This window comes from Bombina bombina, chromosome 4 (assembly GCF_027579735.1).
Source record: "Bombina bombina isolate aBomBom1 chromosome 4, aBomBom1.pri, whole genome shotgun sequence".
NCBI lineage: Eukaryota > Metazoa > Chordata > Amphibia > Anura > Bombinatoridae > Bombina > Bombina bombina.
In genome coordinates this window covers 285,088,855-285,160,943 of record NC_069502.1, presented here as the reverse complement: position 1 = coordinate 285,160,943, position 72,089 = coordinate 285,088,855, and the positions used below count along the sequence as shown (strand labels likewise).

Sequence of the window (72,089 nt, the reverse complement as noted above, 5' to 3'; positions counted from 1 at the left end):
TACAACTTCTCTGTCAGCTCAAGACTTTGCCAGCCAGCCACTTCAATAACAAAATCGACTCCATCAGAAATGAAATCAGTCCCCAACATAATTCCTTTCTCTCACCCCCTCAAATGCTCTCATTCAACCACAACCCACATAACCTTAAACTTAGCTCATTCTCCCCTGTCACTGAGGAAGAAGTCTCGGCACTTATACTGCGCTCTCACCTCACTACCTGTCCCCTTGACCCTATCCCCTCACAGCTACTCCCCTCCCTCTCTGCTACCCTCACCCTTATACTCACACACACTTTCAACCTCTCCCTCAGCACTGGTATATTTCCCTCATCGCTGAAACATGCACTGGTCACACCTATCCTCAAAAAACCTTCCCTTGATCCTACCTCCCCATCCAACTACCGCCCTATTTCCCTCCACCCTCTTGCATCAAAGCTTCTCAAAAAACTAGTTTATGCACGCCTATCCTATTTCCTTACAATAAACTCCCTCCTTGACCCACTGCAATCTGGATTTTGTCCCCATCACTCCACAGAGACAATTGTTAAGGTTACCAATGACCTACTTACAGCAAAATCAAAAGGCCACTTCTCTCTGCTTATCCTCCTTGATCTGTCCGCAGCTTTTGACACTGTCGACCACCCTCTTTTGCTCCAAACCCTCCAATCCTTTGGCATCTGTGACACAGCCCTCTCTTGGCTCTCTTCCTACCTGTCAAACCGTACCTTTAGTGTAGTCTTCTCTGCCCCATCACCACTTTCTGTCAGAGTACCGCAAGGCTCTGTCCTCTGTCCCCTTCTCTTCTCAATCTACATGTCATCACTAGGTTCCCTAATAAAGTCCCACGGTTTACAATATCATTTGTATGCCAATGACACCCAAATCTACTTCTCTGCACCAGACCTATCTCCTTCCTTGCTAACCCGTGTCACTAACTGTCTTTCTCACATCTCTTATTGGATGTCCTCTCACTACCTCAAGCTAAATCTCTCCAAAACTGAGCTCCTTATTTTCCCCCCTTCCTCAAAACTCTCCACCCCCAATCTCTCTATAACTGTTGACAACTCCATCATTACCCCTACCCCGCACGCCCGATGTCTCTGGGTCACATTTCACTCCTCACATTCAGTCCTTGGCTAAAGTCTGCCGCTTCCACCTTAAAAACATCTCTAAAATTAGACACTTCCTTACACAAGACACAACTAAGATTTTAATCCACTCTCTCATTCTTTCCCGCCTTGATTACTGCAACTCTGTCCTCTCTGGTCTCCCCACCTGCCGCCTAGCTCCTTTACAATACATAATGAATGCCTCTGCCAGACTCATCTTCCTTACACTTCGCTCTTCATCTGCTGCACCTCTCTGCCAATCCCTTCACGGGCTTCCTCTTGCCTCTAGGATCAAACACAAAATTCTCATTCTGACATACAAAGCCCTCAACTGCACTGCTCCCCCCTACATCTCAGACCTTGGCCTCTAGTTATCAAGTCGTCAACCGCAAATACGCTGGAATTCCGCATCGTATTTGTGGCGAGGCTGATTCGCCTTAGTTATCAAGCCCTACAGTCCGGCAAAAGTAGAATTTAGTGACGTAACCTACGATCCGCCGGACTCAGTCCAACACAGATCGATTCTTACGTCACTACAGATGTTCCGAACGCAAGTTCTGCACAATCTGACTACTTTTGGTAGTTATCAAATACCTACCAGGTACGCTCGCCACTATTCCGGGCCAGCGTACCTGGTTTTCAATCCGCCGCTATGGAGGCGGAGGATCCCATAGGAATCAATGGGAGTCTGACAGCAGCGAGAGCTCATGTTCGCTGTTGCCCGATATCCCATTGATTTCTATGGGAACGTCTGCACCTAACACCCTAACATGTACCCCGAGTCTAAACACCCCTAATCTGCCCCCCCTACACCACCGCCGCCTACATTATACCTATTAACCCCTAAACCACCGCTCCCAGACCCCGCCGCAACTAAATAAACTTACTAACCCCTAAACCGCCGCTCCCGGACCCCGCCGCAACTATAATAAATATATTAACCCCTAAACCGCCGCTCCCGGACCCCGCCGCCACCTACATAATACCTATTAACCCCTAATCTGCCGCCCCCTATACCGCCGCCACCTATATTAAATTTATTAACCCCTAAACCTAAGTCTAACCCTACCCCCCCCTAACTTAAATATTATTTAAATAAATCTAAATAAAAATTACTATTATTAACTAAATTATTCCTATTTAAAAATAAATACCTATAAAATAAACCCTAAGATAGCTACAATATAACTAATAGTTATATTGTAGCTATTTTAGGATTTAATTTTATTTTACAGGCAACTTTGTATTTATTTTAACCAGGTACAATAGTTATTAAATAGTTATTAACTATTTAATAACTACCTAGCTAAAATACTTACAAAATTACTTGTAAAATAAATCCTAACCTAAGTTACAATTAAACCTAACACTACACTATCATTAAATTAATTAAATTAACTACAATTACCTCAAATTAAATTCAATTAAATAAACTAAACTATAGTACAAAAAAAACAACACTTAATTACAGAAAATAAAAAAAGAATTAGAAGAAGTATAAACTAATTACACCTAATCTAAGCCCCCTCATAAAATAATAAAGCCCCCCAAAATAAAAAAATGCCCTACCCTATTCTAAATTACAAAGTAATTAGCTCTCTTACCAGCCCTTAAAAGGGCTTTTTGCGGGGCATTGCCCCAAAGTAATCAGCTCTTTTACCTGTAAAAAATAATACAAACCCCCCAACATTAAAACCCACCACCCACATACCCCTACTCTAACCCACCCAAACCCCCCTTAAAAAAACCTAACACTAACCCCCTGAAGATCACCCTACCTTGAGCCGTGTTCACCCAGCCGGGCCAAATTCTTCATCCAAGCGGGGCAAGAAGAGGTCCTCCATCCAGCCGAAGTCTTCATCCAAGCGGGGCAGAAGAGGTCCTCCATCCAGTAGAAGTCTTCATCCAAGCGGTGTCTTCATCCAAGATGGTGTCCCTCGAATTCCGATTGGCTGATAGGATTCTATCAGCCAATAGGAATTAAGGTAGGAAAAATCTGATTGGCTGATTCAATCAGCCAATCGGATTGAAATTCAATCCGATTGGCTAATCCAATCAGTCAATCAGATTGACCTTGCATTCTATTGGCTGATTGGAACAGCCAATAGAATGCGAGGTCCTAACTTAATTCCGATTGGCTGATAGAATCCTATCAGCCAATCAGAATTCGAGGGACGCCATCTTGGATGACGTCCCTTAAAGGAACCTTCATTCGTCGGGTAGTCGTCGGGCCAGCAGGATGTTCCACGTTGGAGGTCTGCAAGATGGAGCCGCGGTTGGATGAAGATAGAAGACACCGCTTGGATGAAGACTTCTACCGGATGGAGGACCTCTTCTGCCCCGCTTGGATGAAGACTTCGGCCGGATAGAGGACCTCTTCTTGCCCCGCTTGGATGAAGAATTCGGCCCGGCTGGGTGAACACGGCTCAAGGTAGGGTGATCTTCAGGGGGTTAGTGTTAGTTTTTTTTAAGGGGGGTTTGGGTGGGTTAGAGTAGGGGTATGTGGGTGGTGGTTTTTTTTTTTTTTTTTTTTTTTTATAAATATGCTTTTTATTGAGGTATAAATCAAGACATAAACATCAGGCATGTCAGTAAAAATTAGACAACAAACTTACTTTCAGACATATTATGAATACATCTATACAAAATAAACAGGTTGTGTGTAACTGACAATATTAGGAAATGTAGTATAACCTATGCCTTGCTAACAATATAAACCCTCAACTACTTACGTGAGACCTCTTATGGACCTCTTAGTACTACTATTTACACAAAAATTCAAAGGGTTATCATGTTCACTAGGGCCTAGATTTGGAGTTTGGCGGTAGCCATGAAAACCAGCGTTAGAGGCTCCTAACGCTGGTTTTAGGCTACCTCCGGTATTTGGAGTCAGTCAATAAAGGGTCTAACGCTCACTTTTCAGCCGCGACTTTTCCATACCGCAGATCCCCTTACGTCAATTGCGTATCCTATCTTTTCAATGGGATTTTTCTAACTCCGGTATTTAGAGTCGTGTCTGAAGTGAGCGTTAGAATTCTAATGACAAAACTCCAGCCGCAGAAAAAAGTCAGTAGTTAAGAGCTTTCTGGGCTAACGCCGGTTCATAAAGCTCTTAACTACTGTACTCTAAAGTACACTAACACCCATAAACTACCTATGTACCCCTAAACCGAGGTCCCCCCACATCGCCGCCACTCGATTAATTTTTTTTAACCCCTAATCTGCCGACCGCCACCTACGTTATCCTTATGTACCCCTAATCCGCTGCCCCTAACACCGCCGACCCCTATATTATATTTAACCCCTAACCTGCCCCCCACAACGTCGCCGCCACCTACCTACAATAATTAACCCCTAATCTGCCGACCGCAAAGAGCCGCCACCTACATTATAGCTATGTACCCCTAATCTGCTGCCCCTAACACCGCCGACCCCTATATTATATTTATTAACCCCTAATCTGCCCCCCTCAACGTCGCCTCCACCTGCCTACACTTATTAACCCCTAATCTGCCGAGCGGACCTGAGCGCTACTATAATAAAGTTATTAACCCCTAATCCGCCTCACTAACCCTATAATAAATAGTATTAACCCCTAATCTGCCCTCCCTAACATCGCCGACACCTAACTTCAATTATTAACCCCTAATCTGCCGACTGGAGCTCACCGCTATTCTAATAAATGTATTAACCCCTAAAGCTAAGTCTAACCCTAACGCTAACACCCCCCTAAGTTAAATATAATTTTTATCTAACGAAATTAATTAACTCTTATTAAATAAATTATTCCTATTTAAAGATAAATACTTACCTGAAAAATAAACCCTAATATAGTTACAATATAAATTATAATTATATTATAGCTATTTTAGGATTAATATTTATTTTACAGGTAACTTTGTAATTATTTTAACCAGGTACAATAGCTATTAAATAGTTAAGAACTATTTAATAGCTAAAATAGTTAAAATAATTACAAATATACCTGTAAAATAAATCCTAACCTAAGTTACAATTAAACCTAACACTACACTATCAATAAATTAATTAAATAAAATACCTATAATTATCTACAATTAAACCTAACACTACACTATCAATAAATAAATTAAATACAATTCCTACAAATAAATACAATGAAATAAACTAACTAAAGTACAAAAAATAAAAAAGAACTAAGTTACAAAAAATAAAAAAATATTTACAAACATTAGAAATATATTACAACAATTTTAAACTAATTACACCTACTCTAAGCCCCCTAATAAAATAACAAAGCCCCCCAAAATAAAAAAATTCCCTACCCTATTCTAAATTACTAAAGTTCAAAGCTCTTTTACCTTACCAGCCCTGAACAGGGCCCTTTGCAGGGCATGCCCCAAGAAGTTCAGCTCTTTTGCCTGTAAAAAAAAACATACAATACCCCCCCCCCCCAACATTACAAACCACCACCCACATACCCCTAATCTAACCCAGACCCCCCTTAAATAAACCTAACACTAAGCCCCTGAAGATCTCCCTACCTTGAGTCGTCTTCACCCAGCCGAGCCAAATTCTTCATCCAAGCGGAGCAAGAAGAGGTCCTCCATCCGGTAGAAGTCTTCATCCAAGCGGGGCAGAAGAGGTCTTCCATCCGATTGAAGTCTTCATCCAAGAGGCATCTTCTATCGTCATCCATCCGGAGTGGAGCGGCAGCATCCTGAAGACCTCCGACGCGGAACATCCGACCTGGCCGACGACTGAACGACGAATGACGGTTCCTTTAAATGACGTCATCCAAGATGGCGTCCCTCGAATTCCGATTGGCTGATAGGATTCTATCAGCCAATCGGAATTAAGGTAGGAATATTCTGATTGGCTGATGGAATCAGGGGGGTATTGTATGTTTTTTTTTACAGGCAAAAGAGCTGAACTTCTTGGGGCATGCCCCGCAAAGGGCCCTGTTCAGGGCTGGTAAGGTAAAAGAGCTTTGAACTTTAGTAATTTAGAATAGGGTAGGGCATTTTTTTTATTTTGGGGGGCTTTGCTATTTTATTAGGGGGCTTAGAGTAGGTGTAATTAGTTTAGAATTGTTGTAATATATTTCTAATGTTTGTAAATATTTTTTTATTTTTTGTAACTTAGTTCTTTTTTATTTTTTGTACTTTAGTTAGTTTATTTCATTGTATTTATTTGTAGGAATTGTATTTAATTTATTTATTGATAGTGTAGTGTTAGGTTTAATTGTAGATAATTATAGGTATTTTATTTAATTAATTTATTGATAGTGTAGTGTTAGGTTTAATTGTAACTTAGGTTAGGATTTATTTTACAGGTATATTTGTAATTATTTTAACTATTTTAGCTATTAAATAGTTCTTAACTATTTAATAGCTATTATACCTGGTTAAAATAATTACAAAGTTACCTGTAAAATAAATATTAATACTAAAATAGCTACAATATAATTATAATTTATATTGTAGCTATATTAGGGTTTATTTTACAGGTAAGTATTTATCTTTAAATAGGAATAATTTATTTAATAAGAGTTAATTAATTTCGTTAGATAAAAATTATATTTAACTTTGGGGGGTGTTAGTGTTAGGGTTAGACTTAGCTTTAGGGGTTAATACATTTATTAGAATAGCGGTGAGCTCCAGTCGGCAGATTAGGGGTTAATAATTGAAGTTAGGTGTCGGCGATGTTAGGGAGGGCAGATTAGGGGTTAATACTATTTATTATAGGGTTAGTGAGGCGGATTAGGGGTTAATAACTTTATTATAGTAGCGCTCAGGTCCGGTCGGCAGATTAGGGGTTAATAAGTGTAGGCAGGTGGAGGCGACGTTGTGGGGGGCAGATTAGGGGTTAATAAATATAATATAGGGGTCGGCGGTGTTAGGGGCAGCAGATTAGGGGTACATAGGGATAATGTAAGTAGCGGCGGTTTACGGAGCGGCAGATTAGGGGTTAAAAATAATATGCAGGGGTCAGCGATAGCGGGGGCGGCAGAATAGGGGTTAATAAGTGTAAGGTTAGGGGTGTTTAGACTCGGGGTACATGTTAGAGTGTTAGGTGCAGACGTAGGAAGTGTTTCCCCATAGCAAACAATGGGGCTGTGTTAGGAGCTGAACGCGGCTTTTTTGCAGGTGTTAGGTTTTTTTTCACCTCAAACAGCCCCATTGTTTCCTATGGGGGAATCGTGTACGAGCACGTTTTTGAGGCTGGCCACGTCCGTAAGCAACTCTGGTATCGAGAGTTGCAGTTGCGTTAAATATGCTCTACGCTCCTTTTTTGGAGACTAACGCTGACATTATATGGACTCTCAATACCAGAGTTATTTTTATGGTGCGGCCAGAAAAAAGCCAGCGTTAGATACGCGGGTCGTTACCGACAAAACTCTAAATCTAGCCATAGGAGACTACTCTTGAGTCCCTAAGGAAAAACCTCTGATTTTATATTTTTCATAAATATCTAACAAATATTGCCCACTCATGGATCATAAATAATGACTCTGTTATCTGAATTTATAGGGCATATGTCATATATATAAACTTAATCTGACAAGCAAATATATAACAATGTAATTGGAATATATCTATTGTACCATAATAATATAAGTGTATCTGGTATAAACTGACACCAACCACTACTCCTGCTTCTATCTCTGGAAAGCCTCAATTTTAATGTCCAGGGGACCTAGGTTAAGCAGTGGTCTTTATAGATGTGCATACTACAGATAATAAATCACAACCATTACCGCTTCAGTATTGCAAGATGGTATTATGGCATCTTTGAATATGTACAGCAACTGATTAATACTAGTAGGTGTATTGATGCATTGGTAGGGAGGACCGTAGTTGTTACCCTTGATAGAATGAATTGTCATCCCCAATATTCAATGAGATCACTGTGGGCTTAGGGATATATCTTGATGGGTATGTATTAAGGACCTTTAAATGCATAGTCATTTGATGATGTAAAACAGCATCCCACCCTTGGGCCCTATACACCGGTAACTAGCTCTATCAGGTTACTCTATGGATATGTAAGCCAGGGTACTGTACCAGGGGGAAATGACCACACAATTAAGAACAATAAACAGAAATATTATGCACAGACATAAACATTAAGGAAACTGAACATATTACTTAGCTTATGTAAACTGCTGTAAACAAAATGTTCTGTATATAACTATATTTCAGTGAGTATGAGGGTAGAATAGTCTTTGGCCATCAGTAGTATCTCAGACGCAATGTCCTCATAAGGATAGCCAAGAATTTAACAACAGATATGCTTAGAATGTAGTTGTCCGTCCACCTAAGCAGCTGTAATGTCCTCCCCAGGGATCAGGTTTAACGACTAGGGCTCAGCAATAAAGTCTTGTACCAACCGGGTGGCCAAATTGACATCTTGTTTTAGTAGCCCTGGGTCTTCTTCTGTCGCTCTCCTCAGCCCACACCTTGACGACAACTGTTATGGAGGTTGACTGGTACAGCGGGTCGTATCTGAAGTGGTGGCCAGTGCCACACGCCCCAGTTCAGTGACCGCTTGCTGCCTAACTGAACCAGCATTCTACGGTACGATGGCGTCTTTCCTCCCATAGTGCTCCAAGCACCAGTCACCGCAGAGGCCTCAGAGCGGCACAGGATAGTCTCCCCATTGTACAGGCAATGGTCCATCAATACGATACGAGAGGGGCCTCTCTGTGGATCTACTGATGCTTCACTCACTGGACAAATATCGCCTGCCTCGTATTCCCCTGAACCACCAGTAGTGCCTACACAGTCTGAGAGAGACTGCGTTTCATAGTGTAGATCCCGCTCGAACTCAGGAGCCTCCAAAAGGGGAGCATCAAGAAATGAGGATCCATTAGAGACCGGGAGGACAGGTTCTGCTGGCAAGGGGATTGCATCACGGTTTTCTTCAATCCCGTGGGTGCAGGTATCGTATGGGGAGTATACAGCAGGTATCGGTCTGATTCCGTTGGGATGCCACTGTGTGCTGATGATTGCACAGAGCTCCGTCTCTAACTGCAGAAAGTGATTGCGGATGCGCTGGCTCATCTCTGTCTCCCATCTGTCTACGGCCTCCATTTACACTGCTTAGCTTAAGTTACGTTAGATAGTTCTCCCTGTATAGAAGTTAAGTGTTGCTTCCTCTTTGAGTAAAAAGGCAGTTACTGCATGTCTGCTATAATTGTATGCTATACAGTTAAGTTGTACACCCGATGGTGCTAGATATCGCAATAAAGGAGTTTATGGGTCAGCACATTTGGCTGATTAAACTGACTAGTCAGAAAATTGGGGGGGAGAGAGAGGCACAGGCCGCTACTAGGCCTCTGCTGCGTACCTTCTCTGTTCCGGTCTGCTTATGTCTATGAATGTGTAAAAGTCACATTAATCTGTTCCATAGGGAATGCTAGTCGCAGTTCTTCTGAAGAGAACAGGATACGTGAGGTATGGGAGAGATAATCAGCAGAATATTCAGCTCCTATATTCAGACTTATCTTAAACAGCAGCCATCTTGGTCGGTGGTTAGACACGCCCCCTCGTGGGTGGTGGGTTTTAATGTTGGGGGGGTTGTATTTTTTTTACAGGTAAAAGAGCTGATTACTTTGGGGCAATGCCCCGCAAAAAGCCCTTTTATGGGCTGGTAAAAGAGCTGATTACTTTGTAATTTAGAATAGGGTAGGGCATTTTTTTATTTTGGCAGGCTTTTTTATTTTATTAGGGGGCTTAGATTAGGTGTAATTAGTTTAAACTTCTTGTAATTCTTTTTTTATTTTCTGTAATTTAGTGTTTGTTTGTTTTTGTACTATAGTTTAGTTTATTTAATTGAATTTAATTTGAGGTAATTCTAGTTAATTTATTTAATTAATTTAATGAGAGTGTAGTGTTAGGTTTAATTGTAACTTAGGTTAGGATTTATTTTACAGGCAATTTTGTAAGTATTTTAGCTAGGTAGTTATTAAATATTTAATAACTATTGTACCTGGTTAAAATAAATACAAAGTTGCCTGTAAAATAAAAATAAACCCTAAAATAGCTACAATATAATTATTAGTTATATTGCAGCTATCTTAGGGTTTATTTTACAGGTAAGTATTTAGTTTTAAATAGGAATAATTTAGTTAATAATAGTAAGTTTTATTTAGATTTATTAAAATAATATTAAAGTTAGGGGTGTTAGTGTTAGACTTAGGTTTAGGGGTTAATAAGTTTAATATAGGTGGCGGCGGGGTCCGGGAGCGGCGGTTTAGGCGTTAAACATTTAATTTATTTGCGGCGGGGTCCGGGATCCGCAGGATAGGGGTTAATAACTTTATGTAGGTGGCAGGGGTATAGGGGGTGGCAGATTAGGGGTTAATAAGTATAATGTAGGTGGCGGCAGGGTCCAGGAGCGGCGGTTTAGGGGTTCATATATTTATTATAGTTGCGGAGTTTATTTAGTTGCGGGGGGCTCCGGGAGCGGCGGTTTAGGGGGTAAAACAGTATAGTTTTGTGTGGGTGCTTAGTGACAGGCTAGCAAGAAAGCTGCGAAGAAGCAGATGAGCAGCGAGATCGATGACTGTCAGTTAACAACAGTCCGCTGCTCATCGCACCGTACTTGGTGCGCGGCTTCTTGACAGCTTTCTTGATAACTTTGGCGAACGTATTCAGGTCCGCGATGGTAGGCGAGCTTAGACGAGAGTATTGGGCCGGGGAATGCAGGCAAGTAGACAGCTTGATAACTAGAGGCCCTTGTCTCCAGATACTCTCCCTCCCGTCCCCTTCGCTCTGCTCATGACCTCCTACTCTCCTCCTCTCTTGTAAACTCATCACACTCCCGTTTACAGGACTTCTCCAGACTGGCTCCCATCTTGTGGAACTCTCTGCCTCACTCCACAAGACTCTCTTCTAGTTTTAAAAGCTTAAAGTGCTCCCTAAAGACTCTACTGTTCAGGGATGCATACAACCTACACTAAGCTTTCCTAATAACAGTTCCTCTCCTCCATTGCTATGCCCTGAACCCCCTTAGCATGTAAGCCTAAGAGTCCAGCTGTTTGTAGATCACCTTCTTGAGAGCTGACTACAAAAGTGCAACTCTTGGCAGGGCCCTCTACCCATTTGATCCCTATAATTGTTTTGTTGTACTCCCCCTTTGTTTATAGCGCTGCGGAATCTGTTGGCGCTCTACAAATAACCAATAATAATAATAATAATCAGTTAATAAGTGTGTGGCGGTTATTGTATGAAGAGGATCCTCCACGCTAGATGGCTCCGCAGTCGGCGTTCTTGCTCCGCGGTCAACTCTGCTCCGCGTTGCCTTGGTCCTGGATGAAAATAGAAGAGGTCCCCGCGATAGAAGATATCGCCAACTGGAAGATCATCACCGCCTGGAAGAAGACCTTCTATGCCGGACTTCAGGAAAGGTGAGTACCTATTTGGGGCTTAGATTTAGGATTTTTTTATTTTTTGGGGTGTTTTTTTTTTTAGATTAGGATTTTTTTGGGCTGTAAAAGAGCTAATTGCTCTTTTAAAGGGCATAAAAGAGCTTACTGCTCTTTTAAGGGCAATGCCCATACAAATGCTCCTTATGGGGCAATGGGTAGTTTAGGATTTTTTTTGTGTTTTTTTTTATTTTGGGGGATTTGGTGGGTGGGGGTTTTTTAATGTTAGGGGGGTCTTAGTTTTTTTAAATGTAAAAGAGCTGTTTAACTTAGGGCAATGCCCTACAAAAGGTCCTTTTAAGGGCTATCAGTAGTTTAGTTTAGATTAGGGGGTGTTTTTATTTTGGGGGTATTAGATTAGGTTTAATTTTTTATTTTTGATAACTAACACCTGAAGCGGGGAATGGCGATCGACGTAACGCAACCCCATTGATATCTAAGGGGGACAAAAAGTTCTGTTTAAACCTAACAACCTGACATAAACCCCAAGTCTAAACACCCCTAATCTGCCGCCCCCGACATTGCCGACACCAAAATAAAGTTATTAACCCCTAATCTGCAGCTCCCGACATCACCAACACAAATAAAAGTTATTAACCCTTATTCCGCCGCTCCCCGACGTCGCCGCCACTAAATAAAGTTATTAACCCCTAAACCTCTGGCCTCCCACATCACCGCAACTAAATAAACCTATTAACCCCTAAACCACAAGCCCCCTACATGGCAAAAAGCTAAATTAAACTATTAACCCCTAAACCTAACAACCCCCTACTTTAAATTAAAATTAAAATATCCCTATCTTAAAATGAATAAAAACTTACTAGTGAAATTAAAAAAACCTAAGTTTAATGCCCTTAAAGGACAATGGGTAGCTTAGGTTTTTGTTAGAGTTTTTTGGGGGGTTAGTTGGGTGGTGGGTTTTACTGTTGGGGGGTCTTTGTATTTTTTTACAGGTAAAAGGGCTAATTTCTTTAGGGCAATGCCCTACAAAAGGCCCTTTCAAGGGCTATTGGTAGTTTATTGTAGGCTATGGTTTTTTATTTTGGGGGGGCTTTTTATTTTTATAGGGCTATTAGATTAGGTGTACTTGTTTTTATTTTGGATAATTTCGTTTGTTATTTTTCGTAATTTAGTGTTTGTTATTTTTTGTACTTTAGTGCTTTTTATTTTTTGTAATTTAGTATTTTTAATTTTTTGTAATTTTAGAATTAATTTTTTTTAGTGTTAGGTTTTTTTAATGTGTAATTTTGTTTATTTAATTGGTCGTTATTTTAATTTTAGTATAATAATTATGTTAGGTTAATTGTTAGTTTAACCCCTTAACGACTGAGGACGTGCAGGGTACGTCCTCAGAAAAAAGGCAGTTAATGCCTGAGAACGTACCCTGCACGTCCTCAGTGTGGAAAGCAGCTGGAAGCGATCCTGCTCGCTTCCAGCTGCTTTCCGGTTATTGCAGTGATGCCTCGATATGGAGGCATCCTGCAATAACGTTTTTAAGTCATCCGGTGCAGAGAGAGCCACTCTGTGGCCCTCTCTGCACCGGAGATCGGTGGCTACCTGCGTTGGTGGGTGGGAGCCGGACCGGGAGGCGGGTGGCGGCCATCGATGGCCATGTGGATGTGAAGGGGGGCGGGATCGTGGGCGGGGGTGGCTGGGGGCGCGCACGGGCGCGCGCGCGTGCACGGGAGGGTGGGGGCGGGCGCGTGCACGGGGAGGGAGCGGGTGGGAACCGCTACACTACAGAAAATGGGAAATAAAAAATATATTAAAAAAAAAATGTTAAACAATAAGCAAGGTGGTGGGGGTTAGTCTGTGGGGGGTGGGGGAAGCTACACTACAGAAAAAAACCAAAAAAACCAAAAAAAAAAGCATTTTTTTATTGTAAACTGGGTACTGGCAGACAGCTGCCAGTACCCAAGATGGCCCCCAATAAGGCAGAGGGGAGGGTTAGAGCGCGGTTTTGGGGGGGATCAGGGAGGTTGGGGGCTAAGGGGGGGATCCTACACAGTAGCATATGTAAATATGCTAAAAAAAAAATTCATTTTTTTTTAAAAACCCTTTTATTTTAGTACTGGCAGACTTTCTGCCAGTACTTAAGATGGCGGGGACAATTGTGGGGTGGGGGAGGGAAGGGAGCTGTTTGGGAGGGATCAGGGGGTGGGATGTGTCAGATGGGAGGCTGATCTCTACACTAAAGCTAAAATTAACCCTGCAAGCTCCCTACAAACTCCCTAATTAACCCTTTCACTGCTAGCCATAATACACGTGTGAGGCGCAACAGGATTTAGTGGCCTTCTAATTACCAGAAAGCAACGCCAAAGTCATATATGTCTGCTATTTCTGAACAAAGGGGATCCCAGACAAGCATTTACAACCATTTGTGCCATAATTGCACAAGCTGTTTGTAAATGATTTCAGTGAGAAACCTAAAATTGTGAAAAATTTTACGTTTTTTTTAATTTGATCGCATTTGGCGGTGAAATGGTGGCATGAAATATACCAAAATGTGCCTAGATCAATACTTGGGGTTGTCTACTACACTACACTAAAGCTAAAATTAACCCTACAAGCTCCCTAAAAGCTCCCTAATTAACCCCTTAACTGCTGGGCATGATACACTTGTGGTGAGCAGTGGCATTTAGCGGCCTTCTAATTACCAAAAAGCAACGCCAAAGCCATATATGTGTGCTATTTCTGAACAAAGGGGATCCCAGAGAAGAATTTACAACCATTTATGCCATAATTGCACAAGCTGTTTGTAAATGATTTCAGTGAGAAACCTAAAGTTTGTGAAAAAATTTGTGAAAAAGTGAACAATTTTTTGTATTTGATCGCATTTGGCGGTGAAATGGTGGTATGAAATATACCAAAATTGGCCTAGATCAATACTTTGGGATGTCTACAAAAAAAAAATATATACATGTCAATGGATATTCAGAGATTCCTGAAAGATATCAGTGTTCTAATGTAACTAGCGCTAATTTTGGAAAAAAATGGTTTGGAAATAGCAAAGTGCTACTTATATTTATGGCCCTATAACTTGCAAAAAAAGCAAAGAACATGTAAACATTGGGTATTTCTAAACTCAGGACAAAATTTAGAAACTATTTAGCATGGGTGTTTTTTGGTGGTTTTAGATATGTAACAGATTTTGGGGGTCAAAGTTAGAAAAAGTGTGTTTTTTTCCATTTTTCCTCATATTTTATCATTTTTTTTATAGTAAATTATAAGATATGATGAAAATAATGGTATCTTTAGAAAGTCCATTTAATGGCGAGAAAAACGGTATATAATATGTGTGGGTACAGTAAATGAGTAAGAAGAAAATTACAGCTAAACACAAACACCGCAAAAATGTAAAAATAGCCTTGGTCCCAAACGGACAGAAAATGGAAAAGTGCTCTGGTCACTAAGGGGTTAAACTAAAGTTTTTATTTATTTTAATATAGGGATATTGTAATTTTAATTTAAAGTTAGGGGGTTCTTAGGTTTAGGGGTTAATAGTTTAATTTAGTTTTTTGCAATGTGGGGGGCTGGCGGTTTAGGGGTTAATAGGTTTATTTAGTGGCAATGATGTGGGAGGCCAGAGGTTTAGAGGTAAATACATTTATTTAGTGGCGGCAATGTCGGGGAGTGGCGGAATAGGGGTTAATATCTTTATTATAGTGTCAGCGATGTTGGGGTTTCGGGGGAAAAGGGGTTAATAACTTTATTATAGTGGTGGCGATGTCGGAGAGCGGCGGAATAGGGGTTAATAACTTATTAGTGGCGGCGATGTGGGGAGTGGCAGATTAGGGGTTAATAAGTTTAATTTAGTGTTTGAGATGCGGGAGGGCGGCAGAATAGGGGTTAACCCCTTAATGACCGGACCATTTTTCAATTTTCTTACCCTTAATGACAATGGCTATTTTTACATTTCTGCAGTGTTTGTGTTTAGCTGTAATTTCCCTCTTACTCATTTACTGTACCCACACATATTATATACCGTTTTTCTCGCCATTAAATGGACTTTCTAAAGATACCATTATTTTCATCATGTCTTATAATTTACTAAAAAAAAAAAAAAAATATGAGGAAAAAATGGAAAAAAACACACTTTTTCTAACTTTGACCCCCAAAATATGTTACACATCTACAATCACCAAAAAACACCCATGCTAAATAGTTTCTAAATTTTGTCCTGAGTTTAGAAATACCTAATGTTTACATGTTCTTTGCTTTTTTTGCAATTTATGGGGCAATAAATACAAGTAGCACTTTGCTATTTCCAAACCACTTTTTTTCAAAATTAGCGCTAGTAACATTGGAACCCTGATATCTGTCAGGAATACCTGAATATCCCTTGACATGTATATATTTTTTTTTAGAAGACAACCCAAAGTATTGATCTAGGCCCATTTTGGTATATTTCATGCCACCATTTCACCGCCAAATGCGATCAAAAAAAAAAAAAGTTCACTTTTTCACAAAATTTCCCACTGAAATTATTTACAAACAGCTTCTGCAATTATGGCACAAATGGTTGTAAATGCTTCTCTGGGATCCCCTTTTTTCAGAAATAGCAGACTTATATGGCTTTTGGGTTGCTTTTTGGTAATTAGAAGGCCGCTAAATGCCGCTGCGCACCACACGTGTTTTATGCCCAGGAGTGAAGGGGTTAATTAGGGAGCTTGTAGGGAGCTTGTAGGGTTAATTTTAGCTTTAGTGTAGTGTAGTAGACAACCCCAAGTATTGATCTAGGCCCATTTTGGTATATTTTATGCCACCATTTCACCGCCAAATGCGAGCAAATTAAAAAAAAAAAACTTAACATTTTTCACAATTTTAGGTTTCTCACTGAAATTATTTACAAACAGCTTGTGCAATTATGGCAGAAATTGTTGTAAAAGCTTCTCTGGGATCCCCTTTGTTCAGAAATAGCAGACTTATATGGCTTTGGCGTTGCTTTTTGGTAATTAGAAGGCCGCTAAATGCTGCTGCGCACCACACGTTAATTATGCCCAGCAGTGAAGGGGTTAAATTAGGTAGCTTGTAGGGAGCTTGCAGGGTTAATTTTAGAGATCAGCCTCCCACCTGACACATCCCACCCCCTGATCCCTCCCAAACAGCTCTCTTCCCTCCCCCACCCCACAATTGTTCCCGCCATCTTAAGTACTGGCAGAAAGTCTGCCAGTACTAAATAAAAGAGGATTTTTTTTTTTTTTTTTAAATAAAAATAATAAAGTATTTTAGCTGTGATGGACCCCTGCCTTAGCCCCAACCTCCCTGATCCCCCCTCCAGCTCTCTAACCCTCTCCCCTACCTAATTACCACCATCTTGGGTACTGGCAGCTGTCTGCCAGTACCCAGTTTGGCCCCAAAAACCCCCCAAAAAGTATTTTTATTTTATTTTTACTTAAAAAACTATTTCTGTAGTGTAGCAGCCCCCCACAATACCCCCACCCCCTCCCAGATCCTTTTATATTTTTTTTTAAAAAAAAATCCCTTTTTTTTCCCCTTTCTGCCCTCATTCATTGGTGTCAGTGTGGCTAATGGGTGCACGTGCACGCGCGCACATGCATGCTCACGTGCACACACGTGCATCGTGCACGCGTATCGTGCACGCGCAATCGCGCACCCTCACACCCGGCACTATCGCTACCGGTGCAGAGAGGGCCACAGAGTGGCTCTCTCTGCATCGGGGGCTTGTAAAGTGGTATTGCAGGATGCCTCCATATCGAGGCATCACTGCAATACCCTCAGAGCTGCTGGAAGCATTTGTGATCGCTTCCAGCACTCTGTTAGACAACTGACGTACCAGGTACGTCCATTGTCATTAACTGCTTGTTAATGCATGATGTACCTGGTACGTCAGTTGTCATTAAGGGGTTAAAGGGACACTGAACCCAAATTTTTTTCTTTCGTGATTCAGATAGAGAATGCAATTTTAAGCAACTTTCTAATTTACTCCTATTATCAATTATATTTTCTTCATTCTCTTGGTATCTTTATTTGAAAAGCAAGAATGTAAATTTAGAAGCCGGCCTATTTTTGATGAATAACCTGGGTTGTTCATGCTGATTGGTGGATAAATTCACCCACCAATAAACAAGTGATGTCCAGGGTCTGAACTAAAAATTGGCTAGCTCCTTAGCTTAGATGCCTTCTTTATCAAATAAAGATAGCAAGAGAATGAAGAAAAATTGATACCAGGAGTAAATTAGAAAGTATTGTTGCGCAAAACTCATAACTACTGTTCTCAGATGGCGGTAAGGATCGTGTTGGTATAGGCTGTAACGCAAGCATTTTAGCCTCACAGCACAACCTGTAATACCAGTGCTATAGAAATCCCACGCAAAACGTCTTTTTTTTTAGTGCGGGATTGACATTGCGTTACAGGCTAAAATGCTTGCGGTATAGCTATACCGACATGACTCGTAATGGCTGAGTTAAGGTTTCTATGCTAAAATGGCCATTTTTTCAGCGTTAAAACGTAACGCAAAACTCGTAATCTAGGTGTTAGTTATTTGCGTTGTGGGAGGGGGTTGGCGGTATAGGAATTAATAGCTTAATTAGGGTTATTGCGATGTGGGGGGATTTTTATTTGGAAAAAAAGAAGTGTATTTAATTGGCACAATCAGTACCTACAGTTGAAATATAAACGCAGGCTTTGCTTTTAGGTCCTGTAGCACTGTGCTCTTGTTAGCCTCACACTTTATACTGAGAAACCCCATGTTTGCTACTTCCTTGTCTCCTAGATCAGTAAACTCAGGTAGTTGTTAATATTTTGAGATATATATACAGGGCTCAAATATCAAATATCAAGTCCTAAGCTACTAGCCAGGACAAAATGTTACTCACCACTTCTAATCCCACCCACACCACACCCACTACTTCTCCCCCTCTTTGCATATGTTTAGCCATTGTGAAACAATTTGTAATACTGTTTTTATTTTATACCATAACAAATGAAATAATGCTACATACATTAATCAATTAACAAAAATAAGTTCATAGCAGTGAGAAACATCAACTAGAGGTTCTGGGGAAGACAACAGCTGGAAAGAAAAAGGAAGTTGTTGAATACAGAGAGTGCTGTCAGTCATGGAAAGTCATAGCAGACCTGGAGATTTTTTTTTTTAATAATTATCATCCCTCCCTTATTGCTCTTAACTGTCTTTCTCAACTCCCTCCTCTCAATCTCTCTTTTTACCCTCTACCTTCTATCTCAGGCCATATCTTCTCTTTACACTTTTCCTTACCCTCTCTCATATCGCTTTTTATCTCCATTGTCTCTTAATTCAACCTTCTTTACTTTCACTTTTCCTCTCTAATCTCTCTCTCTGCCCCGTTTACCCTCTCAGAAGTAACAGCACTAATGGGGTATTTATTTATATCCATGTATTAATACTATTTTGGTGGTAGGAGAAATAATGCTCAGGGATCATGACTATAATTTTGCTTTTTTCCCATAGGTTTCTATCTGTGCCCTTACCCATGCTGAGTGTAGAAATTCAATTTCCATGGTTTTATTTTGTAATCAAAGAGACTATATAAAACTTTTTTTAATCAACAAAAAGTGACAGACAAATGTTTGTTAATTAAAAAATAATAATAATAATAATAAATTATTGGTTTAACTACTCAGTAATTAACATTCTGCTGCATCATCCATTAGTCTTGGGTATTATTATTTTTTTCTGTGCCTGGGAGAAATGCACAGTATACAGTAAGAGTTTTTAAAGGCAGAATTTCCTGTATATTTGAGTCAGAGCTTAAACCCTGACATTCATTTATAAAATGCATGCGAGTATAAATATGTATTACATTTGACTTCTGGGTTTTTGTCAAGCATATGTAGGTTGTATCATATGGAATGTTGTCTGACAAGGAAGAAATTTTGTATGAGAAGTCAAGCGTTTGTAATTTAGTATTTATATCCCAGAAAGAAGACAGTGATTATACACAATCAGTATGTAAGTGTGAAAAGTTTTGTATGGCCTTTAGGGGATTTTCCAAACTCAACCCATTACATTGCTTTCATAAAAGTAGGTTTTCTATTGCCTATTGGCTTGCGGGGCTAACGAGCAGTTTATGCTCACCGCTCACCTACAAACAACGCTGGTATTACGGGTTTTTTTAAACCCGGCCTTAGCCGCAGAAAAGTGAGCAGAGAGCAAAATTTAGCTCCACATCTCACCTCAATACCAGCGCTGCTTACGGTAGCTGTGAGCTGGTTAAACATGCTTGTGCACGATTTCCCCATAGGAATCAATGGGGAAGATTCGGCTGAAAAAAACCCTGCAAAAAAGCAGCGTTCAGCTACTAACGAAGCCCCGTTGATTCCTATGGGGAAAAGACATTTATATCTACACCTAACACCCTAACATGAACCCCGAGTCTAAACCCCCTAATTTTACACTTATTAACCCCTAATCTACCGTCCCCGACATCGCCGACACCTGCATTATATTATTAACCCCTAATCTGCCGCTCCGGACAACGCCGCCACCTACATTATACTTATGAACCCCTAATCTGCTGCCCCCAACATCGCCGAACCCTACATTATATTTATAAACCCCTAATCTGCCCCCCCAACCTAACTACAATTATTAACCCCTAATCTAATGCCCACAACGTCGCCGCCACTATAATAAAGTTATTAACCCCTAAACCTAAGTCTAACCCTAACACCCCCCTAACTTAAATATAATTTAAATAAATCTAAATAAAATTGCTGCAATTAAATAAATTATTCCTATTTAAAACTAAATACTTATAAAATAAACCCTAAGCTACCTACAATATAACTAATAGTTACATTGTAGCTATCTTAGGGTTTATTTTTATTTTACAGGCAACTTTGTATTTATTTTAACTAGGTACAATAGTTATTAAATAGTTATTAACTATTTAATAACTACCTAGCTAAAATAAAGACAAATTTACCTGTAAAATAAAAATAAACCTAAGTTACAATTACACCTAACACTACACTAGAATTAAATTAATTCCCTAAACTAACTACAATTAAATACAATTAAATAAAATTATCTAAATTACGAAGAAACCCCCCCACTAAATTACAGAAAATAATAAAATAATTACAATTTTTTTAAACTAATTATACCTAATCTAATCCCCCTAATAAAATAAAAAAGCCCCCCAAAATAATAAAAATCCCTACCCTACACTAAATTACAAATAGCCCTTAAAATGGCCTTTTGCGGGGCATTGCCCCAAAGTAATCAGCTCTTTTACCTGTAATAAAAAATACAATACCCCCAACATTAAAACCCACCACTCACACACCCAACCTTACTCTAAAACCCACCCAATCCCCCCTTAAAAAAAACTTAACACTAACCCCTTGAAGATCACCCTACCTTGAGACGTCTTCTCCCAACCGGGCAGAAGTGGTCCTCCAGATGGTCCGAAGTCCTCTACGAAGCCGGGCAGAAGTGGCCCTCCAGACGGGCAGAAGTCTTCATCCAGGCAGCATCTTTTATCTTCATCCATCCGGAGCGGAGCGGGTCCATTATATCAGCCAATCGGAATTAAGGTAGAAAAAATCCTATTGCCTGATCCAATCAGCCAATAGGATTGAGCTTGCATTCTATTGGCTGTTCCAATCAGCCAATAGAATGCAAGCTCAATCCTACTGGTTGATTGGATCAGCCAATAGGATTGAACGTCAATCCTATTGGCTGATTGCATCAGCCAATAGGATTTTTTCTACCTTAATTCCGATTGGCTGATAGAATTCTATCAGCCAATCGGAATTCAAGGGATGTCATTTTGGATGGCGTCACTTAAAGGTACCGTCATTTAGTCGTCGGATCAAGAAAGAAGAGGATGCTCCGCGTCGGATGTCTTGAAGATGGACCCGCTCTACTCCGGATGGATGAAGATAGAAGATGCCGCCTGAATGAAGACTTCTGCCAGTCTGGAGGACCACTTCTGCCCGGCTTCATAGAGGACTTCAGACAATCTGGAGGACCACTTCTGCCCAGTTGGGTAAAGACGTCTCAAGGTAGGGTGATCTTCAAGGGGTTAGTGTTAGGTTTTATTAAGGGGGATTGGGTGGGTTTTAGAGTAGGGTTGGGTGTGTGGGTGGTGGGTTTTAATGTTAGGGGGGTATTGTATTTTTTTTTACAGGTAAAAGAGCTGATTACTTTGGGGCAATGCCCCGCAAAAAGCCCTTTTAAGGGCTATTTGTAATTTAGTGTAGGGTAGAGATTTGTATTATTTTGGGGGGCTTTTTTATTTTATTAGGGGGATTAGATTAGGTGTAATTAGTTTTAATTTTTTTTAATTATTTTATTATTTTCTGTAATTTAGTGGGTTTTTTTTTTCCGTAATTTAGATAATTGTATTTAGTTTAGGGAAATAATTTAATTATAGTGTAGTGTTAGGTGTAATTGTAACTTAGGTTAGGTTTTATTTTACAGGTAAATTTGTATTTATTTTAGCTAGGTAGTTATTAAATAGTTAATAACTATTTAATAACTATTGTGCCTAGTTAAAATAAATACAAAGTTGCCTGTAAAATAAAAATAAACCCTAAGCTAGCTACAATGTAACTATTAGTTATATTGTATCTATCTTAGGGTTTATTTTACAGGTAAGTATTTAGTTTTAAATAGGAATAATTTATTTAATTGTAGTAATTTTATTTAGATTTATTTAGGTTAGGGGGTGTTAGGGTTAGACTTAGGTTTAGGGGTTAATACATTTAATATAGTGACAGCGACGTTGGGGGCAGCAGATTAGGGGTTAATAAATGTAGGTAGGTGTCGGTGATGTAAGGGACTGCAGTTTAGGGGTTAATAAAATTTAAGTAGTGTTTGTGAGGAGTGAGTGCGGTGGTTTAGGGGTTAATATATTTATTAAAGTGGCGGCAGATTAGGGGTTAAATTTTTTATTTAAGTGTTTGCGATGTGGGGGGGGGGGGCTCGGTTTAAGGGTTAATAGGTAGTTTATGGGTGTTAGTGTACTTTTTAGCACTTTAGATAAGAGTTTTATGTTACGGCGTTAGCCCATAAAACTCTTAACTACTGACTTTTAAATGCGGTACGAGTCTTGACAGGAGAGGGAGTACTGCTCACTTTTTCCAAGACTCGTAATACCGGCGTTAGGAAAATCCCATTGAAAATATGGGATACGCAATTGACGTAAGTGGATTTGCGGTATGTTCGAGTCGCGGAAAAAAAGTGAGTGGTACACCTGTGCCCTCCAGACTCGTAATACCAGCGGGCGTTATTAAGCAGCGTTGGGACCTCTCAACACTGCTTTTTAACCCTAACGCAAGACTCGTAATCTAGGCAATAGATTTTATAACGGATTTTCAGAACATATTTGGACTGAAGTTTTTACGCGCATAGAAATGTGATTGCACCTATTTGTGTAATATTTTATTTGAATAACACTCAGGTGAATGTGCAAAGTTACAGCTAGATTTGAATGTTTTACTTGTTCTTTAGACAATATATTTGGCCTGGTCAGCCTGGTAAGAGTTAAACAAAAAGAACCATGTTACTAATTAAATGTTAAAATATGTATAAAACACTTTTAATATATAGAATATGGCTGCACATTAAAGGAACAATGTAGCCAAAATTGTTCTATTGTCCATCAGCCTGTGCTATTGGCCTCTGGTCCCAATATTTAAAACATCGACAGACCGATGAGAAACTGCCTGCTTGGGTTCGCCAGGCTCGCAGTCCATCGGTCTGTCGATATATTTGAACCACAGACGATCATTTCGTAATTCTATTAGAAAAATAATCATATATTCAAATATACAAAATAAAATCATAATAACAAATGCAAACAAAATATCTCTTGTTACAAAACAACTGAAATATTGACCCAGACTTTTGTCATCAGAAAAAAATCAAAATGCAAACATAAAACTTAAATAATCACACATAATAAAATTAAACATATTTCAAATACAGACAAAAACAAACTGGAGGAAAAAAAACCCTAAAAACTAAATAATCCAATCCTTCCTCTTGTTTGTCTTCCAGATGCCTTCAGAATCTAATTCCCCATATCACCTCCTATCAAAAGAAAAATACAAAAACAACTTCCCACAGATCATACCCACACAATTACCTACAGTAACTACCTCTTTCTTAAAAATCAAAATATTACGCACATCCCACAACACCTCCTTCACACAACATGCCAACAACCATATCAATCTTGCTTTCTCCTTTTCCACACCAATTCCACACAAACCATACATCATCATATTAAAAGTAAAAAAACTGCACTCCAGTGAGACCCTTAATCATCATTTTCAAACTTCTTCAAACATCCCTAGCATACTCACAATTCCAAAACAAATGAATAACACTCTCGCTTTGACAACAACCATCTCTAGGACACACTTCTGAGGCCACTAAACGACGCACTCTCTGAAAATCCCTTGTCGGCAAACACTTATGCACACTCATCCAACTAATATCTTTCTGCCTATTCATCAAATACTTATTACACACATTTTTCCAAACCAACACACATTCATTCTCATTCAAACCCCCAATCAACTCAAAACCTTCCTTCTTCTCCAACATTTTCAACACCAGTCTGTTTGCACACCACATCTCCTTACTAACATTCTCCAAACCATATTTTTTAATCCAACATTCCACCCTTACATAAAACCACGGAACAGCAAAACATACCGGTTTCTTTATATCAATCTCAAACAAACCATATTGTCTTAAAACATTTCCACAAGCATACTTTACCATACAACCAGCCATGCTATCCTTACCACTCAGAACCACACACCTACTAACATATTTCACAGCCAAAAATCTCTCCACATTTGGAAAACCCTTACCACCAACAGTCTTTCTCTTAACAACAACATCTCTTTTCAAATGCTCCATACCAGAACTCCAGAAAAAAGAAAACAACACTATAAAAATTCTCCGAAAAATCCTCTCAGGAGGCGGAAAAATTAACGCCAAATATAACATAATAGGGATCAAAACCAATTTAATAACTAACATTTTTCCATCCAAAGATAAAGTCCTTAAAGACCAAAACTGAAGTTTTCTACTCACTTTATCAAAAACATTCTACCAAATTTCCAAGCCTTTCAAATCCACATTAAATTTCACACCCAACAGCTCAATTGCATCGTCAGTCACAGGCCATCCACAGGAATCAATCTCCCTATCATTACCAAAAACTTTAACTTTACACTTATTCCAACTAACTCTGAAACCACTTGCCATACAAAAACATTCAACCAAGGTTTTCACCCTCCTCAAACCAGCCTGAGTCTCACATACCACACTCACATCATCCATATACCCAATCACTTTTAAACACCTTCCATTACTGCCAGGAACACTTACACCTCTAACTAATTTATCCTTCCTCAAACTAGTTAACAATGGCTCAATGACACATTCAAATAACACAGGAGACAAAGGACATCCTTGACGCACTCCAGATTTAACACAGAATTCCTCAGTCAAAAAACCATTAACCTGAACTTGACTCACAATATCACAATACAAACATTTAAACCATCCAATAATCTTATCAGAAAAACCTAAACGTTCTAAAACATAAAATCATGCACTACCCTATCATATGCTTTTTCAAAATCCACAATAGCAACAGCAACAAACCTCATCCTCTCCCTCACATTCCACAGTACATCACGTAGTAACAACAAACATTCAGAAATCTGACGCCCAGGAACAGCACACACTTGCTCTTCACCCACAACCTTACCAATCACTCCATGTATTCTATTTGCCAGCACCTTTGCAATAACCTTATAGTCAACATTCAACAACGTAATCGGCTTCCAATTCCTCAAATCTCTCTTATCACCCTTTTTAAATAACAAAACAATCAACCCTTTCCTCATTGAAACAGGCAAAACATTCATTCTCAAAACAAACTTACAAACATCCAACATATCCACCCCAATCAAATTCCAAAAACAAGTATAAAATTCAACAGGCAAACCATCACAACCTTCCCATTCTTAAAACTATTAACAACCTCTGCAATCTCATCCAAACTTAGATCCCTTTCTAAGAAATCATTATCATATTTTTCCAACTTAACAATGTCTTCCAACAACTTCTTTTCCAATAAAACATCTTGTGTCTTTTCTTTATACAGCTCACTATAAAACTCATGAACTTCACGCAAAACACCATCCGTACCATTAATTTCACACTCAACCTTAGCAAAAACACTAACAAAACCAGTCTTTCCTTCAAAAGCTTTCTTAAAAAAATATTTACAAGACTCATGCTTTTCCATTTTCTCCAATCTTGCCATAAAAACAATTTTCTTTCCTTTATCATGCATACACTTTTTTTAATTATCTTTCTTGCTTCAGCAATTTCCTCATGCACATCAATACCACAATTTCTCAATTCATACAAATACAACAACCTCAGATACCATTTATCATACAACTCCCTTTCCATTCTAGCTTTCTTACAGCCTTTCTTTTTTTTTAAATTTTTTTTATCTTTATTAGTGGAGAAAAAGCAATCACATACCAATCCAACAAAAGAGTGTCACACGGTTCGCAGACCGCCAATGATAAAATATTACATGTTATATACGATTAGGGGAGTAAACCCTGTACAAAGAGTGTGAAAAATTATATTTGAACAGTGCAAAGAAAATAAAACTCACAGCGACTAAGGCGCATTAAACAGAGCATGATCACATGTGACCGACTCTTTCTCCTTTTTTCTTCAATTAGTAAACCTTCACTTAACTTAACCTTTATTAAACTTCTACAACAACAACAGTAACAAAACAAAAAAAAAGGGGGGTAAAAAGGGAGGACCGGGTGCCGGCTCTGCCCCCTGGTCCAGAGGTGTCACTCTAACTAAAGGGCCACAAAGTGTTGTAGTGTATTAAAATAGCATTTCCTCTTGGAAATCCACTCCAGATTGGTCCGCATGTGACTCTGTGAGCACCCGCCACTCACCCCTTAAATTTGCTAAAAGCATTGTTTCTAGTTGAGCAAAAGGTCTAAGAATTTTTCGCTGCACAGTTGGTTGTAGAGTCAATATAAAAGGTTGCCATTTTTTCAGAAAGGGTTGAAGCCTGAGTTTGGTATTTAGTTTGGCGTCATGCTGTTCTATGAAAAGCTGCTTCATTAGATGAAGCCTAAATTGAGCTATCGTGGGCGGGTGCCTGGAGATCCATCTGTCAAGAATACAGCATTTTGCCAACAGTGTGCATAAAGTAATCAACCTATGGTATTTTTTTGTGCCCACCCTCCCATTTGAATAGGTAAATCTTACTTAAATCTATTTCAGTTTCTATCTTGAAAGTGACCCTTAGCCAGTATTGGAACTGCCCCCAGAACCGTCTAACCAATGGGCACTGAAAAAAATAATGTTGAAGCGAGGGTGAATCACTGTTACATTTTACACAAATGTCTGGGTGCTACGGTTTCCATTTTGACAATCTATGGGGAGTGATATAGTCCCTGTGCAACATTCTAAGCTGAGCTTCCCTAGGGGTACAGACAGTGTTGCTAATCTGACGGCTTCCATGCTATCCATCAAGTCTTGTACCGTCAGTGAGAGTGAAATGTCATTGTGTAGTCTTGTTAAAGTATATGTTTGTATGGCGGTTTCTTTCCGCTTCAACAATTGCTTATAGAAGTCAGATAATGAGAAGCGACCCATCTGAAACAATGTCTGTGAGATGGCAAAGGGGGACTTCTTCCAAACTCAGAACTGGATTGTGACAGGTTCGACACAATGGCCCATATTTATCAAGGTCTGGCGGACCTGATCCGACAGTGTGGATCAGGTCCGCCAGACCTCGCTGAATACGGCGAGCTGCTGGTGCAACGCTGACCCCTGCAGACTCGCAGGGGTTGTCAATCAACCTGATCGTATTTGATCGGGTTGTATTGTGGCAATGTCTGTCCGCCTGCTCAGAGCAGACGGACAGGTTATGGAGCAGCGGTCTTTGTGACCGCTGCTTCATAACTGCTGTTTCTGGTGAGCCTGCAGGCTCGCCAGAAACACGGGGCATCAAGCTCCATATGGAGCTTGATAAATATGCCCCATAGTGTCTTACCTGAAGGTATGCGTAAAAGTGCTTATTAGAGATATTAAACTTAGCCTTGAGTTCTTGAAAAGATTTGACAGTATGCAATAGCGGGTCCAACACGTCGCCCAGCGTCCCAAGACCTAGGGTTCTCCAAACACGGAATGGTTCATATTCATTTCCCACCAGAAAGTCTGGATTTCCCACTAAAGGAATGAATTTAGGGGTGGAGAGAGTGAGTCCCATATATTTATTAATTAATCGCCACGCTCGCAGAGGATCTCTATATAGGACACTATTTGCCACTGTCTGTGGGATATCCTTCAGTGTAGCATAAGGGAGGTATGCCAACGCCATGGGAGACAAAGTTGCCTCCTCAAGTGCAGCGACACAGAAGTGAGAGGTGCCTAATTGCCAGTCAGTCACCAACCTAGCCAAAGCCGCCCAGTTGTATAATTTTAAGTCTGGGAAGCCCAAGCCTCCACCAAGAAAGGGTAGCTGCAGTTTCTCCAAGGCTATACAGGGTTTTTTCCCCCTCCAAATGAAAAGGGACATCACCCGAGTTAGGGCCGATAGGTCATCCTTGGTCATGAGAAAGGGCAGCATGAGTAACGGGTACATTATCTTGGGCAGTATAGTCATCTTGACCAAGCTAACACGGCCCGATAGACCCAGGGGAAGATTAATCCAGCTGCGCAGTTGAGAAGCAATACTACTAAATTTTTCAGAAATATTCAGCGAGTACATTTTATGGGGGTCTCTATGCACTTTAATGCCAAGGTATGTCAGCGCATCTGGCACTTCTATAAAAGGGAGAGAGTGTCTGGAGTCATTATATTTGTGTAACCATAAGATTTCTGATTTGGACGCATTAACCCTATAACCTGAGAAATCACCGAATTCTGAGATTGTGTTCATTATGTGTGATATATGTCGCAAGGGTGAGTCAACAAATAGCAGCATATCGCCTGCGTATAAGGCTATATTCACTGGATGACCTCCCATTGTAATGCCCGGAAAAGACTGCCTCAATTTTATTGCCAGTGGTTCCAGAGCCAGGTTAAACAAAAGGGGTGACAGGGGGCACCCCTGTCTAGTGCCCCTCTGCAATTGAAAATCCAGAGAAAACAGACCATTAGTCAAAATGTGTGCCACAGGTGTACTGTACATTTTACGTAACGTATCTAAAAAGGGGCCCCCAAAGTTAAACCGCTGCATAGTATTGAAAGGTAAGGCCATTCTACATGATCAAAGGCCTTCTCTGCGTCAAGGGACAACAGGAAGGCCTCCGCAGCTGTGTTTCCGCCTCCCCCTCTGCCCAGAGACCAATAATGGTCAATCACCTGAAGTACCTTGCGAAGATTGACTACAGAGGAGCGCTTAAAAACAAAGCCCATCTGATCCGGGTGTATTAACAGAGGAAGGATGGTTTTAAGCCTGTTGGCCATGATTTTCATAAAAAGCTTATAGTCCGTGTTTAATAAGGATATGGGTCTGAATGGGTCTGAATGAGTCTGGTAAAGAATGGTCCTTGCCTGGTTTAGGAATGAGGGTAACATGTGCTGAGGTGAAGCCCCACGAGGGTGCCATCTCCCCTTGAAAGTAAGTGTTAAAGAGTTTAGTCAGTGTACCCATAATCTGCGGTTGGAGAATTCTATAAAACTCGGTAGGGAGACCGTCCGGCCCCGGCGCCTTCCCGGTTGGGAAAGACTTTAAGGTGAATACTATTTCATCACTAGAAATGGGTGAGTTCAGGGAGTCCAGCTGTTCCTGAGTCAGCTGGTGTAATTTAAGGGTCTGCCAGAAACGCGTCTGAGAGTCGGGGTCAGAGGGGTGCTGACTAGTGTAGAGTTGTGTATAATATTTTGCGAAGCACTGCACGATGTCTTCTGGAGAAGTGTATATGTGTCCTTGAAATTTTAACGCTGCTACACTGGATTTTGCTGTCTTGGGACTGATTTTGCTGCATCCCAGAAAAGCTGGGCATTCTCTGTATGTGCTAAATTATCTGTGTAATAGTCTGTCCAGCTCTGGCCTAGCAATTTTACAAAAGCCTCTGAAGAGGCCAGATACGTTGAGAATCTAAGAGTGTTTCTGTTGGGTCGTGGGCCCCCCAAGTTCAGAGTTAACTCTACAGGTGCGTGGTCCGACAAAAGTATATTGTGTATGTTACAGCTAGAGACCTGTGTGACTAGTGAGTTAGCAATCATAAAAAGATCTATCCTAGAGAGGGTGTGTTTGGCCTTGGCCAGGCATGTGTAGTCTCTACCTTCTGGGTGCTGCAACCTCCAAATATCACAAGTGTCTAAGTGTGAGTCAAACATGTCCTCACAGCCTTTCTTAAAGGGACAGTCAAGTCCAAAAAAAACTTTCATTTTTCAAATAGGGCATGTAATTTTAAACAACTTTCCAATTTACTTTTATCAACAATTTTGCTTTGTTCTCTTGGTATTCTAGTTGAAAGCAAACCTAGGGAGGCACATATGATAATTTCTAAGCCCTTGAAGGCCGCCTCTATTTTATTTACTTTTCACAGCAGGGGAGAGCAAGCTCATGTAGGTCATATAGATAGCATTGTGATCACGCCCGTGGCTAGTGGCAGACACTGCACTAATTGGCTAAAATGCAAGTCAATAGATAATAACTAAAAGTCATGTGATTAGGGGCGGTCAGAAGATGCTTAGATACAAGTTAGTCACAGAAGTAAAAAGTGTAATAATATAACAGTGTTGGTTTTGCAAAAAACTGGGGAATGGGTAATAAAGGGATTATCTATCTTTTTAAACAACAAAAATTCTGCTGTTGACTGTCCCTTTAATAAAAAAAACCTCTTTATTTCCACCTTCAACCATTCCCACCATACAAGCACATTACTAAACTCACACTTTCTTTCACGCCACCTTTCATACATCCAAACAAACTGACGCTTAATCTTCTTATCTTCTAACAAATCCACATTCAGTTTCCAAACACCCTTACCATACTTGATCTTCAAATCACAATTCACCTTACACATCATAAGGGCATTATCCGTAAAGGGCATCCGCTTTAAAGAAAAATGATCAACACAGAAATTTAGATAAAAAACAAAAATCAATTTGAGATTTTATCCCACCACTATCACTAAAGAAAGTAAAACCCTCATCCTTCAAACCGAAAGATTTAAGCAGATCAACTAAAAACCACCCTGAGCTATCCACCCTAAATCACTCCCACCCTCTCTGTCCCCATTCTTGATAATACAATTAAAATCCCCAACCAAAAAAGTTGGCTCTCGACCTGGCAGAAAAAACTTTTATGTTTCAAAATTAAGCAAACGTTCTACCTTATTTGGAGAAGCATATACACTAAACAAACGAAAAACAGTCCCACAAAAACTAAAACTAACCAAAAGAACCCGACCTGGGACAATATGAACTACATTAAGGATAGAAAAATAAAACCCCTTAAACAAAACTCCCCCCCCCCCATTCCTATCAAAAGAACAAGACCATACTTTAGGACCATATTCCCAGTTAGCACATTTAGGATGTTCAGAGAGACTACATTCCTGCAAACAAAATATTAGCAGAACATACAGAAAATAACTTAAAAATTGCAACCCCAGATGATCGTTTCGGCCTCCTATGGGCCTCGTTAGTGAGGTGCAGCCACATTCCTCTAAGCACACTGGGCAAGACGTCCACGTCTGGTTTCCCCCATCACCCATAGGGAGACTTCCCAAGGGTCATATTAATTTGCATACGAAGACAGAAGCGCTCTACCAGGAACGAACAACAGCTCATCAGCTAGTTCTATGGCAATTTACTACCCAGAAGCAGACTCACTGACGAGGCCCATAGGAGGCCAAAATGATCGTCTGGGGTTGTCATGTTCCTTGTTAAGAGGAGAATTGCCTGGTATTTCGGGGCTGGACTGACCTTACTTGGCGGGATCAGATTGATATACTTCAGGAAAGTTTTCCTCTGTTAAAAGCACACTGGTCTAAAAGAGGCTGCTTCCGGATGGTAAATCACCATAGAACTAGCTGATGAGCTATTGTTCATTCCTGGTAGAGTGCTTCTCTCTTTATATGCAAATTAATATTACTCTGGGGAAGTATGGGTGATGGGGGAAACCAGACGTGGACTCCTTGCCCAGTGTGCTTAGAGGAATGTGGCTGCACCTCACTGATGAGGCCCATAGGAGGCCGAAACGATTGTCTGGGGTTGTCATGTTCCTTGTTCAGGGGAGAATTGCCTGGTATTTTGGGGCTGGACCGACGTTACTTGGCGGGATCAGACTGATATACTTCAGGAAAGTTTTCCTCTGTGAACAGCACACTGGTCTAAAAGAGACTGCTTCCCGTTGGTAAATTACCATAGAACTAGCTGATGAGCTGTTGTTCGTTCCTGGTAGAGCACTTCTCTCTTTGTATGCACATTTCTATACTATGTTTAAATAATATGCATCTTTATATATAATGCATATTATTGTAATAATTTTATAGAAATTAAACTTCTTTAATTTCTTTTAGTGTTAATATGTTTATATTTAATCTGGTAATTTTTTTGGCGCAGTTCATTTTTTTTTATGCTTTATCATTTTCACGTGCTTATTTTGACGCATTGTAGTTTTTAATGTACATTTTGTTGATGCAGGTTGACGCACGCTGACCTTTGGGTCTACGTGCATCAGTGTGATAGTGTGCGTACTTTTTGGGGCCCTTTACATATGACTTTAGTTATTTGCGGGCCTCCATTTACAACTGTGCTATCTGGATACAAGATGTACTTGTCTTGTATTGTAAGTTTTTTAGAGTTTTTTTTCTTTTTAAAGGGGATATTATAATTTATCTTTATGTTTTCTGCATTTAACTTTTTTATATTTTTGGTTTACAGTTATGGAGCCTTGTAATTATGTCCCTAAATCTGCCTTTGAAGTGGGGTCATTTGAACATTTTACTATCAGTATTAAATGTTTATATTGTTATAAGTATTTTCTTCAGCAATCTTATGCAACAAATGTATTATTGTTTTAATGCGTTCTGACCATTACTACTACCGTTTTGCTTCAAAGGATATTATTGTACCTTCTGTTTGTCCCTTACAGGAATCACATACTACATTTTCTACTGTAAGTAAGAATTTTATTCAAACTACAGTACTGAAATGTTGATGGCCATGCCTCTTTCAACTAAGCATAAAAGGTCAGTTCAGAATTTACCTTCTACTAATTTTTTTTAGCTTTCTAAAGTTAATGTTTCTAGTTTTGAGGCTGCTGTGTTCTCAGAGGGAGTGGTTTTCTATGTTTATCAACAGTATTCCTTAGATTCTTTTTACTGACATCTTTTTATTTTCCATTTTTGTTAAGCATATGTATTCTCTTTCTTACTTATTATAGAGGTTTATGATTCTAAAGTAGATGGGGATATTCCAGTTAAGTGTTTAAATCCCTTGGTGTAACTCTTGTCCCTGTTGCAGTTTCTGTGATTTTAGCCAGAAATTGGACTGAGCCAGGTATACTTTTTATTCCAAAAGGAGTAACAGTCCAGCACAGCAGGCCACTGCACGCCAACCTAGGTCACCACAAGGACCTACAAGTATCCAAATATTGACAGAGGAGGAAGGCAGCAATAAAGTGGAGTTCAATTATTTATTGAGCACACCAAAAAATACTTTTTATTCCTTCTGCAAGGTTTAAGAATTTGTATCCTATTCGGGCTTCTGTTATTCAGTTTTGGTAAAGCTATTCCCAAAGTGGTTGGGGCCAATTTTACTCTTGGCTAAATGTACTACATTCCTTTGGAAGATAGTTATTCCCTTATAGTCCTTTAGATAGTAAGTTATAATCATTCTGTAGGAGGGCTTATTTGCAAGCAAGTTATATGTTCAGTCCAGTAATATATGTTGCTGATGTTGCTATTGCTTGTTCTTTTGGTTATTTAGTCAATCTGGGTAAATGTCTTATAATACGATCACTAAGATTTTTTAAACTTCTTTATGTAATTTAAATGTGCAAATACTTTCTGTCTTTGTGACAACATTCATTAATGTTAGAGTATGTCCTTAGCGGTTCTTTCTAGAAAAGCATTATAACTAGGATCTTTTTAACTCTTTCTTTACAGGAAAATATTTTATTTTATTCTGGTTTGGATTTCCATTATTTCTATGGTGTCAGGGGGTTAAGGAGATTTTCTTCCTCAGGACTTTAAGTCCAAGGTTATTTTTAAAGTTCAGATTTGTGTTTTGCCCCTTTCATCAGAACAGGGTTTAGAAATCTTTTGCCTCCACCTTGTATAAGTTTTTTCTGGTTCCGTCTGGAAAAAAATACTAATTCCTTCCTTGTTTTTCCTTGCTTTGGTGTAGCTGTAAATAAATTATGGACTTTTTTTTCCCCTCCGTGCCCACTGGTCTTGCTTTTTCTGCAAAGCTAATTACCAGATCTATTTATAAGCACTGGAGAATGCTGACAGGGTCAGTTTCCATTAGTTTAACTGGAGCAGGTACAGCTGTTTTGATATCCTCTCCCCCATCCAAGTCTGCATGTAGATACAGTCCTCAGTACAGTGGCTCTGGTAGGGGGTAGGTTATTTCTTTTTTCAGGAAGCTTGGTTTTACTCTGTTCTGGTTCCTTGGGTTATTATTAAAGTCTTATGGATATTGATTAGGTTAAAATTAGGTTTTTTTTCTGTTCTCTGTTCTTAGTTTCCCTGTGAATACTTAGATAGGAACTCTAACCTATTAATTGTTGCTAAGTAGTTGGGAATTATCAGATCAATTCTGATCTAGATGTCTTGAATAAGTATTTTATGTTCCTACTTTCAAAATGGAAAGTATTCGTACCATTCAGCAAGGTCAGTTTATGTCCTCAATAGATTTTTAGGATGCTTACCTCTATGTTCTTATTTCAAGGAACATCATCAGATTCTGAGGGTTTGTGTTTTTTTTGTGTTTTTTTGGATAAGCTTTTTCAGTTTTTGCTCTTCCGTTTGATCTTACAGCTCTCAGAATATTCTCCAAGGTTTTGGATATCCTCTTTTCTGTAATCAGTTCTCAGGGTACAGCAGTATTTCTTAACCTGACAGTATTTCTCTCCTGCAGACTGCCGTTGTTTCTTCAACAACATGATTGGAAAGTTATTTTGCCTCAGATAAAGGTTCTTTCTGGGGGTTCAAATAGATTCAATTTCTATGAGACTTTCTTTGATAGAGCTAAGATGGTTGAAGCTGGGGTTAGATCCTTCAGTCTCTGTTTTTTTCCTTCAGTTATTTTTTGCATGGAGGCGTCAGATCTCATGTTTGTGGCCTTGGTTGCTATTCCATTTGCTTGTTTTCATATGAGCTCTATTCAGCTTTGTATTTGTTCCCATGACACAGGAACCATACTCTGTTGTCTCTGAGGACTTTTGTTTACATTACAGAAAAAGTATATTTCTGTCTTGGTGGCTGAACTTTTAACTCTTAATGCAGGGGGCTTCTTTTGTTCATACTTCTTGGTCTGTAATCTTTGGTCTCCTCAGGAGGTGAGGTTACATATTAATGTTTTTAAACTGTGCAATATTCAAGGCCCTTCAGAGTTGGCTTCTATTGAAAAGGGAATCTTTCTCTGTTTTCAGATTAGACTATGTTACATCCGTAGCTTATGTCAATCCTCAGGAGGGGGGGGGGGCTTTCAGTTCCATTGTTATCAGAATAGTATTTCGATTCCTTTCCTGGACAAAAGTTTATTGCTGTCTGATTTCTTCTTTTCATATTCTAGGACTGAACAACGGGGAAGCAGGTTTTTCCTCAGTTGTCTTTTTTTTTTGTCTGGGAGGGTGGTCTCTTCATCTGTTTAAGTTCTATCAGATAATAGATCTTTGGGGTCGCCCAAGATAGTTCTTATGGCTACTCAATTGAATCTCAAATATCCAGGTACTGTGCAAGGTCCAAGGATCTTTGAACTGCGTTTTTTTGATGTTCTGGTAGGTCAGTTGTCTTTCTGGCTAGCCTATATTTTTTCACCTCCAGTCTTCTTTCCCAGGGTAATTGCCAAGATTTGACAGAAAGAGCTTTGGTGGTTCTGATTGCTTCAGTTTGTTCCTGCAGAATTTGGTATGCAGATTTGGTTCTGATATCCAGTTTCTTTCCTTCCTGCTTATTTTGCATCTAGACCTATTTTAAGGTCCTTTTTTCTATCCGGATTCTTAATTTCTCTCCATAGAAGATTGCTATTTTTCCTGTCATTCATGTTTTAGTTCTAGTCTGTCCTAGAATTAAGATTTATTATCCAATTTTTCTTCCTTGGAACCTTTATTTGGTCTTGAGGATTTTGCAGGTTCCACCGTTTGCAATCATATAGATATTAAAGTTCTTTCTTCAAGTTTTGTTTCTTTTAGTTTTTAGAAGAGTGCTAGAAGAGTTTCTACTCTTTCTTGTGTTTGTCCTTATCTTATTTTTCTTTAGGATACAGTTGTGTTTTCTGACAATATTAGTTGGAACTTATTTATGGCTTAATCCTTAGAACTATTCAGTGTGATCTCTTCATATTTTGGATTCTGTTAGAGCTTTAAAGCTATAAAAACTACTAAGGTTTTCAGACAAAAAAAAAAAATCCTACCTTTTGATGGTTCTATAAAAGGGCAGAAACTGCTGTTTCTTTGGCTTCTTGGTTGAAATTTCTGTTTTATATAGCTTTCTTGGAAGAAGGTCAGCCTCCATCTAGATGGGTTCATGCTCATTCTATTAGACTAGTTGTCACTTATTTTGTCTTTTTTATCAACAAACCAATTTAGCAAGGCAGCTATTTGGTCTTTTTTGCAGATTTTTCTACCATTTTGATGTCTTTGCTTCTTCTCAGGAAGCCTTTAGTACAATGTCACCAGGCAGTTGTCTCAGGTTGAAAGGGGTTACTTCTGTGAGAGAAGTAGGGCCTGTGAAAGATAGCGAGAGAGGCTCACCTTGTAAGACAGGCAGGGCTGTGAAAAACAGTCAGTGAAGCTCATCCTGTGAAAGAGTCAGGGCCTGTGGGAGACAGTGAAAGAGACTCTGCTTGTGAGAGAGGTAGGGCCTGTGAGAGAACATGACAGAAGCTCAGCCTGTGTAAGAGAAATGTTCTGTGGCCAAGGGTGAGAGATGCTCAATCTGTTAAAAGGGAGAAAGGGAAAGACCAAGGGGTCAATTTTTCACTTAAAACCAGACAGACAGAGTAACAGTTTAGTCCTGAGAGATGACTTGCATGTTCTAGAGCATTGAATTTAGAGGATTCTTTCTTATGGGTTTAATAGTTTGGATGTTTTAGAGAACTATCTAAAACACACCCATTCTCCTCATTTGCCTTGCATTCTAATGACATCCCCTCAGAGGCCTAATATATTCAAACCCCAGCTTCATTGGGACTGCAGTACTGTTTTTAATGATGGCAAAACTCTCTAACATGGAAAAAATATATAATTTATTTTTATCTGACTAATACCCAAGCTGGAAAGCCCATGCGTAATCTGGGCAGGGCCAGACTTATACTATTCCAAATACATTGGATGATTTTTTATTTATTTAGTTTTTAGTTTTTCATGCAGAAAAAAATATAGATACAATAAATATTAAATGCCCAGAAACAGCTGCTTGAAGGACTAACCTACCAAAAGCTGCTTCAGAAGAAGCAAATACATAAACATGGTAGAATTTAGAAAAAAATATGTAAGGAAGACCAAATTTAATCAACAAAGGCCTTCTTCTTAAAGGCCCATGAAGTAGCAACTAATCTGGTAGAATGGACTTCTCACTTTTCAAACACAGTAGGAGATAGCTCTACAAATAGCAATTATAACATTCACGGAGATTGGCAATATTATAATAAGCCGATCGCATCTATCCTAATGCATTGTTCTGATAAGAATAGACTAGTAACCCATTAAGGGCTAGATTACGAGGGATAAGGGGTTTATCACGGGTGTTAGTGCTCATTGGGCTAACAGTTGGTATTACGAGTTGAAAGTATATGCAATTGCTAGAGCGCAATCTCAATTTACACTAGAATAATTACCGCTAATTCAGAGCTCTGGTTACTGTTTCTCAAAACAAAGAAGTAGCACAAAACACATAAAAAATACATTCCAAAATATAGTTACACTCATAATAACACTATCTAATAAAAATTATTTCAAAAAAATATTACAAACAAATTTATAAGGGCTCAAAGATATGAGGTCTCAAGTCAGGCAGGCAAAGGGCTTTAACATAGACATACATACATATACATGTCTAAAAATATATATGTATGTATATATGTGTATATATATATATATATATATATATATATATATATATATATACAGTATATATATATATATATATATATATATATATATATACAGTATATATATATATATATATATATATATATATATATATATATATATATATATATATCCAGTATATATATATATATATATATATATATATATATACAAACAAGAGATGTGTGTCAGTGATGAAATATACCAGATAACTTAGTAATATTTGAAATTAGATGGAAGGATACCAAATAACCTGTTGTTTGTTATTGGTTACTAAAAATAAATGTAGCTGGAAACCACTCAATGCTGCTATCTAAATAATAGACTCGACCTTTAAAGTCACTAGAATAAAGGAAGTCTATGAAAAGTTTATGTGCAAAAAAAGGTGATTTTAGAGAGCGCTTTCAAGAGGGGAAGATGGTATGACAAAAGCCACAAGATTATAGCAAGATATTGAAAAAAAGACAAAACAACATCATAGTGTAATACTGTCAGTATTATGATGATAAAAAGGTGTGAGTTATATTGTGCTCACCTGAAGCAACCTCATCAATATGAAGTATATAATGAGCATGGATAGGATATATAATCCCCACTGTGGTAAAGTAGTATCTATTTTCCTCCTTTCTCTCTCTTATTTATCTCTCCAAATATGAATTAGTATAGTGAAGTAAAAAACAACTTTATTCCCACTAGTTAAAAACAAAGGATACTAGATATTCCATTCAAGAGTTCATTCAGAAAACCATTTTGACGTTATCCTAGTCTTGATAGACTCAATGCTTAAACAAAAGTAATGGCAGTAGTCACAGTAATACATATCCCAATCAATGTTCAATGGGGCAATATTCAAGATAAATGCAAAAAGGACACAACACTTCTCTTAATCGTATACTGTAAAGATATGTATACTCATCTGCTATGCAGAGTCCTGTGCTTCAGTGTCTCTTGTTGCAAGATAGAAACTCCAAGATATGCCGTTGTGAAGAAAAGAGCTCCGGTATAGAGTCTTGTGCTTCAGTGTCTCTTGTTGTAATAGAAACTTTAAAAAGTCTTTAGAATATTCTGTTTGAAAGGCTGAAGAAAGAACAGCATAGATCTCTAGGTTCTCAGACCGTGAGACCGAATGTGTCATCACATGCTGTGTAGCTCCGCCTCTTACGCATTTCGTGAGGCTCTCCTCACTTCGTCAGAGGGTCTTAGGGTAATCTGACTCCATCCTTCAAATCTGAATCTTTATTCACCTGGGAAAAGGGTTGGAGTGGCTTTTTTTGGCATCTACAATTCTAGTTTTGTAGGGGTTATAGCGCATCCTAATTAGGTATCTTCTGGTGTTGTCAGTTTTATTATCTACTATGTTGTTTGTAGATGTGATTTCCACTGACCACGTTCTATTTTTCTTTTTGGTATCAAGGTAATTCCCAAAGGATAAATCTGACATATTTAATATCAATAGGTATCTATTCTTACTGAAAAAAACAAGATATAATATATATATATATATATATATATATATATATATATATACTTGAAAAAGTAACAAAGGCAATCCAGTGCCAGTAAAAACAAGTCCTTTATTGAACAAAGTAAAAGGTTCCAGGAGTGTCCAGATACAAGTTATAAAGGCATCACAGGCAAACTGTTTCGGCTAGATAGCCGTAATCATAGCTAGTACAATAAATTTTTAAAGAAAAAGCAGTTCCACAATTCCACATATGGGTTAACTCTGCAGATACAGAGATGATAAGAAAAATATTAAAAATGTTCCATATCATTCACACAATTACTCTTTAATGAAATCAACTAGGAACATACACGCATACTGTAGCTTCAGCTAAAATTAAAAACACTTGAGCTCTGTGGATTGCATTTAGCAATCAAATATAGGAAAAATAATGGATAGTATCTAACAGCCTTGGTCTTAGAAATATATAGTAAGCTAAGCCCTTACAATCCGAGGGCTGTATTACCTTTTAATCTATTACAAGTAAAAGGCCAAAGGCTGTATTTATAATCACTATATTATATATATTATTGTCATTAAACCACAAGAGTCAGCACATTAAAAGAAACAAGCAGGAGAGACCAAGCTACTCCTACCGTACCCCTGACGCGTGTTTCACGAACGCTTTCTCAGAGGGGGTCTTTAAAACTTTATTGTACCCTTTTTTACAATTAGTTTAACTAGTTGTCAGTCACATATGCAAGTCAAAGAGACTGATAGGAATGATCTCATAGAAATCAAAAAACTAAAAAAGTTGAAAATAGATAATTCAGTAAACAAGAAGGGCCAAAATAGGTTCATAACCACATATAACTGAATCAAGTAAAATAAGTAAAATAATAGAGAAACACTGGGTTTTTTTTACAAAGAGACCCCTTTCTGGCAAAAAAAACTATGTAACAAACCCACAATCAATTTCAAAAAGAACTTAAACATAAAAAATATTCTTGTTCCCACTATGTTGTGAACATACTGACATGAATAAAGACAACAATAAAATTATTGCAGTAGTAGAAAAAGGAAAAAAAAACTACCAATTAAAACCTTCTTAAATTGTAAATCTTATCATGTTATATATATTCTGCAATGTACGTGTAATTTAGTATATGTAGGATGTACGAAACGACTTCTAAAGACTAGCACCTAGATTACGAGTTTTGCGGTAACAGCGGTGCGGTGCTAACGCTCAGTTTATGCTCACCGCTCACCTACAAACAACGCTGGTATTACAGGTTTTTTTAAGCCCGGCGTTAGCCGCAAAAAAGTGAGCGGAGAGCAAAATTTAGCTCTACATCTCACCTCAATACCAGCGCTGCTTATGGTAGCAGTGAGCTGCTAAAACGTGCTCGTGCACAATTTCCCCATAGGAATCAATGGGGCAGAATCGGCCTGCAAAAAATCAGCGTTCAGATCCTAACGCAGCCCCATTGATTCCTATGGGGAAATACATTTTACGTTTACACCTAACACGAACCCCGAGTCTAAACACCCCTAATCTTACACTTATTAACCCTAATCTGCCATCCCCGACATCGTCGCCACCTGCATATTATTAACCCCTAATCTGCCGCTCCGGACACCGCCGCCACCTACATTATACTAATAAACCAGTAAATCTGCTGCCCCCAACATCGCCGAACCCTACATTATATTTATTAACCCCTAATCTTCAGCCCCCAATGTCACCGCCACCTAACAACACTTATTAACCCCTAATCTGCTGCCCCAACGTTGCCGCCACTATAATATATTAACCCCTAAACCTAAGTCTAACCCTAACCCCCCCTCCCCCCTAACTTAAATATAATTTATAATAATCTAAAAAATTACTACAATTAAATAAATTATTCCTAGTTAAAACTAAATACTTACCTGTAAAGTAAACCCTAAGATAGCTACAATATAACTAATAGTTACATTGTAGCTATTTTAGCATTTATTTTTATTTTACAGGCAACTTTGTATTTATTTTAACTAGGTACAATAGTTATTAAATAGTTATTAAGTATTTAATAACTACCTAGCTAAAATAAGTACAAATTTACCTGTAAAATAAACACTAACCTAAGTTACAATCACACCTAACACTACACTATAATTAAATTAATTACCTAAACTAACTACAATTAAATACAATTAAATAAACTAAAGTATGAAAAAAAAACACTAAATTACAAAAAATAATAAAATAATTACAAGAATTTTAAACTAATTACAAATACTCTAATCCCCCTTATAAAATAAAAAAGCCCTCCAAAAAAAAAAAAAAAATCCCTACCCTATACTAAATTACAAATAATCGTTAAAAGGGCCTTTTGCGGGGCAGCCAATAGGATTTTTCCTACCTTAATTCCGATTGGCTGATAGAATCCTATCAGCCAATCAGTATGCAAGGGATGTCATCTTGGATGATGTCATTTAAAGGAACCGTCATTCGTCGGGTAGTCGTTGGTCTGGATGGATGCTCCGCGTCGGATGTCTTCAAGATGGAGCCGCTCCTCGTCAGATGGATGAAGATAGAAGATGCCGTCTGGATGAAGACTTCTGCCCATCTGGAGGTCCTCTTCTGCCCGGATCGGATGAAGACTTCTGCCCCTCTGGAGGACCACTTCTGCCCGGTTGGGTGAAGACGTCTCAAGGTAGGGTGATCTTCAAGGGGTTGGTGTTAGGTTTTATTAAGGGGGGATTGGGTGGGTTTTAGAGTAGGGTTGGGTGTGTGGGTGGTGGGTTTTAATGTTGGGGAGTATTGTATTTTTTTTTACAGGTAAAAGAGCTGATTACTTTGGGGCAGTGCTCCGCAAAAGGCCCTTTTAAGGGCTATTTGTAATTTAGTATAGGGTAGGGATTTTTTTTATTTTGGGGGGCTTTTTTATTTTATTAGGGGATTAGAGTAGGTGTAATTAGTTTAAAATTCTTGTGATTATTTTTTGTAATTTAGTGTTTGTTTTTTTCTGTACTTTAGTTTATTTAATTGAATTGTATTTAATTGTAGTTAGTTTAGGTAATTAATTTAATTATAGTGTAGTGTTAGGTGTAATTGTAACTTAGGTTAGGGTTTATTTTACAGGTAAATTTGTATTTATTTTAGCTAGGTAGTTATTAAATAGTTAATAACTATTTAATAACTATTGTACCTAGTTAAAATAAATACAAAGTTGCCTGTACAATGTAACAATTAGTTATATTGTTGCTAGCTTAGGGTTTATTTTATAGGTAAGTATTTAGTTTTAAATAGGAATAATTTATTTAATTGTAGTAATTTTATTTAGATTTATTTTAAATTATATTTAAGTTAGGGGGGTGTTAGGGTTAGACTAAGGTTTAGGGGTTAATACATTTAATATAGTAGCAGCGACGTTGGGGGTGGCAGATTAGGGGTTAATAAATGTTGGTAGGTGTCGGCGATGTTAGGGATGGCAGATTAGGGGTTAATAAAATTTAACTAGTATTTACGAGGTGGGAGTGCGGCGGTTTAGGGGTTAATATATTTATTACAGTGGCGGCGATGTCCTGTCGGCAGATTAGGGGTTAAAAAATGTATTTAAGTGTTTGCGATGTGGGGTGGGGGGCTCGGTTTACGGGTTAATAGGTAAGTGTACTTTTTAGCACTTTAGTTAAGAGATTTATGTTACGGCGTTAGCCAAAAAAACTCTTAACTACTGACTTTTAAATGCAGTAGGAGTCTTGACAGGAGAGGGTGTACCGCTCACTTTTTCCAAGACTCGTAATACCGGCGTTAGGAAAATCCCATTGAAAAGATAGGATACGCAATTTACGTAAGGGGATATGCGGTATGCTTGAATCACAGAAATAAAGTGAGCGGTACACCTTTGCCTGCCAGACTCGTAATACCAGCGGGCGTTAAAAAGCAGCATTGGGACCTCTCAACGCTACTTTTTAAGTCTAACGCAGGACTCGTAATCTAGCCGTAGGTGTTTAGAACACATTAAAAGCATCAAAGATGGGGAACTTCAATATGGTGTTTCAAAACAATTCTTGGAGGTTCATAATAAAAATCCATATGGATTTAAGATTAAAGTAGTGGAACAAATTCCTATCTCCAAAGGACCAGAGAGATTAAACAAATTAAAGGGACAGTATACTGTAAAATAATTTTTCCCTTAATGTGTTTACAATTGCTTTTTTTACCATATGCAGAGTAAAAAATGTATGAAAATTAGCTTTTTTTTTCACCTCAATACCTTTGTTTTGAATTGTATATTATTTTGCATGGCAAGATCATCATTTTTGTATTTTAAAGCATCATTTTATATTATATGTTACCTATTGAGCGTTTTAATTATTTATTTAACAATTTATTACCTTTTTTTCTGACACATTTCTCACTTTGTACAATAAACTAGATGTGCATTAGGTTTTAGCTTAATTGTTTTAGCATTGTTTTTGGAAGATAACTAATTAGGATGCGCTATAACCCCTACAAAACTAGAATGGTAGATGCCAAAAAAGCCACTCCTACCCTTTTCCCAGGTGAATAAAGATCCAGATTTAAAGGATGGAGTCAGATTACCCTAATAGGATAAAAGCTCAATCCTATTGGCTGATTGCAACAGCCAATAGGATTTTTTCCACCTTAATTTCGATTGTCTGATAGAATTCTATCAGCCAATTGGAATGTAAGGGATGCCATCTTGGATGATGTCATTTAAAGGGAAATTTCATTCTTCAGAATACATTGTAAGAAGAGGATGCTCCACGCCGGATGCCTTGAAGATGGACCCACTCCACGCAGGCTGGATGAAGATAGAAGATGCCGTCTGGATGAAGACTTCTGCCGGCTTAATTGAAGACTTCGGCCTGCTTGGATGAAGACTTCTGCTGGCTTCGCTAAGGACTTCTGCCGCTTCGTTGAGGATGGATGTCCGGTCTTCAAAAACTGTAAGTGGATCTTCAGGGGTTAGTGTTAGGTTTTTTTAAAGGTTTATTGGGTGGGTTTTAATTTTAGGTTAGGGACTTTGGGTGGAAAAAGAGCTAAATGCCCTTTTAAGGTCAATGCCCATACAAATGCCCTTTTTAGGGCAATGGGGATCTTAGGATTTTTAGATAGGGTTATTATTTGGTGGGTTGGTTGTGTGGGTTGTGGGTTTTACTGTTGGGGGGTGTTAAAAGAGCAGGTAAAAGAGCTGATTTCTTTGGGGCAATGCCCCGCAAAAGGCCATTTTAAGCGCCATTGGTAGTTCAGTGTAGGCTAGGGTTTTTTTTTATTTTGGAGGGGCTTTTTTATTTTCATAGGGCTATTAGATTAGGTGTAATTAGTTTAAATATTTGATCATTTCTTTTTTATTTTGTGTAACTTAGTGTTTTTTATTTTTTGTAACTTGTGTTTTGTAAAGTGTGTTTTGTTTGGTGTAACTTAGTTGTTATTTTATTGTAACTTAGTAATATTTAATAGTAGATTTAAATAATTTGAGTAGGGTTAGGTGTTTATATATGTAATATAGTTAATTTAATTGTTAGTTTAATGTAATTTTAGTAAAATTATTATCATTATTATTATACTTTATTTATGAAGCGCCATCATATTCCGCAGCGCTGTCCATGGATACAGATCATTTAAATAAAACAATAGTATAAAACTTCTAAGACTAAGAGACAGGACAGAATTTACAAACACATACAGGAGGAATCGAGGGCCCTATTCCCGTGGGAACTTACAATCTAGAAGGGTAGGAGGTTGGGAAACATGAGGTGAGGACTGCAAGAGTGAGAAAGATGTTAATGCAGAGTTAGAGGAGGGAAATGTTGTTAGGTAAAAGGAATATTATTAAGTTGGGTGGTAGGATTCTCTGAACAGAAAAGTCTTCAGAGAGCATTTAAAGGAAGAAAGATTAGGGCAAAGCCTGACAGCACGAAGGAGAGTGTTCCAGAGGGTAGGTGCTGCACGACAGAAGTCCTGCAGTCTAGCATGAGAGGAGGTGATAGTCGAAAAGCAAGGAGCAGTTCATTGTTGGATCTTAGTGGACGGGCTGGAGTATACTTGTTGATTAGAGAGGATAGGTAGAGGGGAGCGGAGTTGGTGAGTGCTTTGTATGCAAGGTTGAGAATTTTGAATTTAATTCTGCTGTGTATGGGGAGCCAATGAAGGGACTCACAGAGAGGTGCAGCAGATACAGAGCGGTGGGAAAGGTGGATCAGTCTGGCAGAGGCATTTAGGATGGATTGAAGAGGGGAGAGGCGGGAAAGAGGAAGGCCAGTAAGTAGGTTATTGCAGTAGTCAAGTTGGGAAATAACAAGGGAGTGTATTATTTGCTTTGTGGTGTTAGCGCACAGAAAAGGTCAAATCTTGGAAATGTTGCGTAGATGGTTGCGGCAGGATGTAGAAAGCGATTGGATATGGGGGGAGGATAGATTTGAGTCAAGTGTAACTCCGAGGCAGCGGACTTGGGGCGATGGGGAAATGGTGATGAAGTCAACAGGGATAGAGAAGTCACAGGTCAGCGTAGAGCTTGAGTGGGGGATAAGAAGGAGCTCAGTCTTGGACATGTTAATCTTTAGGTGGTGAGAGGCCATCCAGGAAGAAATACCAGATAAGCAGTTGCTGACATGAGAAAGGACAGAGGGAGAGAGAGCAGGGGTGTAGAGGTAGATCTGGGTGTCATCAGCATAGAGGTGATATTTGAAGCCATAACTGTTGATAAGTTTACCCAGTGAAGAAGTATAAATGGAGAAGAGTAGAGGACCCAGAACAGATCCTTGAGGTACTCCAACAGACAGAGGTATTAGAGAGGAGGAGTCATTGGCAAATGACACAGAAAAAGACCTGTGAGAAAGATAAGAGTGAAACCAGGAAAGAGCAGTGCCATAGAGGCCAAAAGAGCTAAGGGTCTGTAGGAGGAGGGGGTTGTCAACTGTGTTGAAGGCAGCTGAGAGGTCAAGTAAGATGAGTATGGAGTAGTGGCCTATATTTTTAGCAGAGAGAAGATTGTTCGTAACCTTGGTAAAGGCAGTCTCAGTTGAGTGTTTGGGGCGGAATCCAGATTGCAGGGGGTCAAGCAAGGAGTTGGCGGACAGGAAGTGGGTTAGACAATTATAAACTAGTTTTTCAAGGAGTTTTGATGTTAGTGGGAGCAGTGATATTGGGCGGTAGCTTTTAGAAGAATTAGGGTCAAGGGAGGTTTTTTTGAGTATAGGAGTGACTATTGCATGTTTGAAAGAAGATGGAAATGAGCCGGTAGAAAGAGATAGGTTGAAGATGTGGGTAAGAGCAGGAATGAGGGTAGAAGATAGGGAGGGTATTAGATGGGAAGGTATAGGGTCAAGTGGGCAGGTAGTGAGGCGTGAGGAAGATAGCAAGGAGGAAACTTCATTCTCAGTGGCTGGATGGAGGATGCAGAGGGTGGCAGAGGGAGTGGCAGGGCCTGTTGATGGAGTATTGCAGGTTGGTGTTGGGATGTTGCTCCGGATAGAATTTGTTTTGTTTAAAAAGTAGTCTGCCAAGTCTTGAGCACTAAAGACAGATGAGGGGGATAAAGCAGGAGGATAGAGGAGAGAGTTAAAGTTCGAGAAGAGTCGTTTAGGGTTTGAGGAAAGAGTAGATATAAGGGAGGAGAAGTAGGTTTGCTTGGCTAAGTGAAGGGCACAAGTGTATGAATGAAGCATAAACTTATAGTGTATGAAGTGAGTTTTCCTCCAGACACGCTCAGCAGTACGGGAGCATTTTAGCAAATAGCATGTTTGCTGAGAGTGCCAGGGCTGCAACTGACGGCGTGATGTTTTGCGCAACTGGGGAGGGGCAAGTGTGTCTAGTGCAGAGGAGAAAGTTTTGTTATAGTGGGCTGTTGCGAGATCAGGGCAGGTTATAGTTGAAGTGTGAGGGAGGAGATCTTGAATAGTTTTTGAAAATTGGAGCGGATCCACAGCATGCAGATTTCTACAGCTGCGGGGGCGGGATGGAGGAGTTGGTTTAGCTGTTGCATTAATATTATAGGTGACCAGGTGATGGTCTGAGATGGGAAAAGGGCAACAGGTGAGGTCAGATATAGAACAGAGGTAGGAAAATACCAGGTCGATGGAGTGTCCATCACGGTGGGTAGGGAATAGGGTGGATTGTGAGAGACCGAAGGAGGATGTAAGTGAAAGAAGTTTAGAGGCAGCAGGGGCAGATGGGTTGTCAATGGGAATGTTGAAGTCCCCAAGGATTATGGTTGGTATATTTGTAGAGAGAAAGTGAGGAAGCCAGGCGGCAAAGTTGTCAAGGAAATGGGAGGTAGGTCCGGGAGGGCGATAGATGACTGCCACTTTAAGAGAGGGGGGAGAGAACAGGCAAATACAGTGGACTTCAAAGGAAGAGGAGAGAGATGGGATTGATGGTAGGTACTGATAAGTGCAAGAGGGGGAGAGCAGGATCCCAACACCACCGCCACGTTTATCACCTGGCCTAGGGGTATGGCTAAAGTGAAGACCACCATGTGTGAGAGCAGCAGTGAAAACTGTGTCGGAAGGAGATAGCCAGGTTTCGGTAATTGCTAAAAGGTTGAAAGAATTTGAAATAAACAGGTCATGAATGGTTGTAAGTTTATTGCAGACAGAGCGAGAGTTCCATAGTGCGCAAGTGAAAGGAGTGTGTGCGTATGGGATGCATTTGATGGAGATGAGGTTATGTGTGTTGCTTTTATTAAAGTTACTATAAGGAGTGCGTGATTGGGTAATGGTGGGAATGAGGGTGGGCCCAGGATTTGGAGAGATGTCACCTGATGCTAATAGCAGCAAGATGGAAAGTAAGAGTAGGTGAGAATGAGATTTATAGCAGTGGGGGCATTTCTGTGAGGTGGTGCAGTTTAGTGACATAGATTTTAAAATAGAAAGTAGTTCATGAGAGCTAAGGTAAGGAGAGGAAAGGAGAGAGGGGCCAATATAAACTGCCTGTTGTGAATGGTAAGGTATGAGCATGTGAGCATGCCTCTGGAGTAGGCATGAGGCTTTTAAAAGGAAAAGCAGTTCTGAAATCATAGCAGAATTTCTATTGCAATTTATTTTGTTTTAAATTGAAAATATTTAACTTGCCTAAAATCTTCTTCAAATCTTGTTTAATTCTTGACTAATTCTTAGCACTGCCACTTAAAGATGTCACTTAGAGAGATGGCAGCTTAGAGATGGTGTTCTCTGCAAATGCTAAACCCTGCAAATGCTTTCCCTAAAGATGAACTTAAATATATAGGGCTTCTAAAGACAGCTGAGTTAGATCAATTAACTAAGTGGAGACAGGGAGATGAGTAACACACAGGTGAGACAATAAAGAACTAAACTAGATCAAAGGGATAGATGCACATGAATCAAAATTGGGTGGGGATTAGTCAATTAATTAATCTAAGTTACAAAAATTAGGAAATGCAAATGCTGGGGACAGGATGTGATTAGATACAGGCATAGAAGGAAGCTTAGATGGGGGACATACCATAGAATGTTTTAAAGCAGTGTTAAAAAAGGTCCAGGAAAAAACAGTAGTTTGGATAGGGGACATACAATAGGATGTTATAAAGCAGTGTTAAAAAAGGTCCAGGAAAAAACAGCAGTTTGGATAGGGGACATACCATAGGATTTTATAAAGCAGTGTTAAAAAAGGTCCAGGAAAACACAGCAGTTTGGATAGGGGACATACCATAGGATGTTATAAAGCAGTGTTAAAAAAGGTCAAGGAAAAAACAGCAGTTTGGATAGGGGACATACCATAGGATGTTATAAAGCAGTGTTAAAAAAGGTCCAGGAAACACATAAAGATTGGCTTGAATTCACATACGTCAGCAACTAGAGAAGTTCTATAGGGACTCTTTTCGATTACTTTAGATGATCTTCCCCTGTGACTGTACTATTACACTTCTCATTTCAAAGCTCCATTATTGAATAGCAAAAATCATATTGCTCTTCCTCGGGGATTCCCAAAACCATCTATTGGCCACAGGGAGATACCAATAATACCCCACTCTCCCTCCATTTCCCGCTGATTGAAATAACAGCGGGTCATATCCTCCTCCCTTTTTCCGGCATCGCCCTGTGAGGGCACTTTCCCTGGAGAGTGGGGCAAGCCAGGTTAAATTAATTATAACTCAAATACAACATATATATATATATCTCAGGAATGCCAATCCCTGCCATCTAGCCTTAGACACTGCTGTCTCGCTAAAATGTCACAAAGAAAGGGAACTAAAAACGATAAACAACATAAAACATCTCAGAAATCTCAGGAAGGGGTAACTGCCTTCTTCAGACAGGCAGAAAAGCCTAAACAGAAATTGGACTCCCCCCTATACCATCTAAAAATATTGACGACATGGCAGAGGACTCAGATGCATCAAGTAACCCATCTCCTGTAACTTCTGCTGTCAGAGGTGAGTCTCCCATCACCTTTAACCCCTTAATGACCACAGCACTTTTCCATTTTCTGTCCGTTTGGGACCAAGGCTATTTTTACATTTTTGCGGTGTTTGTGTTTAGCTGTAATTTCCGTCTTACTCATTTACTGTACCCACACATATTATATACCGTTTTTCTCGCCATTAAATTAACTTTCTAAAGATACCATTATTTTCATCATATCTTATAATTTACTATAAAATTTTTTATAAAATATGAGGAAAAAATGGAAAAAAACACACTTTTTTTAACTTTGACCCCCAAAATCTGTTACACATCTACAACCACAAAAAAGAAAACATGCTAAATAGTTTCTAAATTTTGTCCTGAGTTTAGAAATACCTAATATTTACATGTTCTTTGCTTTTTTTGAAAGCTATAGGGCCATAAATACAAGTAGCATTTTGCTATTTCCAAACTACTTTTTTTCAAAATTAGCGCTAGTTACATTGGAACACTAATATCTTTCAGGAATCCCTGAATATCAATTGACATGTATATATTTTTTTTTAGAAGACATCCCAAAGTATTGATCTAGGCCAATTTTGGTATATTTCATGCCACCATTTCACCGCCAAATGCGATCAAATACAAAAAATCGTTCACTTTTTCACAAATTTTTTCACAAACTTTCGGTTTCTCACTGAAATTATTTACAAACAGCTTGTGCAATTATGGCACAAATGGTTGTAAATGCTTCTCTGGGATCCCCTTTGTTCAGAAATAGCAGACATATATGGCTTTGGCATTGCTTTTTGGTAATTAGAAGGCCGCTAAATGCCGCTGCGCACCACACGTGTATTATGCCCAGCAGTGCAGGGGTTAATTAGGGAGCTTGTAGGGAGCTTGTATGGTTAATTTTAGCTTTAGTGTAGTGTAGTAGACAACCCAAAGTATTGATCTAGGCTCATTTTGGTATATTTCATGCCACCATTTCACTGCCAAATGCGATCAAATAAAAAAAAACGTTAAATTTTTCACAATTTTAGGTTTCTCACTGAAATCATTTACAAACAGCTTGTGCAATTATGGCACAAATGGTTGTAAATGCTTCTCTGGGATCCCCTTTGTTCAGAAATAGCAGATATATATGACTTTGGCGTTGCTTTCTGGTAATTAGAAGGCCGCAAAATGCTGCTGCGCATCACACGTGTATTATGGCTAGCAGTGAAGGGGTTAATTAGGAAGTTTGTAGGGAGCTTGCAGGGTTAATTTTAGCTTTAGTGTAGAGATCAGCCTCCCACCTGACACATCAGACCCCCTGATCCCTCCCAAACAGCTCCCTTCCCTCCCCCACCCCACAATTGTCCCCGCCATCTTAAGTACTGGCAGAAAGTCTGCCAGTACTAAAATAAAAGCTTTTTGGGGGGTTTAGGTTTTTTTTTAAAAAAAAAATAATAATAATTCTTCTGCTGTGTAGGACCCCCCTTAGCCTCCAACCTCCCTGATCCCCCCCAAAACATGGCCTTATTGGGGGCCATCTTGGGTACTGGCAGCTGTCTGCCAGTACCCAGCTTGCACAAAAAATTGCTTTTTTTTTTTTCCTTAGTTTTTTTTTCTCTGTAGTGTAGCTTCCCCAAACACCCCCACCCCCCCCCCCACCACAAACCCCCACCACCTCATTGATCGTATTTTTTTTTTTTTAGTTTTTTTAACTGATTGCCTTTTTCTGTAGTGTAGCGGTTCCCACCCGCTCCCTCCCCGTGCACGCGCCCGCCCTCCCGTGCGCGCCCCCGGGCATCCCCGCCCACGATCCCGCCCCCCTCCACATCTCCAGGGCCATCGATGGCCGCCACCCGCCTCCCGGTACTGCTCCCACCCACCAACGAAGGAAGCCACCGATCTCCGGTGCAGAGAGGGCCACAGAGTGGCTCTCTCTGCATCGGATGGCTTCAAAAGGTTATTGCAGGATGCCTCCATATCGAGGCATCACTGCAATAACCGGAAAGCAGCTGGAAGCAAACAGGATCGCTTCCAGCTGCTTTCCACACCGAGGACGTGCAGGGTACGTCCTCAGGCGTTAACTGCCTTTTTTTGAGGACGTACCCTGCATGTCCTCGGTCGTTAAGGGGTTAAAGCCATGGAAGATTTGATCGATCAAGTTAAATCGTGTATAAAAACTGAGTGCACTGACCTCAAAAAGGAGATTAGTGACCTAGGTCGAAGAGTAGATTCTCTGGAGGAACACGAATATGTCCTTTCTCAAAAAATGGCGGATATATCCTCCAAAGTAAAACATCAACAGCAACATTCTATAGACCTGGAAGATAAAATAGACGACCTTGAAAACCGCACCAGACGCAACAACTTGCGGTTCAGGGGCATTCCAGAGTCCATACAAAATAATGAAATTCCAGAATTTCTACAGGATCTCTTCGCTGAGATGGCAAATTCTTCCGAAGGCGAACATTCAAATTATATCCTAGACAGGGCACTTTGCCAGAAACCAGCTGCTGACGCCCCGCCAAGAGACATTATTGTTCGCTTTCAAAATTATCAACAACGGGAAGAAATCTATAAACTGGCCCGAAATCAACAAGCTGTGGTCTTTCAAAACATCCGGATACAGATATTTCAAGACCTATCTGCAAGAACTCTACAAAAAAGAAGAGACTTTTCGAGCCTGACTTTACATCTGAGACAACTCAAGCTTCCCTATAGGTGGGGATTTCCTACCTCAGTCATCGTTGCAAAAAATGGAAGCCGATATGATTGTAGATCAACGTCTGAAATAGAGGGGTTCTGTTTAGCACTGGGCATTCCAACCCCGCCCGCAGAAATCGGACAACCCATACGTAAGACCCCTCAGGACCAGTTAGCCCCGAAACCACAGAGAAGACCGTTGCCAGATAAACTAACCAGTCAACCAAAAAGGAGACAGATAACCCCAGCAGAAGAGGACTTACAACAACCTGGGTGAACTTCTCAGATGTCCTTAGATATGTCCTTGTTAGTGTCATTTGATAGTCAAAATTCCATTGAAAGTATTGTTTTGCCTCTTACTGTGAATTTCCTGTATAACCATGAAGCATTTATGAAGGTCTAAAAGAAAGCGGCAAGTATAATAGCTACTGTTCTAGAACTGTACTGATTGTACCTGACAACTGCATTAACCACTGCCTTTGGCATGCTTAGTTCCCATATATCAGCTTGGCCTGAAATAAGTTTAATTTTCCTAATGAGATGTTAGGCTTCTCTTAGCCTTCACTACATGGTTATAGTTTACTGTTTATGTCTACATTTATTGCTTACCGAGAATAACTGTTATAATGCAGATGAGATCGTATTTTCCCTGCCTGTATTCACTACAAGGAACTGAGTTAATAGGATTGCACATATAAGGTTTAGTTGCTTCCACTTAGCTTTAATAATAAAGCAAGACTATACTTATGGTTTTTGTTATGTGGTTATTCTCTATGGCCTATATTTAAGGTAAGATATGACCAGCCTGTCATTTATTGAAATATGAACCTGTTATGATTTGCATCAGATAAGGATTTGCGGCTTCCGGCCTGGGCTGCCCAGTCAAGATGTTTCAAGATGTTTTTTCTCGAGCATCGGCCTGTCCTTCTCTACGGGCCCTGGGCGGAGTGGGCCGTATGCACGGGAATTACTTTAGAACTATTGTCTTAAATGTGTGCCAATTTTGCTTAACATTTACTGTTGTCTCTATAGGGTGAATGATTAGAATATAATATTCACACCAAGAAACATTTGGTGACACCTGTAGTGTATACTTTATAGTCTGTTATAAACAAGGTTGTATAAAATAATTTTGTACCTAAATAAGCACCCGGCTTGTTAATTTGCCCTCACTGCTCTTGTACCTGTTAATACTCTACATTATTTTCTTTTTTCTTTTGTACATTTTCTCAACCCCCGACCGTCTTTGTCTAAGTAATTACCAGCACCAGAGAGCTTAGGTCCGATATATACTCGCTGTTTTTCAATACTTGCCATCCTTCCTTCTCTTTCCTTTTCATATTACCTTCTCTTTTCCCACCCTTCCCTTTCGCTCATACCTCCGGGTCTCCTTAAAAGGCCTGAATTGCATACCCCTGCCTACACTTTTCCTATACAAAGCACAATAATCCTGCGATTACTTTTACTGAGGTTTCGACATCAACCATGAGCACATTAACAATAACTAGCCAAAACGTGAAGGGGTTTCTCTCTGCAGAAAAACGCTCCATAGCATTCTATGATTTTTTATAAAAAAAAACATAGACTTTATTATGATCCAGGAAACCCATTTTAAAAAATGTAATGAACCCAAACTTGCAACACGATACTATGACAAACATTTCTTTAGCTCAGGTCCAAATAGGAAAAATGGTGTCTGCATCTCCGTCAGGAGAAATTTTCCTTTTGAACTCCTGCAGAAACACTCAGATTCAGAAGGCAGGTTTCTAATCCTGATTGGGTTATGCTACGGCCGTCCGATCACAGTGGCTAACATATATGCACCAAACAGACCCACACCTTCCTTCTTTAGAACCGTAATCAATAAAATACTTGACGTCTCCAAGGGCCCAGTTTTACTGGGTGGTGACTTCAACTTTACAATGATCCCTGCCCTAGATAACTCAAAAGGAACATCACCGAACTACACTCTATTTCGCTTTTTGATACCTGGAGGATAGCCTATCCTACACAAAGAGACTTCATGTTTTTTTCACATCCTAAACATTCATACTCATGCTTAGATTACCTAATGTGTGATCTGGCGCTTCTCACAGATCTGACTCAGTCTAATATTTCACACACACCCTGGTCGGACCATATTATGGTTTTATCTGCATTCCGTTGGCCTACCAGACCTAAGAAATCCTTTAACTGGAGACTCAACGACTCTATTCTCACGAACCCAGAAACCCTAGAAGACCTGACTAGGGCGACCGACAAATTCTTTCTGATAAATAAGCCTGACTATACATCTGCTGTCAACAACTGGGAGGCATACAAATGCTACATTAGGGGATACCTAATCAAACACACCGCCAAAATGCAGAAACTAAACTCTGCCCAATTCAAACTCTTGGCTAATAACCTATCCCAAGCTGACGCTGCTCACAAAACTGACCCATCTTCCGCTCAAAAACTCTCAGATCTATCCTTAGCAAGAAACAACCTCAATACATATTTAACTTTAAATGCACACTTGAGAGCACTCACTTCTAAAGCCAAATTCTACTCTGAAAGTAATAAAGCAGGGCGTCTCTTAGCTAGATCACTCAAAAAACGAAGATTAAACTCTTTTAAAAGATCCATTGAACACCTATCAGGAAAACTAGTAAGCAAAAATGAGGATATAGCTAACACCTTCATCTCTTATTACTCCAAACTTTATAATCTTGACCCCCATGTATCCCAAGAAAAACTGGGTGACATAGATAAATATCTAAACACTTTAGAAACTCCAAAACGCTCAGAAGAGGAAAAACAACTCCTAGACTCTCCCATAACACTCCAGGAAATTGCACTCACCATCAAAGCCCTCCCTAATGGCAAATCCCCTGGTCCGGACGGCCTAACAGCCAAATTCTTTCAGCTGCTCCAAACCCAACTAGGCCCACCACTACATACCTTATATACCTCAATAGATAAAGGTGAAACTTTCTCCCAATCCCTTCTTGAAGCCCTTATAATGGTTATACCGAAACCTGGCAAACCACCCACCCAGCCAAGTAGCTATCTCTCTTAAATATTGACATGAAAATCAATGCGAAAATACTCGCTAACCGCATGAATAATATTCTACCAAATCAAATACACCCAGACCAGGTTGGATTTGTCAAGGGGAGGGAAGCCAAAGACAACATGATTAGAGTACTACACTCACTACAGTCCTCATACAAAGATAAGTCCCCCCTTATTCTTTTATAGACGGACGCAGAGAAGGCCTTCGACAGGGTCAACTGGCACTTTATGTGGGGGGCCCTGTCGAAGTTTGTTTTTTCTCAAACCTTTAAGTCTCGGATCCAGGCCCTATATTCAAAACCTCAAGCAAGAGTACAGATTAATGGCACAGCTTCACAGTCTTCCCCATAACAAATGGAACCCGAGAGGGATGTCCTCTATCCTCATTACTGTTTGCTATTACGATTGAGATCCTGGCTATAAAGATTAGAGACAACCCTGAAATAATTGGATTACAATACACACATATCAACCAAAAATGCCTGTTGTTTGCAGATGACGTGATCTTCACGCTCCAATCCCAAACTACGACTCTTCCTGCCCTGGTACATCCTCTAGACGCATATGGACTAGTATCTGACTTCTTCATCAATATGGAGAAGTCGGGTATAATGGCATTGAATACGCTTACCCAGGACTTAGACTTCATAAAAACCCAGACGAAATTTAGACTAAATGACAAGCTAAAATACTTAGGTCTCTTGCTCCCTAGTACTCATCAAGAGCTTTTCCAATGTAATTACATCAGCCTTCAACGATCAGTGCAAGCTCTCCTTGAGGGCTGGCATAAACAGGGACATCTGTCTTGGCTGGGAAGGGTTAACACTATCAAGATGATGATTATCCCAAAATACCTCTACCTTTTCCAGACACTACCAATGGCACTTCCCACTTCATACCTTCAAACCCAACAGAGAATGTTCAACTCATTTATCTGGTTCTATAAAAAGCCCAGAGTCCCCCAAGACACTCTACTCCTAAGCAAAGAAGATGGTGGACTTAGTGTCCCGAATCTTCCGAATTATTACAAAGCTGTTCATTTAACCAGGGTGCTCTCCTGGTCTCGCCCGACATTCTGTCTACATGGGTGCAAATTGAAAGTGCCCTACTAAAGGTCGCAAACATGAGAGATATTGCATGGTTTCCTAGACCCTACAGACCACCGCAAGCACACAAAAACTACTATGTTAAGACTACCCTTGAAGTATGGGATCACTTACTCAAACATAACAAAGGGATCTCCACCCATATTTCTCCTCTATCCCCACTACTAGGCAATCAGATATTTTTTCAACAACCTCTCTTTTCTCATGTAAACACCACGACCCATTTACAAAATTTACCCATCTACCTCCTGTTAAACTCAGGGACACTTAAAGACAGAGCGGAACTAATCAACGAACTAGGCCAACCCTTTCACAATTGGTATTCATATTTCCAGATCCAACATGCACTCTACAATAACGAACATAAGTCAAATATCCTCAGACCACTAACAATGTTTAAACGACTATGTACAAATCCCGAAATCCAGAAAAAATTCCTTTCAATAACTTACAAATTGCTCAGAGGATCTTTTCCTATACAAAGGCGTTCCTATATCCAGAAATGGAATGCAGAAATCCCAGGGGAGATTTCAGATGAGGAGTGGAGGGCCTGCTTTAAGGCCACCCACTCATCTTCTACCTCATTATTTATAGCAGAAACGAACTATAAAATAATATCCCGCTCGTATCTGACACCACAGAGGCTTCGATATATATTCCCAACAGCCTCTTCTGCTTGCTGGAGGCGCTGTGGAGGCATAGGCACCATGATACATATCTGGTGGGAATGCCAGCTCATCTCTGACTTTTGGAAGGAACTGGAAAACAGTATTAATACAATCCTAGGCTCAAATATATCCCTCTGCCCTAAACTTATTCTCCTCAATCTCCTCCCACAACTTCACTGTAGATACCGCATAAAGTTGCTCCAGATAATGTTATATAGCGCCAAAAGACTAATACCTAGATTCTGGAAAACTCTAACAATACCTACACACTCTACTTGGCGATCAGAGGTCAAACATGTTCTAACCATGGAAAAGCAATGCTATTGCTTTTCAGGTAAACAAGATTTTTATACGGATATGTACTTTATTTGGGAACAGGGAATTCCGAACATAGCTATCAATACTCCTGCTACCCTTGCTCCCTAAAGAGCATAAATTCTTCAAACATTTTAACCGTATTAGACTACCAGGTGGGTGATGCTATATATCATTTAGCGAATTATGAAGATATATATCCCCAAAACTTCCTCCTCCTCCCCTTCCCTTCTTCTCTTCTTTCCCTTACTCTTCTTTCTTACTCCTAAATGTGAAACGTACAAAGCATTTTTCATTTTATTATTTGGTACTACTTATAAAATGTTTAAACTCTTGGGTAGGATGATATCTATCATATGGTAATAATTTCATATATTATGTCTTCTGTTATTGTTTAATGTTGATATTATTTAGACGACAATGTATGAGACAATGTAAACCCAATAAAAAACTTTTTGAATAAAAAAAAAAAAAGGTCCAGGAAAAAACAGCAGTTTGGACAGGGGACATACCTGAAAGTGAATGAAATAGCAGGGTTAGTTTAGGCTTGAATAAGTAGCATTCTGTCCTGTTTGTAGATCTTGACTAATTCTTAGCACTGCCACTTAAAGATGCCACTTAGGGTAGGTTAATTAATAGTTTAATATAGTTTAATATAGTTTAATGTAATTTTAGTATAATAGTTAGGGTAGGTTAATTAATAGTTTAATATAGTTTAATGTAATTTTAGTATAATAGTTAGGGTAGGTTAATTAGTAGTTTAATATAATTTATTTTAATTCTAAAGTTAAGTTTAAATTTATTATAAGATAGAGATGAGTTAATATTTAATGTAAAGTTAGCTGGTTGTTAGGTTTAGGGGTTAATAGCTTAATTTAGTTTATGGCGATGTGGGGGGCTGGTGGTTTAGGGGTTAATAGGTTTAGTAAGTGGTAATGATGTGGGAGGCCAGGGGTTAATACATGTATTTAGTTGCGGAGGGCTCCGAGAGTGGCAGGATAGGGATTAATACCTTTATTAATTTTGCGGTGTGCTCCGGGAGCGGAGGGATAGGGGTTAATAACTTTATTAGAGTTGCGGTGGGCTTCGGGAGCCGCGGGATAAGGGTTAATAACTTTATTAAAGTTGCAGTGGGCTCCGGGAGCGGCGGGATAGGGGTTAATAACTTTATTAAAGTTGCTGTGGGCTCCGGGAGCGACGGGATAGGGGTTAAACATTTTAGTATAGTGGTGGTTAACTAACAGTCGAGATCAATAACTGTTAGTTAACAACATTCCGCTGCTCATCGCCCCGTACTTGGTGCGCAGCTTTTTGACAGCTTTTTTTAATAAATATGGAGAGCGTATTCAGGTCTGCGGCCGCGATGTTAGGCAATGTTAGGCGAGCGTATTGGTGCCGGCGAATGCAGCAGAGTTGACGGCTTGATAAATAGGCCCGAATGGAGCTTGATGGCCCGTGTTTCTGGCGAGTCTTCAGACTCGCCAGAAACAGCAGTTATGAAGCTGCGGTCTTGACCCTGTGCGCCTGCTCTGAGCAGGCGGACAGGAATCGCCGGAAATCAACCCGATAGAATACGATCGGGTTGATTGACACCTCCCTGCTGGCGGCCCATTGGCCGCGTATTGCTCTCCGCATTTAGCGAGGTCTTATCCTCAGAAACAGACTTATCCTCAGAAACTTTAGTTTCCTGAATGAAAGAGTTCAAGTAAAAAAACAAAAAAAAGGGAAAGATTCAGATTCTGATCAGAGACTAAATCATTGTCATCTGAATAAACTTCACAATCAGTGGATAAATCAGAAGAAGCAGAACCTGAAATGTTCATCTTAAAGGGCCACTGTAACTATCCCAAATACGCTTTTTATCAATAGCATTTCATTAACATATCTCTACCGTATATCAGAAATCTTGTCTGCAAATTTAATTGTTTTCCAAACCCACTCCGTGGGTATCCTTTGCTCTGTACCAATCCGTTTACAATACCTAGGTTTCAAAATGGCGCTTTAAACACAATATCATTGGTTTAAGTATTTTGAACAAGCAGTGCTGAAAATAGTGGGCAGGATAACGTGACATCATCGGCGAATAAAAGATATAACTTTTAGAACGTTATGAAACTTTGTTTTGGAGAAAATATAGGTCAGTAGGTTTTAATTAATGTTTATTAACTTTAATATGTTAGTTGTTTAGCTTAAAAATTATAACAGAAAGTAATCCTTTAACAGATTTAGATTTACTTAAATCATTAAAGCTAATTAAAAGGGATTTTCAGAGACCACCTTCTTATGCTCACTTGTAGGGGGAATAGTCGCCAACATCTCAGATATAGTAGAATGTACAAAATCTTTAAATCTTAGAGCAAAATCTGAAAAAACCCTATATGTAGTACAGCGGAAGGACAGATACCTTTAGAAGAAAGAGCAGCATTAGACTGATCAGAATGCATAAGATGATCCGTACATGATTTGCAAAGCTAAGCAAGGAGATTATATAAACCAGCTTGCAAAAGATACACATACAAGAGGGGAAAGAATCAATGGGCTCCATAATGAATAATACATTAAACAGGCACGTAATGAAAAAATACACATAATGATTTAAATATTACATTAACGGCAGATTTAAAAAAGTAACCTTACACCCAAATAAGGCAGCTCTAGAAAGCATTGAAAACTTACCCCCTCACCAGAGGCTAAAGCAGGCTTTAGAAGCGTTAATAATCTATAAAGAATTAGATGAGCACTAACCTGACTACAGGCTGTTAACAAACAGACATGTCTATAATACTAAGCGTGTGAAAAAACGAGGCATGCTAAAAAAATGGCATGTACACATCATTAACGCACCAAAATATTATGCATGTATAAAGCCTATATATGAAAAAATGATGCACACAAAAAAGCCGGTGTGTGAAAAAAATGACTTGCTCAAATAAACTGACAAGTGAAAAAAATCAGAAAATTAATGCACTTCATGGTCTACAAAGAGCAAAAATATAGTACTTATAAACCCATGCCTAATATAAAAGTCAACGTACTCCCCCAAATCTTGCCAACAACATAATCCACCAAATCTTCTTTGGATACATTGTGGTAGGAGAGCCAAGTAGGTGCACATGCCAATGAAATCAATAATTTCTCAGGTTTTTAAAAACCATCTACTTTTTATCCAATTCAGAGTAGAGGTCGAGCACTGAAGATGTTCTTTAATAGAGTGGAATTGGATCTTGTTAATCTTAAACATCATAGGACCACAACTATGAACAATCTTTCTAAAGAAGAGAGGGATTGTCTTTTAAAAATGCAACAAAACAGTCAAATTGTTATAAAAACAGCTGATAAAAGTGGTCTATTGTTGTTTTAGATCGATATGATTATATCAATGAAGCATTAAGACAGCTACAAAGGGAACTGAGATGTTTATTGGATGATGGATATGATCAAGGTTTTTTGACAAGTCTATATTTTAATTTCTTTTTGTAGATTCAAAAGTAACACCTATTTTCCACCACCTCCCTAAAGTGCACAAGTATTTGATCAATGTGCAAGGGAGGCCTATTGTTAGTGGGATTGGGTTTCTTACTGAGCATCTGTGGTTGGATGCTATACTTATCACCCAGTTATTTAAGAGACACTAAACACTTACTGGAGTTTTTACAGACTGAAACATGAAATTAGAAATGCAGTTGGCTAACCGTAGATGTGACCTCACTGTATTCATCCATACCTAATGACAAGGGAGTGAAAGTTTTTAAATTCTTTCTATCAAAGTATTCCCATTACTCGGTTCCATTTCAAAATGTTGTAACTGAAGTCACATGGTTCCTGTTGATGCATAATTATTTTGAATTTGAGGGTTATTTTTATGTGCAGAAATGTGGGACAGCAATGGGGGCGAAATTTGCCCCATCCTACTCCAACCTTTATTTAGGCTGATGGGAACTGACCCACATTTAGGCATCTGAAAATCCCTATAAGAATAATATTAACCTCTATAAACGTTTTATAGACAATCTAATTTTGGTTTGGACAGGAGGGGAATCTTTGGCACTAGAATTTTGTGGTGTGGATTAATTACTGTCGGCTAGATTACGAGTTTTGCGTTATGAGTTAAAAAGCCTCATAACGCTGCTTTTTCACTACCGCTATTACGAGTCTTGTAGGTACAACTGTACCGCACACTTTTTTGGCCGTCACGCAATTTAACTACCGCACTTTTTAAAAAGTCCTTTTTCAATGGGACTTCCACAGTGCCGGTACTACGAGTTTGCCTGTCCAGCCAAAAAGTGAGCGGTACAGCCCATAACTACAACATCCGTACTGTAAACTGAAAGTCAGTAGTTATGGGTTTTACGTTACAAAGCTGTACCATAAAACTCATAACTAAAGTGTCACAAAGTACACTAACACCCATAAACTACCTATTAACCCCTAAACCGAGGCTCTCCTGCATTGCAAACACTAAAATAAACTTATTAACCCCTAATCTGCCGCTCCAGACATTGCCACCACTATAATAAACAAATTAACCCCTAAACCGCCGCACTCCTGCATCGCAAACACTAGTTAAATATTATTAACCCCCAATCTGCTGTCCCTAACATCATCGCAACCCACATTACTGTGATTAACCCCTAATCTGCTGCCCACAAAATTGCCGCCACCTAACTGCACTTATTAACCCCTAATCTGCTGCCCCCACCTACGTTATACTTATGAACCCCTAATCTGCTGCCCCTAACATCGCCGACCCCTATATTATATTTATTAACCCCTAATCTGACCCCCCCATGTAGCCGCTACCTAACTACACTTATTAACCCCTAATCTGCCGACCCGACCTCGCTGCCACTATAATAAATGTATTAACCCCTAATCTGCCGACCGGACATCGCCGCCACCTACGTTATACTTATGAACCCCTAATCTGCTGCCCCTAACATCGCCGACCCCTATATTATATTTATTAACCCCTAATCTGCCCCCCCAACGTCGCCGCTACCTAACTACACTTATTAACCCCTAATCTGCCGACCGGACCTCGCCGCCACTATAATAAATGTATTAACCCCTAAACAGCCGCACTCACACCTCGCAAACACTATCATAAATTGTATTAACCCCTAATCTGCCCTCCCTAACATTGCCGCCACCTACCTACAATTATTAACCCCTAATCTCCCGCCCGCACCGTCGCCGCTACTATAATAAAGTTAATAACCCCTAAACATAACTCTAACCCTAACACCCCCTAACATAAATATAATTTATATTAAACAAAATAATATTCCTAAAATTAACTAAATTATTCCTATTTAAAACTAAATACTTACCTATAAAATAAACTCTAATATAGCTACAATATAATTAATAATTACATTGTAGCTATTTTAGGATTTATATTTATTTTACAGACAACTTTGTATTTATTTTAAGTAGGTACAAAAGCTATTAAATAGTTAATAACTATTTAATAGCTACCTAGTTAAAATAAATACAAAATTACCTGTAAAATAAATCCTAACCTAAGTTACAATTAAACCTAACACTACACTATCATTAAATAAATTAAATAAATTAGCTACCAATACCTACAATTAAATACAATTAAATAAACTAAATTACAAAAACAAACAAACACTAAATTAAAGAAAATAAAAAAATATTACAAGAATTTTAAACTAATTACGCCTAATCTAAGCCCCCTAATAAAAAAAAATAAAAAAAAATAAATAAAAGTCCCTACCCTATTCTACATTACAAAGTAAGGGCTTTTTGCGGGGCATGCCCCAAAGTAATCAGCTCTTTTGCCTGTAAAAAAACATGCAACCCCCCCAACATTTAAACCCACCACCCACATACCCCTACTCTAACCCATCCAAACCCCCCTTAAATAAACCTAACACTACCCCCTGAAGATCTCCCTACCTTGAGTTGTCTTCACCCAGCCGGGCCGAAGTCTTCATCCGATGGGGCAGAAGAGGACATCCAGACCGAAAGAAGTCTTCATCCTATCCGGGCAGAAGAGGACATCCAGACCGGCAGACATCTTCATCCAAGCGGCATCTTCTATCTTCATCCATCCGGAGGGGAGCCATCTTCTTCCCAGCCAACGTGGATCCATCCTCTTCAACCGATGCCTACTCGCCGAATGAAGGTTCCTTTAAATGACATCATCCAAGATGGCGTCCCTCGAATTCCGATTGGCTGATAGGATTCTATCAGCCAATCGGAATTAAGGTAGGAAAAATCTGATTGGCTGATCCAATCAGCCAATCAGATTCAAGCTCAATCCGATTGGCTGATCCAATCAGCCAATCCGATTGAGCTCGCATTCTATTGGCTGTTCCGATCAGCCATTAGGTTTTATTTTTATTTCAGGGGTAAGTTTTGTATTTATTTTAACTAGGTAGACTAGTTAGTAAAAAGTTATTAACTATTTACTAGCTACCTAGTTAAAATAAATACAAAGTTACCAGTAAAATAAAACCTAACCTGTCTTACACTAACACCTAACATTACACTAAAATTAAATAAATTACATTAATTAAATACAATTAACTAAATTACAAAAAAAACCCCACTAAATTACACAAAATAAAAAAATTATCAAATATTTAAACTAATGACACCTAATCTAATAGCCCTATCAAAATAAAAAAGCACCCAAAATAAAAAAAAACTAAACTAAACTGCCAATAGCCCTTAAAAGGGCCTTTTGCGGGGCATTGCCCAAAAGAAATCAGCTCTTTTACCTTAAAAAAATACAAACAACCCCCAACAGTAAAACCCACCACCCACACAACCAACCCTTTCCAAAAAAAAACTACCTAAAAAACCTAAGCTCACCATTGCCCTGAAAAGAGCATTTGGTTGGGCATTTAACTCTTTTTCTGTGCCCAAAGTCCCTAATCTAAAAATAAAACCCAGCCAATGAACCCTTAATAAAACCTAACACTAACCCCCGAAGATCCACTTACAGTTTTTGAAGACCGGACATCCATCCTTATCCAGCCGGGAGAAGTCTTCATGCAAGCCGGCAGAATTAAGCTTGCATTCTATTGGCTGTTCCAATGATCGGCTGATTGCATCAGGGAGAGCTATAGGTATAGATGGATATAGGGATAGAGATAGAGGGACAGGGATAGAGGAAAAGATGGATAGGGAGATAGAGGGACAGGATAGAGGGATAGATGGATAGAGGAACAGGGATAGAGATAGAAGAATAGGGATAGAGATAGAGGGAAATAGGGATAGGGAGATAGAGGGACAGGATAGAGATAGAGGGATAGATAGAGATAGATGGATATAGAGACATAGGGATAGAGATAGAGGGAAATAGGGATAGAGGGATAGGTATATTTCTTTCCTTAAATATTTTGGCCCGTGTACATGGGCTTTAACACTAGTTAGATAATAATTTGTTAGTGTTTCTTTAAGTAACCACACACAGCAGGCGTTGGTGATGTCATGGCAGATTGGACCAATGAGGTTCATTTTTAGTATTTTTTAAACGGCTGTATTTATATGTCCATTAAGCCATGACTACGGCTCAATGCTGAAACACTTTGGCTTGTTTTTGTCTTGACATGCCTGTTACATTTTGTCCTTTAAGTTCTTTTTAACTGAGTTAAATAAAAGCTAAGTTTTATTAAATCAACCTGCAAATCGCTGGAATTTAGTTTTTTCCCTGTATAACATAATAGTCCCCAGGCTATGATATACCCCACAATTACCTGATAAGCACCCACACTACTAGAATTACCATAAGCAGAAAAAACTGCTTCCAGTAGATAGCCAATTCAGTGCTGTACACTTCTGAGACTCCCTGCCCTCCTGTATTCTTCTGACTTCCTGCTCCAACCCTTCCCCCCTCCCAGCTCTATATACTTGCATTCTCTGCTATTCTGCTCAGTCCCTTCTGAGACTCCCTGCCCTCCTGTATTCTTCTGACTTCCTGTTCCAACCCTTCCCCCCTCCCAGCTCTATATACTTGCATTCTCTGCTATTCTGCTCAGTCCCTTCTGAGACTCCCTGCCCTCCTGTATTCTTCTGACTTCCTGCTCCAACCCTTCCCCCCTCCCAGCTTTATATACTTGCATTCTCTGCTATTCTGCTCAGTCCCTTCTGAGACTCCCTGCTCTCCTGTATTCTTCTGACTTCCTGCTCCAACCCTTCCCCCCTCCCAGCTCTATATACTTTCATTCTCTGCTATTCTGCTCAGTCCCTTCTGAGACTCCCTGCCCTCCTGTATTCTTCTGACTTCCTGCTCCAACCCTTCCCCCCCCCAGCTTTATATACTTTCATTCTCTGCTATTCTGCTCAGTCCCTTCTGAGACTCCCTGCCCTCCTGTATTCTTCTGACTTCCTGCTCCAACCCTTCCCCCTTCTCAGCTCTATATACTTGCATTCTCTGCTATTCTGCTCAGTCCCTTCTGAGACTCCCTGCCCTCATGTATTCTTCTGACTTCCTGCTCCAACCCTTCCCCCCTCCCAGCTCTATATACTTGCATTCTCTGCTATTCTGCTCAGTCCCTTCTGAGACTCCCTGCCCTCCTGTATTCTTCTGACTTCCTGCTCCAACCCTTCCCCTCTCCCAGCTCTATATACTTGCATTCTCTGCTATTCTGCTCAGTCCCTTCTGAGACTCCCTGCCCTCCTGTATTCTTCTGACTTCCTGCTCCAACCCTTCCCCCCTCCCAGCTCTATATACTTGCATTCTCTGCTATTCTGCTCAGTCCCTTCTGAGACTCCCTGCCCTCCTGTATTCTCCTGACTTCCTGCTCCAACCCTTTCCCCCTCCCAGCTCTATATACTTGCATTCTCTGCTATTCTGCTCAGTCCCTTCTGAGACTCCCTGCCCTCCTGTATTCTTCTGACTTCCTGCTCCAACCCTTCCCCCCTCCCAGCTCTATATACTTGCAGTCGCTGTGCGACTGTGCAGCGGAAGCGCGCAGCGGGCGTTCCGATGGAGCACCAAAGGTTACCCTGTCAGTGCCTGGACAGTACCCAGCACCACGAACCATGACCTCCGCACCCGCCACCGCTATAACACGAGCACCCTTCGCTCTCTCAACATTGGTAAATCATCAGCATGCCACCTCGCATCCCTGATGAACACCAAAGGACCATTCACCTGCTGCAACTGCTCTTTCACCGCCCTCCCGACCACAAACCTACCAAACATCCCTCACTCAAATAGCCGGGAGAACCTCAACTGCATCCTCCTCAACACCCACTCCATCCACAAGCACACCATTGAAATCTGGAACCTGCTCGACTCCACCTCCCCAGATGTAGCCTTCCTCACCGAAACCTGGCTCAACCCCTGTTATAACCCTGAACAAAAAGTGTGAGTGTACTTGTTTTTATGAGGATTTCCTGAAAGCAGTTTTTAGAATTAATGCAGCTTACTTGAAAAGGTTAACTTAAGCAAAGTGATAGATGTTACAGATAGCTTAATTACAATATGCAATTGGCAATATTAAACTATCTGTCTTAATGTTTGCCTATAAACTATTTCTCCAGAGTCACTGCAGACTTGGAGGTTATAGCCTTAAGCAGAAGGTAACCATACAAATACAATCAGGTATAAATGAGAGAGAGATTTCAGTAACAATTCACAGGTTACTAAGGATGAAGCTAAAGTGACTTAGCATAAGATAATAAGTTATACGACCTGCCTTAGACCTTAGTGAGTTAGAGTCCGGTGCTGCTACAGGCTTCCCAGGAACAGAAGAGTTCAGCGTTTATGAGAATGCTGAACTGCAAGTAACAAGCTTGAGAGTGAGAGGTGAGAGCTGTGGCAGTAGCTGATGACGTCAGTCCTGCACACAAGTGGTTCTGTGAGAAAGGGAGAGAGCTGCAGCACAGGAAGTGGTTGCTCTGTGTAGCAGAAGAATGATTCCCCTATGTCAGATAGCAGATTGGCTGAGGAGCTTTCTCATGTAGGGATGTGAAAACATTAATCCAGCAATGAGGTAAGAGAAGTGGGAGGTTATATAGGGAGTAAGGACAATTGCTTAAAGAGACAGCATAAGCTACACTGTAGAATCTGACAACCCCACATCAGTGCCGGACATTGCCAACGCCATCCCCGATGGCTATAAAATCACCCACAAAGACCGCAGCAACCGACCTGGAGGAGGCATTGCCATCATCCACAAACACTCCATCCAAGTCACAACCACCTCCGATGATCACTCACCAGACTGGGAACATATACGCTTCAAAATCAAGGTTAACCACAACACCACCCTCCGCGGCACCCTCATCAACAGACCTCCAGGACCGCGTCCCGCCTTCTGTGACTCCATCACCGACCACCTTGGACCCCACGCCCTCGCTTCAAAGGACTACATCCTACTCGGTGACCTCAACTTCCATCTAGACAATCCCAATGACCACAACACCACCAACCTCCTGTGAAACCTTGCAACCATTGGACTGAAGCAACTTGTAAATGCCCCAACTCACATAGCCGGACACACCCTCGACCCAATCTTCTCCACAGGCAACCACATCTCAGTCAACCACATAACCAAACTCCACTGGACTGACCATCACTGTATACACTTCTCCTTCAACAAACCCACCACGCACCTCCGGCATCATCACCCGCCCCACAGAAACTGGAACAACATCACCCAAGAACAACTGCACTCCACCCTGATCAAATCCCCCCCAGTGACCTCCACTGATGCCAGCTCCTCCGCCCGCCACCTACATCACTGGATCACTGACTGCACAAATACCCTCGCCCCCCTCAAGAAACTGTCCTGCCGCCAGCCCACCAACAAGGCCAGCTGGTTCACCCCCACCCTCCAGGACTCCAAATGCCACTGCAGATGATTAGAGAGAATATGGAGATCCAGCAAGTCCCCCTCGGACAAATCCGCCTACAAATAAGCCGTCACCACCCACCAACACTTCATCAAAACCACGAAGAAAACCGCTATCCTAGACAGAATCCACGCCAAAACCCACAACAGCAAAGAGCTGTTCACAGTCATTAAGGAATTCTCCAAACCCAACAGTGATACTAATGACATCCCACCCTCCCAGGACATCTGCGACAACATCTCTACTTACTTCCACCGCAAGATCATCAACATCTACGACAGCCTTGAGCTCCAGAACTCACCACTCACCGCCGACCCACCCACCACCACCTCACCCAAACCCACCACCCGCCACCTTCTACGCACTACCTGGAACCCCCTCACCAAGAAGGACACACTCAGAATCATGAAATCTATCCACTCCGGAGCACCCTCAGACCCATGCCCGCGCCACATATTCAACAAAGCGGGTTTTACCATCGCCCACAAACTCTGCCTCACCATAAACTGCTCCATCAAAACTGGCACCTTCCCAGAAGACTGGAAGCATGCAGAGCTGAAGCCCCTGCTGAAGAAACCCACAGCTGAACCTATAGATCCTAAAAACTACCGCCCCATCTCTCTTCTCCCCTTTCCAGCCAAAGTAATCGAGAAGGCCATCAAAGCACAACTTGTTGACCACATTGAGACCAACCACATCTTGGACCCCTCCCAATCCGGTTTCAGGAGCAATCACAGCACCGAGACCGCCCTCCTCTCTGCCACAGACAACATCCGCAGCCTGCTCGACCAAGGAGAGACTGCTGTGCTCATTCTTCTAGACCTCTCAGCCGCATTCGACACTGTAGCCCACAGCACCCTCCAGACGCGCCTACACGATGCTGGCATCCGCAATAAGGCCATGGAATGGATCACCTCCTTCCTCAGCAGCAGAACCCAGAAAGTCAGACTCCCACCCTTCTCCTCCAATCCCACAGCAATCAGCTGTGGCATACCCCAAGGCTCTTCTCTTAGCCCCACCCTCTTCAACATCTACATGGCCCCCTCGCCGCCATCGTTCGACAACACAACCTCAACATAGTCTCCTACGTCGACGATACCCAGTTAATCATCTCACTCACCCGAGACCCCGCCACCGCCAAGAAAAATGTCCACGAAGGACTTACAGCAATCGCCACCTGGATGAACAACAACCGTCTCAAACTCAACACTGACAAGACCAAAATCCTCCTCCTCGGACCCACCAAATCTGCATGGGATGACTCCTGGTGGCCCACAGCCCTCGGACACCCTCCAATACACCACGCACGAAATCTAGGCGTCATCCTCGACTCATCACTTTCCATGGACCGCCAAGTCAACTCCGTCTCTTCGACTTGCTTTCAAATACTCCACCTACTGCGAAAAATATTCAAGTGGATCCCCACTGAAACTAGAAAATCTGTCACCCACGCCCTCGTCAGTAGTCGACTGGACTACGGCAATGCACTCTACGCCGGGTCCACCATCAAGCTCCAGAAACGACTCCAACGCATCCAGAACACCTTGGCCAGACTCATCCTTGACATCCCTTGCCAAAACCACATCACTGAACACCTAAGGAACCTACACTGGCTCCCCGTCAACAAGAGAATCACCTTCAAGCTCCTAACCCATGCATTCAAGGCCCTCCACAACAACGGTCCTGAATACATCAACCACCGTGTCAATTTCTACACCCCCTCCAGACAACTCCGCTCTGCTGACCAAGCACTCACAGTCATCCCCCGCATCAAGGAATAAACAGCTGGAGGAAAATCCTTCTCCTATATGGCAGCAAGGTCATGAAACTCCCTCCCCTGCACCTCAAACAATCCACCTCCCTTACAAACTTCAGGAAGGACCTCAAGACCTGGCTCTTCGACTGAATCGTCTTCCCTTAGCCCCCCTCCCCCCCCCCCCATAGCGCCTTGAGACCCTGACAGGGTGATTAGTTTGCGTTTACAAGTACCCAATAGATAGATAGACACATGACAGCAAAGGATATATATATATATATATATATATATATATATATATATATATATATAGAGAGAGAGAGAGAGTATAATCTTGAACTGACAGGAGAAGGCTAGGGACCGGTTCCTGCAACACCTGTGACAGGCCTGCGACTAACTCCTATAGGGTGTTCTAGTGCAACTTCCCATACTCCGACAAAGGCTCTAAGAGTTTTAAATCTTTGGACCCAATTTTATGAAAGAAATGTCAGCCAGCAAAAAACAGAAAGACTCAAATACCCAACAATCTTTGAATTTAATACTTATGCAGTTGACTGTATGTAATTGCCCATTTATTTATAAGAATTATAGGAGTTATGTGTTCTCTCATTGCCATTTGAATAAAAAAGGTTTTCCATGTATGTATCATACATATCAGATGCCATTTTACTGTTAAAATGTTTCCTTAAAGGGAAACTATAGTCATTATTATTTTCTGCATCTAAAACAGGATATTTCCCCCCTTTATGGATAAAAAAAAATGTTTTTGAATGCTTTTATGCTTGTGGGGTATGTCCCTGTCCACTAATAAAGCAGTGGGACATCTGCTGCTCAGCCAGTGAGCAATGAAATTAAACATATTGTTTTGATGTAGAAAAACATTTCAGCCAAGACTAAACCTTTTTAGAACAAATTTAAATCCTTTTTACAGCATTTGTAAATAACTAGCAAAACTCCACTCACAATTTGACTTATTTAGAGGAGCCAATCTGGGCTTTAATCTGCAGACAACTGTATTTTTGGTGATAATTTTAGTATAAAGTACATTGTTTTTACAGTTGTTAGCAACTAAAGTCAAACAAGGGAAATACTTGTAGCAGGGTTATCATTGAGAAGTAAGCAGGGTTCATTTTAAAGAGAATTACAATAAAAAACAATTTTTAAGAGCTAAATTACTTGCAAAAGGGACAAAATAAATAATAAAAACATATTGCAAGGTTGTTTTATTGCACATAACCAAACAATTTATTCAAAAATCTCAAAGTGTTTATTGACCTTTTAGTGAATGGGGTCTGATTCAATCTAATTTGTGATTAAAATTACAGTATAAAATAAGAAACATTTGTTCTTATCAGCTTCTCCTTGGTTCAGTATCCCAATGCACAGCCATCGCCTCGAGGATCTGAACCAGCCCACCACACCTTCCCATTGTCTAAGGGGATTTGCCATGACTTCCACCAGTCTCCTTTGGTGATTATCTGGCCACGTCCAAACATCCTTCTGTCATGGCCACATATTGGCCAGTGGACATCATGGCCCCTACGTTTTAATTCAGCAGCTACATTCCCTGAAATACCGTCCTCAAGGAAAAGCTGCCATTTATGCTCTGGGAAGATACAAACAAGAAGTTAAGTGAGCAAATGAAATACCCGATAACCATGCAGGCACACTTTTTTATAACAACACACAAATTAAGCAGCGCTTCTATATGACAGGCAAGACTATATAAATAGAAGTGGTACAGTATAAAACATACATTATATAATAACAATAAAATTGTATAAATAATTATAAGAATAAAACGTCCACAATAACCCTTGTTATGTATTATATATAAACAGGGTTATCCTGATTTATGAAAGTACCTAAAGATATTTCGTTGTGACTTCAGTTCATAGATTAGTCACCATTTGTTCTAGTCTATCAGTGTTGTGGATATAATCCTTCCTGTGCCTGGTCAAGATGGTGCTACCTCCCCAGAAACTGTGACACCTGGTTTCC

General features: G+C 40.0%; 1 protein-coding gene across 10 annotated transcripts in view; it reads right to left on the bottom strand.

The window, feature by feature from the left end:
• Positions 1-71,296: 71,296 nt before the first annotated feature.
• Positions 71,297-72,089, bottom strand: part of LOC128656206 (glutathione hydrolase-like YwrD proenzyme) — a 628,013-nt gene continuing 627,220 nt past the window's right edge. For all 10 annotated transcript variants that reach the window (XM_053709982.1, XM_053709989.1, XM_053709980.1 and 7 more), the window contains one exon: positions 71,297-71,694. In XM_053709982.1, the coding sequence (XP_053565957.1) occupies positions 71,456-71,694 (239 nt within the window). In that variant the 3' untranslated portion in view covers positions 71,297-71,455. The remainder of the gene's footprint in view (positions 71,695-72,089) is intronic.